The 69,804-nt window shown below is 45.6% G+C and overlaps 5 protein-coding genes across 11 annotated transcripts; all 5 read right to left on the reverse strand.

The window, feature by feature from the left end:
* Positions 1-434: 434 nt before the first annotated feature.
* On the reverse strand, positions 435-2,149 carry LOC127207891 (zinc finger protein 286A-like). Its single transcript, XM_051167264.1, has 2 exons — positions 1,996-2,149; positions 435-1,875 (listed from the first exon to the last, which is right to left on the reverse strand). Exons 1-2 carry the CDS (start codon positions 2,112-2,114, stop codon positions 435-437), a joined length of 1,560 nt encoding a protein of 519 aa, XP_051023221.1. The 5' UTR covers positions 2,115-2,149.
* A 10,113-nt stretch (positions 2,150-12,262) lies between these two features.
* Zfp2 (ZFP2 zinc finger protein) lies at positions 12,263-13,689 on the reverse strand. Its single transcript, XM_051167265.1, is given in 2 exon segments — positions 12,263-12,358; positions 12,361-13,689. Coding segments are annotated over 2 exon segments (1,419 nt in total). The 5' UTR covers positions 13,684-13,689.
* A 9,548-nt stretch (positions 13,690-23,237) lies between these two features.
* LOC127208729 (KRAB domain-containing protein 4-like) lies at positions 23,238-30,872 on the reverse strand. Of its 5 annotated transcripts, none has more exons than XM_051168270.1 (4): positions 27,901-28,049; positions 26,074-26,163; positions 24,281-24,407; positions 23,238-23,527 (listed from the first exon to the last, which is right to left on the reverse strand). In XM_051168270.1, the coding sequence occupies exons 2-4, from the start codon at positions 26,104-26,106 to the stop codon at positions 23,286-23,288; spliced, it is 402 nt and encodes a 133-aa protein (XP_051024227.1). In that variant the 5' UTR covers positions 26,107-26,163; positions 27,901-28,049; the 3' UTR covers positions 23,238-23,285. The 5 variants fall into 5 exon arrangements, with proteins under 5 accessions (XP_051024227.1, XP_051024226.1, XP_051024228.1 ...); XM_051168269.1 differs by lacking the exon at positions 27,901-28,049 and adding an exon at positions 30,799-30,868 and having other exon boundaries at positions 23,239-23,527; XM_051168271.1 differs by having other exon boundaries at positions 23,239-23,524; positions 26,074-26,221.
* Positions 30,873-35,851: 4,979 nt separating this feature from the next.
* LOC127208727 (zinc finger protein 354B) lies at positions 35,852-46,768 on the reverse strand. Of its 3 annotated transcripts, none has more exons than XM_051168261.1 (5): positions 46,632-46,768; positions 46,016-46,100; positions 42,150-42,276; positions 40,640-40,720; positions 35,852-37,382 (listed from the first exon to the last, which is right to left on the reverse strand). In XM_051168261.1, the coding sequence occupies exons 2-5, from the start codon at positions 46,046-46,048 to the stop codon at positions 35,866-35,868; spliced, it is 1,758 nt and encodes a 585-aa protein (XP_051024218.1). In that variant the 5' UTR covers positions 46,049-46,100; positions 46,632-46,768; the 3' UTR covers positions 35,852-35,865. The 3 variants fall into 3 exon arrangements, with proteins under 3 accessions (XP_051024218.1, XP_051024219.1, XP_051024220.1); XM_051168262.1 differs by having other exon boundaries at positions 46,569-46,749; XM_051168263.1 differs by lacking the exons at positions 42,150-42,276; positions 46,016-46,100; positions 46,632-46,768 and adding an exon at positions 41,798-42,121.
* Positions 46,769-65,455: 18,687 nt separating this feature from the next.
* Positions 65,456-68,076, reverse strand: Prop1 (PROP paired-like homeobox 1). Its single transcript, XM_051167334.1, has 3 exons — positions 67,968-68,076; positions 66,739-66,962; positions 65,456-65,794 (listed from the first exon to the last, which is right to left on the reverse strand). Exons 1-3 carry the CDS (start codon positions 68,074-68,076, stop codon positions 65,456-65,458), a joined length of 672 nt encoding a protein of 223 aa, XP_051023291.1.
* Between the last annotated feature and the right edge of the window lie 1,728 nt (positions 68,077-69,804).

A 69,804-nucleotide genomic window follows, 5' to 3' on the forward strand; every position in this document is an offset into this window, starting at 1 on the left:
AATCGATTTCAAGTGCCTGTCTACCTTTGAGTTCAGAGTAACAAGTCTCTGTCTTCCCGAGGATAAGGATGCAAGTCTCAAGCCTAATCTGCAAAACGAAAGATCCAGAAGGCCCTGCTGTCACTAAGCATGCGGAAACCAGATTTCACAATGTTCTCATCACTACTGGGTCCCAAACGTTTCTTGAATTTAAAATTGGGTATTTGAAAAATTGGGAGCAAAAATTTTGAGATTTATAGCCAGAGGTTTTCACTATTATCCAGTCACTGGGTGTAAGGGATTTCCTATCTGTTGTTCAAAGTTATACACAGGACAATGAGATCATATCCACACACAGACTCTCCCTAGGGCCACATGACAGACCTTCTATTTAAATATTCAAATACTAAAGGCAGCGATAAAGCCGCCTTACACTTGTTAACACTTGTGGGCGTTCAGAGTTGCTCTTCAGTGTGGAGTCGTTGGTGGCGGATGAGGGATGAACTGCACTTAAAGCTTTTCCCACACTCGTTACATCTAAAAGGCTTCTCTTCAGTATGCGTTCGCTGGTGCTGAATAAGAGCTGACGAGTGAATGAAGGCTTTCCCACATTCACCACATTTATAGGGTTTCTTCCCAATATGAATCCTTTGATGCTTAGCAAAATTGGAGCTCCAGCTAAATGTCTTCCCACACTCGCTACATGCATAGGGCTTCTCCCCAGTGTGAATTCTCTGGTGCTGAACAAGGTGTGTGCTCTGACTGAAAGTCTTCCCGCACTCACTGCACTCGTACGGCTTCTCTCCAGTGTGAACTCTCTGGTGCTTGGTCAGAGACGAGCAGTGGCTGAAGGCTTTGCCACACTCTTGACACTTGTAGGGCTTCTCCCCGGTGTGCGTTCTCTGATGCTTAACGAGCGCCGACGAATGAATGAACGCTTTGTCACACTCGTGACACTCGTAGGGCTTCACTCCAGTGTGAATCAACCGATGCTGGGCGAGGTGGGCACCTCGGTTAAAGCCTTTCCCGCACTCGCCGCACTGGTAAGGTCTCTCGCCGACGTGGATTCTCTGATGCATGGCAAGAGACGAGCTTTCTATGAAGGTTTTCTTGCATTCAGTACACTCGAAGAGAATTCTAGTGTGCGTTCTTTGGTGTTTAGTCAAGTTGGCTCTGTGGCTAAAGGACTTGCTACAGTCGCTGCAGCTGTAGGGCTTCTCCCCAGTGTGCACCCGCTGGTGCCGGATGAGGACTGAATGGTAAGTGAAGAGTTCACCGCAGTCTTCACACTTATGGGGCCTTTTCTCTTTGCACGGCCTCTGCTTTTTCATTAAGTTTGACTTCTGCTTCAGTCTTTCCCCAAGCGTATGAAAGTCACGGGATCCTCTGGGAACTCTGTCATCAGTCATAAGGGGAGGTTTCTGACTGAAAAATTTCCGATAAACATCACGCTCGCTGTCTTTTTCCACAGGGAGGGAGTTCTTGTGAGTGAACATTTGTCTTACGTGCCTCTCCTGATTTCTTTGACAATGCTCTAACCAATGCCCACGTTCAAGAGCTGTTTCCAAGCTGCAGTCAGAAGCAGAATTTTGTTTCGGTCTGTCCGCTGTAACCTGGCGGGACTCTTCTTTGGAGCCGCCTCGCACTGAAGTTGAATCCTTGCTCTCAGGTCTAGTTTCCGCGTCTGCGTAACTGCATTTGGGAGATTTTTTCTCAAGCTTCAGTAGTTCTTTTCCATCATCCAAATGATAGTTATCGGCTTTGGAAATGGGAAGCCAAAGTGAGACCAGGCTCCGGTAGTTCCCCAGCATCGCCGCCCTGTGTGCAGGGTCCAGGTTCCCCCACTCCTCTGGTGTAAAGTCCATGGCCACGTCCTTGAATGTCACGGTTTCCTGCCTGTAGAGAGACAATAAATACTAGATGGAGAAGAGAGGTACTATGGGTAAGTAGAACATATTTCCTACTGAGTCCATTAGTCTCCTAGAATTAGAACTCAGGTCTCTAGATGGGCTCTGGGATCTGGCTGTGAGTCTCAGAGCGGCCCCTTCTCCCTCTGCGCTCTTCTCTTGGGAAAGGAGGGGATCCTGGGAACACAGAGCTCTTTTCCGGGGCACTTTGGCCAAATGCGTCTCCATGATCACCACCTCTTCTATGTCCCCGAGGTCCCGCTCTTCTCAGGTTCTCGCAGTCAGACGTCCATGGAGCCTCGAAGGGCTTCTTCCCTCTTGGGCTCTTCGGAAAGCGTTGCTCAGATCATGGAGGACCTCCCATCCCCGGCCTGACAAAGGCTAAGAACTTCTTCAGCGGTAGATTTCTTAAACGATAACTTTACAGATCAAGTGTGGTAGCACACGCCTTTAATTCCAGCACTGAAGAGGCAGAGGCAGGGGGTTCTCTGTGAATTCAAGGTTAGTCTGGTCTACATAACAAGTTCAAGGACAGCCAGGGCTATGTAGAAACTCTGTCTTTAAAAAAAAAAAGACATTTTACAGCCTGTAACACACTACAGGAAAATGCAATGTTATGGCATCCTAGGTAAGGTAGGGAACTTTCTCAAAGACTTCAAAATAGCAGAAAGACATAATCCCATGTTTGAGTCACAAGCCCACAACCCCTCCCATCTCTCTCGGCAGCTCTGATGCAGCTGGGCTCACATCTCAGCACACACATACTTCCATGTTTGGGGTGATGGTGATTTCGATAAGCAAATGGCACCAGCAGTAGTGTAAAAGCAGAGTGCACGCAGTACTGTTCAGCGGCTAACACTTGATAAGGACGTCAAACATCGATACACTTACTGTACTCTTTTTAAACCATTATTTTAGGGTACCCTCCAATATACCCAAGAAATCTTTACTGTGGAACAATATGCCATGTTTCAGCAGCAGCAATCTCACATGTTTCATGTTTTCCACATCTCTGGATTACACTAGGAGGCCATGCTGAATGGCTGACCCAGACCATCTAGGTTTGCAGAGACACCCTCTGTGTGTTCACATAGAGAAGAAACAGCTTCATGATGCACTTCTCAGAATGCACAGTGTCCTTCAGTGGCACATGAGCACTGTTTTCAGTGATCTTACTTCTCTTCAACTGCTCATCTGCCCACCCCGACACATGTGTGAGTGTGTATACACACAGACACATACACACACACATACACGGAGATACACACAGATACACAGACACACACATACATAGGCAGACACACACAGACACACACACACCATGGGAGTAATCGTTCTATACCACGACACCATGTCTTCTCTGATTATAACTCATCGCTTCCTTGGAAATTCTGAACACGGACAGAAAGAGTCTCTCTCAGGAACCTGAACTCTAGCATGGAAAACAGCACGCGGCACACTGTGACTGTCTGAGCTGACTATGAAGCCAGGGACCTAGTGCGCACTGAGGAAGAGGGGTCAAGTAAAGAAAGCAAAGGATCTAAGAGGAAGGACTCTAGGGACACTCGAGACTCCACTTCCATAGCCAAAGTCTAGCTGTACCTTTGCCTTTGGATGTGGGGGGCAGTCCAGTATCTACCTGTGCCCAAAGCCTCGGTGCTCAGGAATGAGGCCAGGAACACAGGCTGACGTGGACCCAGGAATGCACTGATCAAGAACGGTTGTTCACCTCTGCTTTCTAGCACAGCTCACAGATCTGGCACATTTTATAACCCTAAGCTATTCTGCCTGGTGACAGCCAAATTACAGTTGTTTACAGCCTGTAAACAACATAAGTAGTGTTTAACTGCCACGCCTCAGGTATGGCGTGGCATACCTCCAAGGTCTATGTGTCTGGTACCCAGTGTAAATGTGTGGGGACGTGGGAAACCTTTAAGAGCAGGAGCTTCTATGGGACATGAGTAGGTTCCTGGAGCGCCATTCTCTGAAGGGTTCTGTGCACATATTATGGTAATGGGAGGAATAGGGCAGGTCTCTCCAGATTGCAGTGGCTTTTATGAGCAGCACGGTGCTGTCAAGGGAATTTAACTCCCTTGGCACCCTCTTGCTTCCTCTCACCACGCAGCACTCCCCACACCCTTCTCTTTCCATTCACTACCCACGATGCAACACAGAGCACTTGCTACACATGGCTGAGCTCTTTTGATTAAAAAGCAAACAAAAACCAAAACCAGCCAACATGTGTGTGTGTGTGAGTATGTGAATAGGTGTGAGTGTGTGTGCATGAGTTTGAGTGTGCGTGTGTGAGTGTATGTGGCTGTAGTGTGGTGTATGTATGTAGGTGTGGGGTGTGTGAGTGTGTGTGAGTGAGTATGTGTATAAGTGTGTATGTGTGAAAGTGTGTGCTTGTATGCATGAATGTGTGTACGTGTGTGCGTGTGTGTGTGTGGTCTTGGAGACTGAGCCTAGAGCCTTATCCACGCTAACCAAGAGCTCTACCACAAAGCTAGACCCCTAACCTGTAGAAGTAGATAGAGTCCTTCAAATATTTTTTTACTGCTATTAAATATTCTTCTGAAACAAAAGTTACATGACATCTTCTAAATAAATAGGAGTCTAGGAAATCCCATGTGCACGGGGAAAAGTTTGAATTCTTTCTTTTGGCTCGATGTCAGATCCTATCTTTACTATTTGGACTCCCACCTTACTGACTAACAAAGTGCAAAGGTTTTCGTTTCATACTAGCCTAGATTCCTGCCCAGCCGTGCCACTTACACGATGTACAGAAAGCTCCAAGGCTCACTATGAAGAGATGTGGGGTGAGAGGGAGCATCTGGGGTCAGGTGTGGGGGAGACTGGAGTAAAAGGAAAACTTCTGGTTTAGAGCAAACAAGCTTATACTCTTCAAGTCAAGAGCACAGCTGTGGGGTGGGGTGCGACACAGGACAATGACAACGATGACATGCAACACTCCTTTCCACTCACCTGGACCAGGGCTGGGAGGTGGCTGACAGCCATTCCTTCTTCTCTGGTGAGCAGAGGACCACCAAGCACAGAGGAGGCAGGTGAAGAGCTTTCCAACTGTGGGATTCCTCAGGCTAGAAGCATCTGCACATCTGTGATGAGAGGGCTGGGTCAAAGGTCACACAGGAGTGCTCCTGAATATTGACACCCTTGCGTTCTCAATCCTCCCAAAGCAATGAGTTCTTTGTTCAGTTTATTCCCAATGTCCTACTGTTTTGGAAGATATTTTGAAAGTATTTGTTTTCTGCTGTCTCCTACCCACTGCAGAGGCAGCCACTTCTGCATTCATCCCCCCAATAAATCTGTTTTAAGAGATTCACTGGCTGCTGTGACTCTCTTGTCAGAAGAAGAAAAGAAGGAGAAGAGACGAGGGAGTGGAGCTCAGGTTCCAAGGCTCCCCAGGTCCTCAGGGTTTAGGGGCAACCCTTCCCTGGGTGCTGCATCGTCTCTGCTGAAGAGGTCTCTTCTCAGAGCTGTGAGGTTCCTGGGCTCCTGTGCCTCAGGACAGATACCCTTGGGACACTGTCCTAGCTCTCCGAGTTGTGGATACCCTTCCATTCAAGTACTGAAAGGTAGGCCACCCACACCCACACAACAACAAGGAGGAGGGTAGAGTCGATTTCTTTCTCATGAAAGGGGAGGAGAGTTCAGCAGGCCAGATCTTCAGCACCTTGGAAACCTTGCAAGCCAAGCTTGTGTGGCCTCCGGGTTCTCCTTCTCTGAGTTCCATTAAGTGACCTGGAGTCCAAAGCAGTTTATTTGTGTGCTGTGCGAGTAGGGGTTGAGTGAGGGAGGAGGAGAGCGTGTGTGTGTGTGTGTGTGGGGTGTTATTCACACAAGCCACCCTCCACCGCTTTGTCACGTGCAGTTGTCCTGTTCTCAAGTACCTCAGACAGGACTTGGAGGGTCACTGGAAATATGCCCATCAATTGGGATCAACTGTCTTCTTCCTGAGTCTGCTCCAAGAAAGTCTAGAGGTCCTGACCCACGCTTCTCCACATGCAATGGGATCTCTCAGCTCTACCACAAGACCGCGCTGCCGGTCCTTTCTGTGTGGAGTCAAACCTCAGCGCATTCTCTGCCAAGTTAAGGGCATGGGTTTCACATCCTCTAAAATGGACCAGGGGCCACTCTTGGTCGGTCTCCCGTCCGTCCTGACCCCCCGCCCGACCTGATCGTCGTTTTCCCGCTTGGTTTGAATGCGGCTGGTCACCGCGGAGCTGCTCTTTGAGGAGAGTCTACCTCTGTGATAGAGCATAGCCGCCACATAGTACTCAGGACACAATGAGCTGGAGCTTGCAACCGTGCCTGCGCGCTGCTCCAGGAGCCCGGGAGTCTAGTTCGAACAAATCTTGGTGCTAAAGCAATTAGATTTCTGGACTCCTTTTTCCAGAACACGGGAGACAAGAGTGATGACGTGCGCCTGCGCAGAGTGGCTCTGTAGGTTAAACTACAGTTCCCAGAAGCCTTCGCGGAGCACTGACGTGCCCAACAGCTGAACGCGGGTCAGAACTGTGGTCTAGTCCTGTGCAAACGACCTGGGTCTCCTCAGTGAAATAAGGCCCAGGGTGCTGTTATCCCAGGGGAGCTCAATCCTGCGACCAAAGCCAGGGAAGGTCCAGGAACTACGTAGGAACGCCGAGAGGCAGGAAAAGGGCTGGAAGTTCTGTCAGGACCGTGCTCTGGATAGACGCTTTGGCCCGTGCCACAGCCGGACAGGAGGTGCATGTGGTCCCTGAGGTGCTGCGAGGGTGGCAGTAACAGGGGTGCGGGGAAAGAGGAAGACTGCCGCCCAGGCGCGCGGGGATAAGAGATGGAAGGGACTGGAGCGAAGGCCCTGGAAGTCTCAACAAGCTCAACAAGTCTCTCTGGGACCGCGGGATGGTATTTAGAGAAGTTTGGATTTACTTTTGATTTTGCTGGGGCCAGTGAGTATGGGGTGATGTACCAGAGCCTCCTCCTGGAGCTATCTAGTTGCCTTTGAGTAGGTAGTTAAGTATTCATGGAGCAACTGTGTTGTTGGTTTAAAAAAAAAATCAATTTAGAAAAAAAAAACTTCGATCCAAGGATTGGCACTTCAGGGATTGCTGGCCACTCTTAGGACGCAATGTCAATGACTCTATCCTGGTCTTTAAAGATGTCATTCTCTCATTTAGGGAGCACATAGATCCAGGCACTATTGGAGAAACTGAGTGGGCCCTGCACACTAGAGGGCTGGTGTGACTAGGGAAGGCAGTCCATCAAACAGAAAATATTCACCAGGGAGTGAGTGACAGGGCAGTAAAGCTGTGTTGGGCGTTACAGAGCGAACAAGGGTGGGGATATTTGGGATATTTGTATTTCCTGGGAAGAGCTGCCCACAAAGAACTTGGCTTAGTGTATTTGATGCTTAGGAAAGCCAGCATCATCACCAGGGGAAAGGAGTGACAGCTCAATATGGGAATGTGTCTGACTCTGATGTTTTGACAGCCATGGTAGGAACAATGGGTTCATTTTGTGTGTGAGAACAAAGTGATGGAAGTTTGAAGTGGACAGATTAACATATCTGTATAGACTCACTGGTCAGTTCTGGGCAGGACAGATGCAAGGTAAGAGCTAGGGATGGGTGGTAGTGTTAGTGTCTGGGTGATCTGCTGAAGAAAGACTCCAAGGCAGTATTCAAAAGCAAAGAGCAGGAGACAAGCAAGGGGATAGATAACAATTGAGATGCAATCTGAATAAGTCAATAAAAAACAAACAAACAAAAAGCAAAGAACATTCATTCCAGTATGCTGGCATCACCTCTCTCCTCTAGAGGATGGCCCCGATGAGCATGCAGGCTCAAGTTATAGACAGAGGGATTTGTGACAAGGTTTGATTGGTCAGAATTGACTCAGAATATACAAGGGGATTCAGGATTGGCTGTGTGTTGTGTTACTGGGGACTTTTTGAGTCATTGAGGTTTTGGCTTACTCAGGAGTTGGCCTTTAATTTGATTGGATAGGGCCAGCTGTGTTCTTTACCAAGGCCATGAAGTAATAAAAACATAGTATTTGCTTATTTTGTCTTATAGGCTGATTAGCTGCCCATGAACTGTCCACAAGTTGTGTTTTTTCCAGGGATTGTTAGAAACTTGGCCTAGTTAAGCAGAGTGAAAACCTGAAGCCTGTCATGGAGTTGGACTAGTCAAGCAAACTGGGATCTTTGTGGGGTGAGGGGTGGATTCTGAGTCCGTGGGAGAAGGTTCCCTCATTAGCACAGTGATAGCATCTGCTGGCTTGAATCCTAACATTGAAAAGAAAAATCAAGACTCACTTAAAACAACGGCAAAATAAATAAAACCCCACATTATGGCGTGGTTAAGGGGAGAAAGGACACTGGGCCTGGCGGTTTCTGCAATAGATAGTGTGTGGCATAGCCACCCTCCACTATATACCTTCCTCTAAGACATTTGCTTTGAGAGCATACTGTTCTCTTAGGTGCTTGTGGGTTCTGGACGGCATGCTAGAAAATTCAGACCTCAGTTTTCAGATCTATGACAATAACATTGCATTTAGCACTAACTCTGTTAGGAAATTTCCTTACCATGTTATTACCTAGCACAACCCAAAGCACTTAGGTCTGCACCATTAACAAATGAGGAAGCAGCCACTGATGTGTGAACCACCTTGAGCAAGGCCCCAGTGAATGAAGTAGGTGGAACCAGGAATGACACTTTTGCTGATGAAGGAAGGTGCAAAGGCTGCCTAGGGTAGCTGGGAGGAGATGTGTCTTCCAAAATGTGTGACGAAAGTAGTGAAAGTTCCATTTATTGGATTTATTTCTGCTGGGGCTAGTAAAAGCCATTAGGGAATGATTGCCTTATGTACCCGTGTGTGTGTGTGTGTGTGTGTGTGTGTGTGTGTGTGTGACACAGACGTGCACATCCTCCAAACAGGGATGGAGTGTAGCTCAGTTGCTGGAGTCCCTGCATGAATACCTGGACTTGATACCCCATGCTGTAAACTGGCTGTGGTGGCAGTACAACTGTAATTCACTCAGGAAGTAGAGGCAGTGAACACATTGAGTTCAAGGCCAGCCTGGGTGAAACTTGGGAGACTTTCTCAAAGATTAAAACAACTCAAACTATAGCGACACCGTTGACATGAAGTCCGTGATTCCATACGGCTCTAGCTAGGACTCCCTTACAAGCTTTAATTACTGTTCCAAGATTCACCCAGGCAACCCCCATTTTTCTCATGGACTTTTTTTTTTTCTTTTTCATTAGGATCCACTCTAAGAAAGGGGTTGGGAGAAACCAAAATGGTTTCCCTGTCTGCTCCCTCACTATAGATTATGGATATACAAAGGAACATTTATATAGGACCAAACTGATTTCTCCAGGAGTGGCTACTTCTTCCTAGTTCCTAGTGCTGGTTTGCAGAGCCCAGTAACAAGACGTTTGCAGCAGGGTGCGACATCTTTCTTTAGCTTCGTTGCCTGTCACTTTGACTTGCTACACACCAACCTCCCAGAATTTCCTAGATGTACTGGGTTCTTTTTAGCCATCTGTCCATTACTCCTGTTTCTCTGCATCAGCTGGCTCCCTCCCTTGGGCACCCCGAACTAGGAGCTACTTGGCATCAGGGTGTAGGAGTCCTCCATCCTGGGCATCACGAGTAGGAAGTGTTGCACTTATGTTATTGTTCCGGCCTGTGGATTGTGAGCAGAGGCTGAACCATGCCAATTAGCGTAAATATAGGGAGTGACCCTACCTGAACTATATCCTAAGGAATCAACTGTCAGGGCTGTCGGTGCTCTGGGTTACTCGGGACAATCTGACTGAAGAAACACTGCAGGATGGATTTAGGCTTCTCGGCAGCAGGGTGGATCGGCCTCTGAAGGACTTAACTCCTTGCTTTGCAGAGCCTCTTTATTGTTACACAAAAGGCTTCTTGAATAAATCAATTTCCAAATACCAATACCTCTTATTTGATCTAGGGATTGTCTGAAGGAGCTGTTACCTAAGCAGTTCCCAGCCATTTGAGACTTCTTGGTTTGCCAGGTGTGTCCTGGGACTAAGTTATGTAGTCTCTGTGAATCCTTCAGGAAGAACAACCTCATAAATTTCAGAAAACAACCACTATTTACAAAAGGCTCCTTCAAAGTCTACTTCAAAGGCTATTTATCCAATTGCCAATTTTTCTGGGCTTTGTCTGATCATTCTGATCATTTCTTCTTTCATCATTCTGTCACATTCTTAGCCTCTAGAAAATAAAAAAATATGTAATTTAATTTTGGTTTTCTGATTCTATCTTGTAGAGGGCAAAAGGTAAACATACAGATAAGCACTGGAGAAGCCAGGAAAATTAAAACACAAAGCTTCTCTCTCCAAAGGGAGAAGATATTTGGTTGTTCTCCTGAATGCTGAAATATAGTTTACAACCTGGTGATCCTTTGCTACCTGTTGAGCCAGGCTCCACCTATATCCCTCAGAATATTGTATTTGTTAATCCTAGACGTCCCCTTCCCCACACCTTGAGCATTGCTTCTAGGCCATAAAACTCATCTGCATGAATCCTGTCATTTGTGCTTTCACAACAGCCTAAGTGGCCTTCTATGTTATCACAGCATTGGGCCAAATCCTGGCTGTCCTGAACTCCTTTGTAGACCAGGCTGGCCTTGAACTCACAGGGATCTGCCTGCCTCTGCCTCCCAATTAAAGGCGTGCGCCATCATGCCCGGCTTCTGACTCAGTTTCTAAGTCAGCAGAGCCCATCTTTATGGAAGAAGCCACAGGTATTTGTATAGAGCTCTGATGTAAACATATTGTACTCACAGAATGGGATTAACTGTTAGCAGAAAACTTTTTTCCAAAATTGTCATGCTTAAATACATCAAAAATAAGAACTAGTGTTAGACTCTTGAAGTTTTGGCCCAGTATTGGTACCTAAGTTGGGCTGAACTGAGTTTCATTCTTGTCTCTTCATGGACTGTTTCCAGGTCATCCCGAAAGCCTGCAGGGATCCTCACCCCCCAACTGGCTCATATTTAGGACACAGTTGGTATGTTTAATAAACCAACTACTATCATGATCTATAAACTATTCCTGTGTGGTGTCCAGTATGCTTTGAGTTATAAAGGTTTTATTAATTTGCTGAATTCTTATATCTGTTAGTGTTTTAGTTAGGGTTTTTATTGCTGTGATCAAACACATGAGCAAAGCAACTTGGGGAGGAAAGAGTTTATTTGGCTTACACATCCATATCACTGTTCATGATTGAAGAAAGTCAGAACAGAAACTCAAACAAGGCAGGACCTGGAGGCAGGAGCTGATACAGAAGCCATGGAGGAGTGCTGTTTGCTGGCTGGTTCAGCCTGCTTTTGTATAGAACCTGGGATGGCACCACTCACAATGGCTGGGTCCTCCCTCATCAATCGCTAATTAAGAAAATGCTCCCTGCAGGCTTGCCTACAGCCCCATCTCATGGATGCATTTTCTTAATTGAGGTTCCCTCCTCTTAGGTGATTTTAGCTTGTGTCAAGTTGATATAAATCTATCCAGTACAATTAGTGTTCAATCCACCTGTCTTTTAAATTTCCATAACAGTCAAATAAGACACAAAGATATGTACTTGATTCCTAAGTATTTAAAGTTTATATTTAAGTCACATTAAATATAATCAGCTTATTTAACAACAGTTTAATGACTATTAGCAGAGACTTCAAACAGCATGCTATAGCATTAAAATATGCAAATTTTATCTGGCACCCAGTGGAAACTAACCTACATTTTAGGAGAGAAAGTAATCCAAGGACATAAAGGACAATGAATTAGAGGTAGAGAATTTTAACCTAAAAACACCTAAGAAAACCACCGTGAAATAGAAGCATTTCCACAGCATGTATAATAGCAGAAGACCAAAAAAATTCCCTGCATTTTGTTTTGGGCATTTTAGCTAATACAGATCCCAAAGAATTTCTACATGCCAAATCTCTCATTTACAGATAAGGACACCGTGACCTGATGAAACTGGGTAACTTGTTCAAGTTAATGGGGGGTTAGAACTGGGTTGAGCCCAACTTTTGGGCTGTCCAGTTAATCACTATCACATTTTCCCATCCATTGTGAACTCTGTGATGCCCAAATCAGGATTCCCAGGATGACACAATAGAGCTTACCTTCAGCCTATGTCGTCATCACTTACGTATTAGCTACTCAAGCCTGGTATAAAATTTTACCATGTGAATCAAGTGTTCTCTATTTTCATATGTTTACTTTGCTATGGTTCTAATATCTGGTATGCTATACTGTACTTCAACTAAAAGATTACCACATTAGTTACGGTGACTAAGTACCTACATTAATATAACATTTGATTATTATCAAAGGATTAATCAAGATGAAGGGGGCCAGTGAAAACTTTTCTCACATGTGAGTCCTCTGATGTCTTGTAAGGTTTGTACTTCTACTGAAGGCTTTTCCACATTCATTACACTGGTAGGGCTTCTCTCCTGTATGAATCCTCTGGTGCACTATAAGGGATGAATTCTTAATAAAAGCTTTCCCACACTGATCACATTCGTAGGGTTTTTCACCAGTATGAATTCTCTGGTGTTCGATAAGATAGGCGCTTTGGCTGAAGGCCTTTCCACAGTCAGTGCATTCATACGGTTTCTCTCCAGTGTGTATTACCTGATGCACAGTTAGGGAAGATCTCCCAGTGAAATGCTTTCCACATACCATACACTCGTAAGGTTTCTCACCAGTGTGAATTCTCCGATGCTGAGTCAGAGAAGAATTCTTACTGAAAGCTTTCCCACACTGGTTACATTCAAAAGGTTTCACTCCAGAGTGAAGTCTCTGATGTTCTATAAGATATGTGCTTTGACTAAAGGATTTACCACATTTGTTACATTTGTAGGGTTTTTCTCCAGTGTGATTTCGTTGATGTAGAGTCAGAGTTGAGCTTTTACTAAAGGCTTTTCCACACTCACTGCATTCATAGGGTTTTTCTCCAGTGTGACTTCTCTGATGAACAATAAGATGCATGCTTTGACTGAAGGCTTTTCCACATTCGTTACATTCATAGGGCTTTTCTCCTGTGTGAGTTCTCTGATGCACTGTGAGATTCATGCTTTGTGTAAAAGCTTTCCCACAATCACTGCATTTATAGGGCTTCTCTCCAGTATGAATCCTTCCATGTTGAATAAGGGAGGAGTTCTTACGGAAAGCTTTCCCACACTCTTTGCATTGATAAGGTTTCTCTCCAGTATGAGTTCTTTGATGAACAGTAAGGTTCATACTCTGACTAAAGGCTTTCCCACACTCATTACATTTGTAGGGTTTTTCTCCCGTGTGAGTCCTTTGATGCACAGTGAGGGAGGAGCGTTCGATGAAGTGCTTGTCACATACATTGCATTTATAAGGTTTCTCCCCAGTGTGAATCCTCTGGTGCTTAAGCAAGGATGAACTCTGGCTGAAGGTTTTCCTGCACTCATCACATTCATATATTTTCTTTCCTACAAACATTCTCGAAGTTTTCATTAACTCAGAATTTTGTTTAGAATCTTTTCCACATGAATTCCAATTACGGGGTCTTTTTGCCACAGGAATGCTTTGTGGTGAATCGAGGATTGAACCCTCAATAGAATATTTTTCAGTTTTATTACCTCCACATACCCTCTTCTCATTAAAGGCTTCCTTTTGGGTCACTGCCACTTGGCCCAGATATTTTTCTTGTTGTCCCTCTAACCAACAAGAAGGTTCCAAGACAGCCCCTAATGCTGAATGCCAGAGAGCTTCCCTTTCCATTATGGCCTCATACGACAAAATTTCAGTAAATTTGGCATTTGGAGTTGGCTCTTTGGTTTCAAGTCTTGTCTCCCAGCCTGAAAGAAAGTACAAAGTTCAAATGCACGTTGATTTCTGTGGTAAGTGATGAGAAACTACATAAAGGGTACAGGGGATGAGAGAATAAAGGTAGACTAAGTGCACTTAATAGATTTTGAAAATTTACAATTCTTTAGAGAAATTAAGTGAAGAACAGTGTAGCAGCCCACAGAAACAGAAGAACTAAGACGACAGCAGGTCCGCTGGTTAAGTGAAGAGAAAGGGCTAGCTCATGCAGGTGGGATGGATCAATAATGAATGGAGAACTAGGTAAAAATACGCCGAGGAGCCTGGCTGGGGCAAGCAGATCAGAACGAGGTGCTACATTACCAATTAATCAGTGCTACCTGGGAAGGGGATCTCAGTGAAAGATTTATCTAGGTTAAGTTGACCTGTGGACGATTACTTTGATTACATTACTGATGTGACAGGGCCTCACCTGGGCCTTCTCTTGGGCAAGGGGGTCCTGTATAAGATGGGGACAGATAGCAAGATGACCACTAACATGCATACATTCATTGTTCTTTTCTTCTGACAGCAGATGGAACATGGCCAGCTCCCTCAGCCTCCAGCCACTGCGACTTCTCTACCATGAATTGACTTTAACACGAACTGTAAGTTAAACACTTTCTCCCTTAAGTTGTTTTTGTCAGAATATTTTATCACATAAACAGAAAAGAAACTAAGACAGAAATTGGTACCCAAAAGTGGGATCTTTAATGTGGACACTTGATTGTGTCACTTTTAACTTTGGACCCATTTGTGGCTAGAATGTGGAAGAGTTGGGTATACGAGGCTAGAAAACGCTGGAATCAGAGCATAACTCATTCCGGTGGAAGCTTACAAGACTGAGGTAAACATGGCTCATAAGATTTCAGAGGAAAACAAGGATTCTATCAGGGACTGGGGCTAGGGGCCATTTATATTATATTTTGTTGAACTATCTGGCCCCATTCTGCCCATGTCTTGAGAGTATGAATACAGCTGTATTTGAAGACAGAGGACTGATTAGTCTGATAGGGGAAACTGAGGACAGGAGGGCATTTAGGTTGTCTGAGAAAATAGCTCTACTTGTTAAAGAGATCAGCACCATGGTAGAGATGCCTCCTGTATTGCACTGGGATTATATGAGGGGCAAATTGCACCCAACAGAGGCTCCTTCATGTGAAGATACAAATTCATTTAAAAGGACAAAATCTAGTTTGAAGTGGTTCCTGTCACTCAAAAGCAACTTCCCAGTAAATGTTTCTCCAGGACGAGCACATAGAAGCTGGTACAGCTCTGGTCCAAGGGGGTCATTTTCTTTCTGGGGCTGGGGACAGAACTTGGCAGCATAACCCATGAAATACTAGTTTTGAACGTATGGAGCGAGGAATTTATGGATTTTAGCTGAGGCCAGGAAATGTATGGTAAGGTCAGTCACTGCATAAAGCCTCGACAGACTATTATATGAAGCTGTGAAAATGAAGTCTCAGTTACAGTGTAAACCACAGGGTAATGGAGATGCCAGGCCTGTGGGGTATTTGCCAAGGGGAGCTGAAGGAGTGAAGTGGACCTGGCCTAGGAGATAGTATGTGTGTGATGCAGGTAACAAGGCTGGAACGGTGGATACTAAAGCCACATGGAGCCTGGACTATTAGATTAAGAGCCTCAGATATCAGACATGACACTGTAGGACCTTGGGTTTGCTTTGCTGTGACTATTTTATACCCTGTTTACTCTGTGTCATATGTTGCAAATATGTAACTTTAAAAAAAATGAGTGTTGGGGGCTGGAGAGATGGCTCAGAGGTTAAGAGTACTGGCTACTCTTCCAAAGATCCTGAGTTCAATTCCCAGCGACCACATGGTGGCTCCTAACCATATACAATGAGATCTGGTCCCTCTTCTGGTGGTCAAGCACATATGCAGGCAGGACATGTATACATAATAAATAAATAATTTTTTTAAAAAGAGTGTTCACAATTAAGAGAGTGTATATTTAAAGTATTAGGATTGCTAAATACTATGGAAACTTTTAAAGTTGGATTACATACATTTTATAACATGGTAATGAGCCAATGGGGACAAGGGGTAGGTTATGACTTAAAATTGATTTGTTTTGGATTCAAAATGACAAGAGGTAGAATTGTGAGGGTTGACATTGTTAACTTTACAAAAATTCATCTGGGAAGGAAGTCTCCATGAGGGGTCGTTAGGTTAAGCTGGTTTAAGGACATGGCCATGGGGATCATCTTGATTACATGAATCACTATGGGAAGACCCGTATTGACTGTGGACGTGGATGAGACCATTCCCTGGGCAGTGAACCCTTTATAAGATGGAGGTAGCAAGCTGGGTACCAACGGGCACACATTTATTACTCTCTGCCTCCTCTCTGTCTCAGTCTCCTGCCATGTGCTTTCTTGGCCATGATGACCTAGAACTGTGAGCTGAAATACTTTCTCCCCTAGGTTGCTTTATTAGAGCAACCAGAAAAGAAACCGAGATACCTACCCACCTGCCATTCCTACCAGTAGAACTCTACACCAAAATAATCTAACGAAGTATCAAAGTGTCAAAGGATCGCTGCCCCTTGAGTCACACATATAGGTTCAAACTGTGGATCTTAACAACACTTTAGCGACTTGTTTCTCTGGGCTTGGGCTAAGATCTAAGAGAATAAAATAATCTGCTAAGGAGGAAAACATTATATGTAAATTGCTCCTGGGAAATACACTCATCTATAACATAAAGACAAGACATATTTGAAGCTCACAACATTTAAAGGAGAAGGATGCTGTCTTAAAGGCCTTTCTTCTTAACCTTTAAGCAGACAGGTCTACCCACAGATGTGACACGCCTAACCAGCCCTACTCTTTCCTAAATTTCCTTTCTGTGAAGCTGGAACCTGTGCTGAGCAGAGCCAATCTGTTGAGCTGCTGGAGGTAACTGAGCAGAAGGAGAAGGAAGGACCCTGGAGCTTCTCGGAGGCATAGGACCCCGTTTCTTATCCCAGACAAAATGGCCTGGAGGCAGTGAGGACAGAGGATAGGAAACTGCTATCTGAGAATCAGCTTTAGGACTGTCAGTCAAAGTTAACATAGCAGAGATCAACATGGGGAACCATAAACCAAAGGCTCTGAAGCAAGAAATGTACCTCACAAGGCTTTCCCCTCCAAGCTGAGCATCTTTAACAAAAAGAAAACCCAGAAGTCAAGCAGGAATTACTACCAAATACATGTTCCTAAGTAACTCTGGAGAGCGTGTCTATCTAGTGGTATCAGCAATACATGTGCTGGCAGCTGTCTCTTGCCCAGCTCACTCTGGCAGAATCCAGTTATCTAATTTAAGTTCTCTCAGAATATGTGAATTGCTACCCAGAACCCAATAAAAAGTGCTGGGGAGAACCCATTAGCAAGGATAGATGGCAACATTGTAAAGAAGAGCCAAAAAAGGAAATTGTGATGGTTAATCTTGGTCATCATATTGACTAAATTGGGGCCACTTCCTTCATGGAAAGTGTAACACTTTGTCCTTAATGGAATAGATACTTGTTCTGATTATGGGTTTGCCTTTCCTGCATGGGATGCTGTCAACATTACCATCTGTAGACGTTATAACTGAACGTGTTCTTTACCATCCTGTTGTTCCATATACCATTGCTTCTAACCAAGGAACTCATAGAACTCATAGCCAGAGAGGTGAGGCAGTTGGTCTGTTACTCAGGAATCCATCACCCTGAAGCAGCTGGCCCAATAGAATGATGGGATGGCCTTTTGAAAACACACACACACATAATGCCAATTAGGTGGCAGCAGCCTGGAGGGCTGGGACAGAGTTCTCCAGAAGGTGGTATATGCTTTGAATCTTCATTGAATATATGGTACAGTTTCTCCCACAGCCAGGATCCACAGGTCCAGGAGTCAAGGGCGTAGAAATGGGAATTGTTCCACTCACTGCCAACCCTTAACTTCTGCTGGCCTACAAGTTTTGGGTTCCAGAAGGGGCAGTGCCCCTGCCAGGAGACACAACAAAACTTCACTGGACTGTGGGCTCATACTTCCCCCTGGTCACTTTGGGTTTCTCATCCTCTTAAGCCAAGAGGCTAAGAGAGGAGTAGCGCTGTTAGGAAGGGTGACTGATCTTGATTACCAGGGAGACGTTTGATTGCTTCTCTACAGTGGAGGGGTGGAAGGTTATGGTGGCATGCAGGGGATCCTTAGGGCATCTCTTGGTGTACTGACTCAGTTAAAATCAGTGAGAAACTACAACAACCCCAACCAAACAGGGCAAGGAAGGGTCCAGAGCCTCGGGAATGAAGGTGTGGGTCTCTCCTCCAAGGAAAAGAACCAAGGCCTGCTGAGGTGCTTGCTGAGGGAGGCAGGCATACAGAATGGGAAGTAGAGGAAGGGTAGTGGCAAATACTAGGTGAGGCCATGTGACAGAAACATAAATTGCAGTTAGCATGAGTGTTTCTGTCCTATTTTGTTAAGAATGAGTTTATGCATATATAGATATGTATTAAGTGATATTTGTGTCTCTCCTCTTTATCATGTAATGTAATATCAATTGAGATAATATTAATGGTTATCATAATTTAGGTTATGAGACTGAAGGACTAACCATTCCTCAGGGGACGCTGCCACCTGTAATACATTTATGGCTGTACATGGGATAGTTACATCATGTTAGATAGAATTATGACCCGGTTATCATGCCCATTTGGAAATTGGTCATGATAATTGTGTGTCTACATGACAAGGAATGGACCTGTGATGGCTAATCTTGGTTGTCAACTTGACTCCATCTGTAACAACTAAACTCCCAACAGTTGACCATGTCTGAGGATGGGGCAGTTTACTTGATTGGATTATTTGAGGTGGGAAGACTCTTCCTAAATTTGGGTCATCTGAAGTGGGAAGACCCATCCTAAACATGGGCTACACTTGGTGGCAGCCCACATAAAAGGAAGCTTTTGCTTTTGCCTGCTTGCCCTCGCTCTCACTATCAGCTCATCTATCTTGCTGCTGAGGCATTCCTTTGCTGGTATTAGAACCTACCTCTTTGGGATTTCCAATATAGATCGAAGAACAGCCGACATATCCAGATTCATGGATTGAATAACTACTGGGTTTTTGGCCTTTCCTTCAATAGACAGCCATTGTTGGACAACTAGTTGGATCACAGCCTGTAAACCACTTCTGTTTCTTAGGGAGCCATGACTAATACAGAAATTATCACAAATCAGAATAGTGGTCAGTGCTGGGTGGAGGTATCAGAGTGCACGGGATGCTGGCTCTTGACCTAGGGTCTAGACTCTGGGGTCTGTGCTCCTTATTCTTCATTTGTTTCATCATAACCAACTACATAGAAAAGCCGAAGGCATAGTGGTTAGGTAATAAGTCAGGCCAGATTATCTATCTATCCTGCTCAAATCTGATTTCAATCATTATTAGCTGTGTGACTTTGTGAGGTTTCTTAATCTTTCTGTGTTCTAATCTCCTCATCTGTTAAATGGTACTTATAATATTTACATAAGAAAAATTGGTTAAGTGTTCATTTATTAAGGGTATGACAGAATATTCATCATGTCATATATATGTACACATATATATAATGTATATGCTTTGTAAATCCTTCTGCTTACATATACTACAAAAACCAAGTGAGAAAAAGAATAAAGCATTTGCTATTCTGCAAAAATGCTAACAGTTTTTTAACACTCAAATATCTTAACACTATACAGAACTTAGTGAGGTTCAATATATTCTTTATTACATTTAGATGCCTAACTTAAATGTAAATTCTGAAGACTCAATTCTTAAGAAAAAGACAAACAAAAAATATTACCTACAACGTTTAAAAACTGGCCTAGGAGATCCTCCCAGGAACACAGGGTGCCAAAAGACAATGCGCCAGGCCTGCAAAGGTGAGGAAAGACCCATGTGACTTGAGAAGTGAACTTGGCCATCACTATGCATGTACAGTGAACCAAAACACATCTCTGTGCACTGACATTTACCTGCTAACAGGACACCTCTTCACAGCTAATCTGAAGTGATGTGTACGAAAATCTGGGAAGAGCATGCTCTGCACTGCATGGCTTTGCCGTGCTTGCCACTCTCCTAGTTCCGCAGTCTCTCCTTCTCTAGAGGATAGTTCAGACCCATTTGTCCCAAGAACACAGCGGAGGTGCTCTTCTCTTTTTTCTTCCCTTCAGTCTAGCCTTGATGAAACGCCAGGCTGTACCTGCTTCTGTACTCTTCCACACACAGCACAGCCCCTTAGCACTGAACAAGCCTCGTTCCTGGGTCACAGGCGACTTTCCGATCGCTCAGTCCATAGGCGTTTGTCCTTCTTTACTCAACACTGCTGTATTCTTTCTGATTTTCTCCCTTCCCTGACCCAGTTCCCTCCTCATCCCCGGGGATGCTTCTGTAACCTGTCTGGGAGCATCTTTGACCTTTGTATCCTGATAACTCTCCTCAAACTCCCACGTAGACCTGACTTCTAAAAGTTCTATGTAATGTTATTCAATATTCATCCAACAAATACCATCAAACACTTGCTCTGGCATGCAGTGGGTGGGCATACAATGGCATGTAAGCTCAATAAAGACAATTCAGTGAGTTTACATGCCAGCGCCCAACAGATGCCCAAGAAGACACGTAAATACTGCTGAAGAAGCGTTTGGATTCTTCCTGATGGAAAAGTCTGAAAGAAGATAAAGGAGTGGGGGTGGGAAGTCATTATCTAAAGCACGCGGGTGGGGTGCAGCTTAGTGGTACAGCCCTTGCTTAGCAGGTGAGAGGCGGGAATTAGTCACTAGCACCAAAAACATTTCCACCCAGTGCCTCAAGAAACCGCACCACTTGGCAGTGGAGTGACCAAAACAACCCTAGGCAAATGCACCAACTCTAGGGAGTGTAGAAATGTACTAACAAAGTCCAGCAGAACTACTGAAATGTGAAAATATCCATAAAGTAAGAGAAGTTAATGCACTGCTAACAAAAAGGAAGAGGAGCCACGGAGACAGCTCAGTGGGGATGAGGGCTTGCTTTGCAACATGAGGACTGAGTTCCAACCTCAGCACCCACACAGAAAGCTGAGCTTGGGCATTTGTGGGAGGCACACAGAGGACTGCTGTGGCTTGCTGGCTGCAGCCTAGCTCCAGGCTCAGAGACCCTATCTAAAGGGAATAAGGCAGTGTGATGAAACAGGACACCTACAACTGCACATGCCATACACACATGCGTACAGTGTACACACATACACACACACACACACACACACAGAGACAGACAGACAGACAGACAGAGACAGACAGACAGACAGACAGAGACAGAGAGAGAAAGAATAAAAATAAGTCATAGAAATAGAAAATCTGAAAGCAGAGTTTGATTTTTCCCCCTCAGGAGTGAAAGAACTACATTTGGAAGACTCTTCACCTGAGGCTCTCTCCCTTTCAGAAGGACAATCTCCCACATCAGGGCCTTGGCACTTGCTGTTCCATGTGCTCAGAATAGTGTCCTAGACCTATGGCATTATTTGAGACTCTGTGCAAAGTCACAACCCCTACAATGCAGAATTAACCTCACCCTTAGGCTGCATTCTCTTTCCAGCCACTCGCTGACTGTGCTACCCTCGCCCCCACATTGCTTTCTTGCTATAATCCCAGTGGCAGAAAGAGGGCCTAATACTCAGTGAGCATTTGTGGACTGAATAAACTACTTACAGAACAATAAACATAAGAAATAATAGCAATCAACACCACAGAAATCTATAATGGAAGCAATTAAGCTCCCTAAAGGGGTTGTGTTAGGCCATATGAATGAGCATTACAAGCATAAAGCAGAAGGAGCGAGACCTCTAAATGCGTCCACCCTTCAACCCAGCAAGCCCTCGTTCAGAGCCTTGTTCTCTAGGAAGAGGAGTGGTGGTCAGAACATCTTATTCATGTTTAAGATTAAACACTCATAAAGAAATGTTTCTGAATTTCTTCATGCAAATACCAGATGGGCTACTTGTGCATGGAGATATAGAGAGGCAAGCTTGTTGGAGGCCTGGAAGAGTCTTTACAAGATAAGCCATTGGTCCTGACTTTTCCAGCTGACCTCACATCCTCACTACTGTTGATGTATTTGAGAACTGACCCCTGCCTCACAGAGAACAGGGTATCAATACAGCCCTGTAGCCATTTTACTTCTTTGCCTTAACTTATTTGTGCATGGTCCTCACAAAGGCATTCACTGAAGTGCTTGTTTATAATTTCCTGTTGTCTGTGCCTATCAAAGTTACAACAGCTCCCTCTTCTTCAGAAAATGCACTCAAGCTACCTGCTGAGCCTAGACTCAGAGTATCTGCTTTCCTATTTCCTTGACAGACTGTGCAGACAACAGATACCTCTATGTTTGCAGGGGGTCCCCCCTAGGGAGAGGCCAGGACAGAAGTGGGAGTCAGACAGCAGCCAGTCCCTCCTTGGCTTCCTTTGCACAATTTTAATTTTGAAAGTCTGAATCCACAGAAAAAAGAGAAGAATGATACATCTGCCCCTCAGCCACATTCTCTGGGCCTCGTTTATTGTTTCTGTGTGTTGTAAGCACTGGCTTTGCTGGCACTTCCTAGCTCACGGATGTGACATGCTACCCCTGGGCACCCCAACATCTACTCCTGAGGGCATTTTCTAACAAATCACAGGATACTGACAATGGCAAGACATCACCGTTAAAGTAATACTAATACAACCGTTTGTTTCTGAGACAGGGCTGATGTCAGGTGTCTCCTTCACTCTTCACCTTATTTTCCAAGATGGGGTCTCTGATTGAACCTGGAGCTCACCAATTTGTCTACAGTGGCTGGCCAGCGAGCCCCAGGGATCTTCCTGTGTTGGGTGGCAGGTGTGTGTAGCCTGTCACCTACAGGCACGGCTTCTATGTGGGCACTGGGCTTGAACTCAAGTTCTCACGCTTACATAGCAGCCATGCTACCCACTGAGCCATCTCTAGGTCCTCTGCTCACTTGTTAGCTTTAAAAAATGGCAAGATGTAAAATGTGTTTTCTGCAGAGAAAACATCTGAACTTTCAGCTGTGACGGGGACTGACCAAGGCACTAAGCATTAAGAGCCAAATGGCAGGAAATAAATGGATGGTGGACACAGATGGAACATTCTGGAAGGATAAATGAAATGTGAAAGATATTAAGCTGCTGGAAATGCAACAAAACTACAGTCACTTCTCACTTTTTAAAATATGCAGACTATTCAAAATGCCTATCCAGGCAGGAAGAAAACAAAGCTCCCAAATGTTTACAAATACAAGGAAAAGGAAGTTAGGAATATAGGTTAGGCCTGGGAACAAAGACAGTAAAAGGAGGTGTCTCAGTCAGCGACAGACTTTACTGCACACAAATGAAGACAGAGACGAAGCGTCACTGCTAGCATTTCCAAATGCTCAGTGGCTCCCAGCAATGTGCAAAGGCTCCAGGTGTAGTCACTCAAGCCTCACAATGCATCCATCCCCTCCTCCAAGACCAGGACATAAGCTTCAGTGACAGAGGACAAATCTCATCAGCATGGTGGCCCTGTTTTCATAAAACACACATCTTTGGGAACTGGTCTCTCCCAGAGACCCCAAGATGTCTTTCATGCTTGGTAAGACATCCGTGTTACAAGTCCTTGCATTGTGACACTTACCCAGAGAGATGGAACCTGGGAGTTGTCCTTTCCTCAGGCTCAGCTCCTGTTCCGGTGCAGAGATCGCCTTTGGTTCGGCAGGCTGACGGCCTGCTTAGGAGGGAGAGGCGAGGTTGGATTCTGAACGAGTCAACACCCACGCCCAGCATAGTTCTAATTTCCTCCCTTTCCATTTTTTCCATTCTCTACAGACTTTTCACCTTGAGAGAGGGGACACTAAGGCACTATCCTAAACAATGCCCCACGGGAGCGGGGGTTTCAAGTCAAACCCATGAATTCCATATGGCAGAAGGGGGGAAAGGGAAGGTGGCCAGAGTTAGGTCTTGAGTAGCAAATGTGTGTGCATGTGCATGGTGTGTGTGTGTGGTGTGTGTGTGTGTGCGTGTGTGTGTGTGTGCGCGTGCGTGTATGTGTGTGTGCACGCGTGCGTGCGTGTGTGGTGTGTATGTGTGCGTGTGTATGTGTGTGCGTGCGTGTATGTGTGTGTGTACACACATGCGTGTGTGTGGTGTGTATGTGTGTGGTGTGTGTGTATGCACGTGTGTGTGCATGTGTGTGTGGTGTGTGTGGTGTATGTGTGTGTGTGTGCCTGTGTTATGTGTGTGTGTGTGTATGTGTGTACATGCGTGCGTGCGTGGTGTGTATGTGTGTGTATGTGCGTGTATGTGTGTGTGTGGTGTGTATGTGTGTGTATGTGTGTGGTGTGTGTGCATGTGTGTGTATGTGTGGTGTGTGTGTATGTGCATGTATGTGTGTGTGTACATGCGTGCGTGTGTGTGTGGTGTGTATGTGTGTGTGTATGCGTGTGTGCATGTGTGTGTGTGTATGTGTGTGTGTGTTCCTCACCCAGGGAGACCAGGTTCCTGTAGTTCTCCAGCATCACCCTGCCACACAGGCTCCTCTGTGCAGAATCAAGCTGCATCCACTCCTCCCAAGTGAAGTCCACAGACACATCTTTGAATGTCACTGACTCCTGAAAATACAAATTCCTCCTTGACATGGGACTTTGCCAAATAAAACCTTGAGAAAAGACCAAGCAACACCAGAAGGAACAGGGCACACTTTTACATGAGGAAAACATGCTACATTCTGAGAAAAATGAAATAACTGCAACAAACCTCAGACATTATGAGCCAGAGGGGGAAAAATTACAGAGTGGTTTGGGGATTGTGGTAGTTTCCTTTCTTATTTCTGTCATACAATACTCTGAAAAAGCAACTTAAAGGAGAAACCATTTATTTTGGTTCATAGTTCAGGAGTGCAGACCATTACACTGCAAAAGGCAAGGTGGCAGGAGCTAGAAGCAGATGGTCACATGACATCCACATTCGGGATGCCGAGAGGGATGCATGCTGCTGCTCAGCTCCCTGTGTCCGTGTACACAGCCCAGGGTCCTGGCTAGGAAATGGAGCCACCCACTATGGGAGAGTCTCCACAATTTAACCCAATCAAGACGGCATGCCCAAAAGCCCATCTCCCAGGTGATCCGGAATTCTGTTAAGGGAACAATTAACACTGACTATCTCAGGAATCAAGGACAGGAAAAGAAGGTACACAGGGGTGCTACTGTTTGTCCTGAGCTGGTTGGACCCCAAAGGCTCAAGTGTTGGAAGTTCAGTCCCCATGAAGCAATGTTTAAGAGGTTGTGGGAGGGCTGGAGAGCTGGAGCAGTGTTGGAGGTTGGTCTGATGTATTTTGATGCTGATTACTGCGTGCTGTCTCTGTGCCCCACCTTGCCTAAGAGCCTCAGCTGTTTGACCAATAAAATGCTATCACACCTGGGCAGGGCAGATGGGATAGGCGTGGCTAAGGTTCCTGGGCTGGGGCAGACAGAGAGAATCTTGGGAAGAAGAGACCTGAGGAGAAGGAAGGCTGCCATGGGTTAGGTGGAGGAGAAGCACATGGCCGGCGTGGATGAAGGATTTGGCCCAGATGAAGGACATTAGCAATTTGGGATTATGGATGGGAGGTAGCCTGATAGAAATTATTAGAAGTAAGTGGCATGGGATTGGGGCAGGTATGGGATATCTGCCCCACTATGGAAAGTAGTTTAGGGGATTAATATCTGCCCTGCCCCAGATTAACTAAGGCTATTTTAAAATATAGCAGGTGTCTGTGTCTTGATTCATTGCTAGTGGGTTAGGAAATACTGTCATAACAATAATTTTAGGCCGAATAATAAACATTATTAGGCCATACTGGTAATCTAACTGTTGGGGGATGGTCAGCAGCGGTTAAGAGTGAGCAAAGCAAACAAGCAGATCTGAGTTCAGCTCTGGAGGAGTCACATCAAAGGCAGTATGCCTCTAACCCCAACACTGATAGGTACAGGTGGTGGTTCCTTAAGTTTACTGGCCTGCTAACATAGCTTAAATGATGAGCTTATGGTTCAGTGAGAGATCTTGTCTAAACATAGAAATATCATGAAGTAATTAATATAAAAAGGCACCCATAGCAGGAGGCAAACCACAGTCAGCTGCTGTGAAGCAGCCCTATACCCCACACCTGGAACTAAAACAAAACATGTCTGTTTTGTTTTTAAGAACCCAAAGTTACAAAATTCTCGCTACACGTCTGTCCTCTGTAATAAAGCCCATTCCATTATGGGAATAAAAGGATGTCTGACAATGGTGTCTCACCTGAGCTCCCAATGGCTGAGGCCCAACAGCCATTGCCTCCCTCCTTCCTGTGGGGCCTTCCTAGAGAATGTTCCGTCTCTAGAGGTGGAGCTGAGGGAGGGAAAGGAAGCCATGAGAGAGACTCCTGCTGCAACGAAACATAAAATACCTACAAATAAATAAAGTAAGAAGCATAAGGTATTGACATAAATAGAATTAAATGTTTTACCTATAAACTTTGCTTGATTAAGCTTACATAGGTATATTAACAGAAATGAATGGAGAAACATGCTGTATTCCTGGGTAGGATGGCTCAGGATTCCAAATGCCTATTCTTTGACCTGATTAACACATTCCTAATCAGTTTATATACCTCAATGGCAGTATTTTAAAGTTAGTTATGAAAAAATCATTAGTTTTAGAACTTTTATTTTTTTGTCTTTTTTTTTCTCTCCAGAGCTGAGGACCGAACCCAGGTCTACCACTGAGCTAAATCCCCAACCCCTAGAACTTTTATTTTTTAGTTTATTTATTTCTGTATATGAGTGTTCTGGCTGCATGCATGTATGTGTACCATGTTTGGGTCTGGTGTTGGAGAAGGTGGGAAAAGGTATTGGATATCCTGGAACTAGAGTCAGGAATCATTTTAAGCCACCACGTGGGTGCTGGGAACCAAACCCGAGTCCTCTACAAGAACAGGAAGGGCTCTTAGCCACTAAGCCACGTTTCTAGCCTTAGGAAAATTTTTAAAAGAATGCTAGTGACAACAAACACCAGGTGTTCTCATATGTGAAAGCTGAGTCTGCTGATCTCATTGAAGCAGAGACTTTGGTGGCTACCAGACAACGAGAGGGCAGGCAGGCACAGGAATAAAGTCACATAAAAGACATACCTTTTAACCTACAGCACAAAAGGTTAGCTACAATTAATTTGCATTAGCTTACTTTTTAAATTTTAAAACAGCAAGGCATTTTTTTTTGTGTGTGCGTGTGTACTACATTCATGCGTGTGTGAACATGTACATACATAGGTGCCAGCGAAGGACATTTGGTGTCCTGTTTTATTACGCTCTGCCTGATTTCTCTGGGACAGTCTCTGAGCCTGGAGTTTGGCTGGTGGACAGTGAACCCAGGCAATCTTCCTGCCTCTGGGCCTCACCTCCCCAGCATTCCTGTTACACATCTGTCTAAAACCCACCTAGATTTGGATTTATTTATTTATTATGTATACAGTGTTCTGTCTGCATGTAAAGACTGCACACCAGAAGAGGATACCAGATCTCATTATAGATGGTTATGAGCCATCATGTGGTTGCTGGGGATTGAACTCATGACCTTTGGAAGAGCAGCCAGTGCTCTTAACCTCTGAGCCATCTCTCCAGCCCCTCCACCTAGATTCTTACATGGGTGTTGCATCTGAATTCAAGTCTTTAAGTGTGCACAGAGGCAATCTCCTCAGCACCTCTTTTCATATTTTGGGACAGGGTCTCATACAGCCCAGCTGGTCATGAACTTGCTGACCTTCAACTCCTGCCTTTAGCTCCCAGGTGCTGGGATTACACTCAGCTGAAAAAAAGCATCCTCACTTCATCTAACACAAAGAATTAAAAATTTTAAAAAATGTGTTTACGGATTGTGCTAATTACTCTCATTTGACCACATACTGTATAATCACATTGTAACACTACCACACACAGATATGCACATTATTTTAATTTAAAGTTAATAGTCATGAAAGAGAACTTGCCCACCAGAATTTTAAATGATATTAACCAGAACACCGGTAACCAGTCTTAGGGTTACTGTTGATTTGATGAAATGACATGAAGAAAGGGTTTGTTTGGCTTACCCTTCCATATCACTGCTCTTTATCAAAGGAAGTCAGGACAGGAACTCAAACAGGGAGGGATCTGGAAGCAGGAACTGGTGCAGAGGCCACGGACAAGTGCTGCTTGTTGGCTTGGTTCCCATGGTTTGCTCAGCCTGCTTTCTTATCAGGACCACCAGTCTAAGGATGGCATCACCCACAGTAGGCTGGGTCCTCCCTCACCAAACACTAATTAAGAAATGCCCAGTGAGTCCAGGACAGCCAAAGTGAGTCCAGGACAGCCAAGGCTACACAGAAACTCTGTCTCAAACCTTCACCCCCCCCCAAAAAAAAAAGCCTTACAGATGGATTGTTTGTTTGTTTGTTTGTTTGTTTTTGTTTGAGACAAGATCTCTCTGTGTTAGCCTTGGCTGTCCTGGAGTCGCTTTGTAGACCAGGCTAGCCTCGAACTCGCCTGCCTCTGTCTCCCGAGTGCTAGGATTAAAGGTGTGTGCCACCACACCCGGCTACAGCTGGATCTAATGGAGGCATTTTCTCAACTGAGGCTCACTCCTTTCGGATAACTGTAACCTGTGTCAAGTTGACACAGAAACAACAGTATTGCTGAGGAATCCCTGACATATTATCTTGTCAATGCCTACTATGAGAAGAGCAGCATGCCAAGCAATGGTGAGAAACAGCTGTAAATCCGACAGGCAAAGTCTCCACTCTCATAGATGTTACAGACCAACAGCAAACACCAATGGGACAATTCAAATCCCAGCAGTTCAAGTAATTCAGAAAAAAAAATGTATATATAGGAGTTCAGGGGCTGAGTTATTATTGCTCAGCAGAGGCCCTGGCACAGTAAAGGCAGAGGGGTGGGGCGGGCAGGCTCAGGATATGAGAGAGTTGGCATCTCTTATCAATAAAGGATGAATTACACAATAACATATAACAAGACTTGCCATTTGGAAAAGAATAAAGATGCATAAATGGAACGAAGGGCTCTACAAGAAACTATAAATGAACATCTTCGTGATGTGATGAAACAGAAGGCCTCTCTAATTACGGTAAACACCGTGGAGATGGAGGAGGAAGCTGGCCCTGGGGAATGGCTCAGTGGTTCAAGTGTTGGCTGTGCAGCCATGAGGACCAGGATGCAAGCAAGAGGATGGAGTGCCTGTGGGCTTGGAGGGAGACCAGGGATGACTCTCACCTTCACTCGCCACAGGGTCCACAAGTATGTTGGCCCATGTGCCCCTGTACCCATACACACATGCAGACATACAACACCCATGGGAAATGGAAAAAGAAAGCACAGACGGGAGGGTTATGTGACTATAGGAATAAGTCACTTCTCTGTATATTCATGAGACCTGTTTGTATAACAAACGTAAGAGTTAGGGATAAAAAGAGATGGAGTTTAGCCCAGGGATACTTTTTGAGACAGGGCCTGTCTAAGCAGCCTTGACTGGCCCAGAAAGCTCTATGTGGAGCAGGTTACCTTCAAACCCATCCCCCTGCCTCTGTAGGATTAAAAGCCACACTTGGCTTGCACCTGTCCAAGGCTTAAGAGGCTACTAACGTTTCAAGTTGGTGTGAGGCCATCAACCACTCTTTTTTTTTTTTTTTGGTTTTTCGAGACAGGGTTTCTCTGTGTAGCCTTGGCCATCCTGGACTCACTTTGTAGACCAGGCTGGCCTCCAACTCACAGCGATCCGCCTGCCTCTGCCTCCCGAGTGCTGGGATTAAAGGCGTGCGCCACCACGACCGGCTCCATCAACCACTCCTATACAGCAACCATTTTTATAAACTTCGACTTTCCTGTAATGAGTAAGACAGGAGATACCCAAAGTCTAACTAGACATCTCACTTGAAGATTTGTGGAAAGAGGCAATGTAAAGAATTACATAAACAGGTGGGCCTGTACCATTTACAAAATTAAAATAGAAAACAAAACAAAAGCCAAAGGGAACAATGCTTTGGCAATCACGCATATTTTCCCTCCCATTCATGAAAATGACAACGTTAACTGCCCTTAAAAATCAGTGTTTTAAGTTTATTCTCTATCTTTATTGGGTGGTGGTACAATAGTTTAGAAACACTATCAAGCATCTTACAAAATGCATTTCATAACTCCATTTTAAAAAGTGAATGGAGAAGCAGGGCATGGTGAGTACTGTGATCCCAGTACTCAGGAAGGCAGAGGCAAGCGGATCTCTGTGAATTCAAGGCCAGCCTGGTCTACAAAGCGAGTCCAAGAGAGTCAAGGCTACACAGAGAAACCCTGACTTGAAAAACAAAACAAAACAAAGTTAATGGAGAAAGGCCTCTAACATTCTTTTTTTTTTAAGCATAATGTTTTTATTTACACACACACACACACACACACACACACACACCACACAACACACGGACTTTTGGACAGATCTCGAATGATTTTGCTCGTGTATTTTCTAGTTGACCAACAGTGAACTTAAAGAGAGATCAGATGGGCACGTCCTCGCTTAGTAGCCACTCCGCGCGCCCCTCCTTCGCTTACGGCGGGTAGAGGGCGGATCCCGAGCAGGATGCTCACAAAGGCCAGGCTGTGGCCCCGAGTCCGCCCAGGCTTCCAAGAGTAGATCACGGAGCGTTGGCAGCGCATACCGTCCGAGCCAGGGCTGCCCGGCCAGGTAGAGCTGGCGAGCAGCCGGTCCGACTGACTCCCAGGTACCCAAGGGGCCGAGTGGGGTCTCAGTCAAGGGTGACCTGCGGCCTGGCGCCCGGGTGAGCAGCGCACCTGTGACTCGGCGCTTGCTCATGGAGGATCGAGCACCGAACTGCCCGGCCGGCTTCGCTCTCCGGCCAGTGAGATTGGCGTTGCACCCGGGGCTCCCACTGGGAACATCTCCACCTCCCTGCCCGCGGAACACCCGCCCGAGGCGATGCACTCACCCGAGTCACCAAGAAGCCAGAGGCTGGCAGCACACGCAGCCCCTCCGGGCGCGCTGGACTGCATTTCCCACAAGGCGTCCGACAGGCCTTCCAATTGCGCAGGCGCGGCTGGAAGGTTGTAGGCGTGGGCTTGCTCCTGTAGTGCTTGTGCATGGTTTGCCACTTTACCTGTTTGCTTAAAGAAACTGGTTCTAGAGCCTGGCATGGTGGGGCACACCTGTAATCCCAGCATTTGGGAGGCAGAGGCAGGCGGATCTCTTAGAGTTCCAGGCCAGCACAGCCAAGCCTACACAGAGAAACCCTGTCTCAAAAAACAAAATAAAACAAACAAAACAGTTCTAGAACACTCTCCTTCCCTAGATCAGAGGACACTGGACACCCACTTGCGTGAGGGAGCATGAGAGGTAAAGTAGTAACGTGACTTAGTGTCACTCTGTGGAGAACTGCAGCTGTGCCGGTACTGACCATTACTTCTTTTTGTCTGCAGTTGAAACATTACTTGTTTTTCTCTGCAGTTGAAACATTGTGCTCCACTGGTTGCCTTCACTTTCCTTGTTTTGAGTCGATTATTTGGCCCTTGGTTTGCCTCCTCTTGGGGACTTTCCACAGTGCTGTTTGAGTGCTGGTTCCTCCCGTATATAAGCAGTTCTGTTACTCCCAATAAACGGCATTCTCTTAGCACGAATGAGAATGACCCACTGTTGTGTCATCTCTTCAATCCGCAGACCCTCCCCACAGCGTGCCAGAGCTGCATCACTCGGTGAGTGGGAGCTAGCGAATCACAAGCACTGGCTCAGTTGTTGGTCGCTCTTCCTAGGGCTGCAGAATTGTCACTGGCAAACCAATCACCTCTGTGGGTGAAACTCGTGGATGCTGAGATAATTTTGGCTGCGACTACAACTTTGGAACTTGGAGACGTGTATGACATCTTAAGATAGGTTAGAGATTGTAATATTTGCTTGTGCCTTTTTAATGTTTTTCTTAAAACTCTGACATCATGATACTTGCATACAGTGCACTGTGGTCACATTCACCCCAATTTCTATCATCCATCTGCCGTCTACTTAGGTTGACTTCCTTCCCACCTAGTCCCTTTCCTACACTTTAACTTCTATTTTCCCACTTCAGGATGCAAATCTTCTGTTTCTTGCTACAAAAACTGTGTCCTGAACCAAATATTAGAGAGGCTTTTGGAAGCCCCCCCCTTTTTTTTTTGGTTTTGGTTTTCGGGACAGGGTCTCTCTGTGTAGCCTTGGCTGTGCTGGACTCGCTTTGTAGACCAGGCTGGCCTGAGCTCTGGAGGCCACTTTTTGACAAGACTCAAAAATCCTGCTAAGTCCTCCACTCTCTACATGTGACCAAATTCCTTTAACCCCACACCTTACGCGGTGAGCCTCTGACAAACCTTCAGCAGGAAACTGCTCTTTGATGCCCACTGTGCTGTCTTGTTGGCTCTAAGTCTCTAGTTCGCCTTTTCTGTATTCAGAGTTCAGCTCGTGCATAATGGAAGTGGCTGTCCCTACTGCCAACACACTGAATACAAATTGCTTCATTGCCCTTCGCTGGTAGTGTCTGGCTCTTTCCCATAGTTGTCTATTTAAAATTAAGGGAAAGTGAAAATCGTCCCAGTTGAGGACTTGATGGCTTAGTAGTTAAGAGCAACTACTGTTCTTGCAGAGAGAGGGCCCCAGTTCTGTTGTTAACACCTGCTGCAAGCAGCTCTAACCAGCTGTAACTCCCATCTCCAGGGCATCCTATCCAGTCTCTCCAGCCTCCATGTACACTTGCACTCAAGTGCACACACCCACACTGTGGAGAGAATGTAGCCTTGCCTTAGTCTGGACCCAAGGTGAAAACAGTCTTGGGATGATTCGCCCCACTGAGACTTTGTCTCTACAAACTGATGAAGATCTTAGATAGACTCAGATGGGAGGAGAAAAAGAGAGAGAGAGGCGGGGGGGGGGGGGGGACGACAGAGAGACAGAGAGAGAGAGAGAGAGAGAGAGAGAGAGAAAGGACATTGGGGAACCAGAGAGAAAAATCGGAGGTTCCAGCCCACAGCGCGAGGAGCTGGAGGATTTGGCAGCGGTGGCAAGCTTGGTGGAGACCTCCATGTTCAGTCCACCAGTCCACGGATGGTGCAGCTTCTTCTGTCTGATAAATGATCTGCTGGACTCCTGAGAACTACGCCAGGGGACTTGCCCTGTGGAACTGATACCCAGAAGGTTTCATTCTTGTTCTCCTTAATCTCCTTTCCCTCCTATTTAGAGTAGTCAGGTTGTAAGGGGGGGGGGTACATGCCTTTAATAAATCCCTAATAAAGTAGAATCATTAAGGAATCAGAGCCAACACCACACACAGACAATATTTAGAGGAATGTTTGGAACTAGCATCTCAGCCACTAACTTGATACATATTGTCCTCCCCCATCATGATTTCCCTGGTCCTTATGAATGTTTTTATTAAAAACAACAATTTTAGTATTATTTTATGAAATTATCAATCTTATTTGCTTTCCACCCCCCCGCTTTAATCTGGCTGGTGTTGACACTGTTCCATCACAGTGAGATGAGGTGCTCCCCCATTATAACCAACAATATTTTATCCAGCAATATACTAACATTGTTTCTAACAATACAAGGGAAACTGTAGTTTCTGTTCTAGTCTCAATCACACTGCCTTTTATATAAAAATGCATACAATAGGCATTTAATTTTTGAGCTGATACATATTCTTAAGAACCCTACTGCAATACAGCAACTGTTCAGTGCAGCAGCCCTTGCCTGTGACCTCAGCACTCGAGCCTGATGCAGGAAGATCATGCTTGGGAACTAGGCTGCACAGAGAATCCTGACTTAAGACCAAACAGGACAGGAGGGGGGAGGGGAAAGAGAACAAAAACCCATCAAAAAGTTGTGCATTAATGACATTGGCCAATCTCTGGCCTTGAAAAGGCCAAAGACTATGTAACTTAGAACAGTACAGGATCTAGAAATACACATTTTTCTTGAATCTTTATTCAGGACTCTCATGGAAAGTTATGTTTCAAAATGAGAACAATCTTTACATTTATATGATAGGTAATACTGACATAACTTTATAACCTGAGAAAGACAGACCTATTATCCTAAGTCATACCTTCAGGCTTTGAAGGACTAACTACAGCTTTTTTTTTTTTTTTTTTTTTTTTTCAAGACAGGCTCTCCCTGTGTAGCCTTTGGCTGTCCTGGACTCACTTTGTAGACCAGGCTGGCCTTGAACTCACTGAGATCTGCCTGCCTCTGCCTCCTGAGTTATTACTGTTCCATCTATTGTATTTTATCATCCACCTATGGATGATAAAATTTTCTGGGGCTGGAGAAATGGTTCCATAGTTAAGAACACTGGCTGCTCTTGCAGAGGACCTGGATTTGATTCCCATCACCCACATGGCAGCTCACAACTATAACTCCAGTTCTAGGGGATCAAATATCCTCTTCTGATCTCCTTAGACAGTGCACACACATGAAACAAACACATACATGCAGGCAAAACACTCATAAAATAAAATAAATATAATTTCTTTATGCTCTAAGTTCTTAGAAAATAATCATGGTCACTTCAGTTGGGTTTCTAGTTATTATGGAAGAAACTTGACACACTCTCTCTCTCTCACACACACACGCACACTATACAGGATGGCGAAAAATGATTTATTTCATCCATGCACCATCAAATCGCTGCCTAGTTGACTTCTAGGCCCCGGTGGTGATGGAAATCAGAACAATGTTATTCTTAAAATAGTGAAGAGAAAAACTATAATTTTTAGTCAGTGCGCAAAGTGGATGTAACAAAATACTATTCCTTTTTTTATAAAACTCACAGCACAAGAGCCGCTCAGTCAGCTTCAGAAAGCATCCACAAGCCGAAGCTAGTGTGTAAACAAGCTGAAGCTAGTGGTGTGTAAACAAGCTGAAGCTAGTGTGTAAACGGAAAAGTGCTATCGTTTATATTCACTGTATGGTCCCATGCTGCACAGAAAATTAAATAAAAGACACTGTGATCAGGTGAGAAAACCTAAAATGGTTTAGGTAGTGCCACACTGTAAGAAAGGTAAGACACCAATTAGAAGAGGAAAAAAAAATGGTATTTGTAGTTACCATGATTGTGAATGCAAAGAATCTACAAATACACCATTAGAAAGAAATCTGTATGCACACATGTACCATGCACACACAAAATAAATTATCCATGTTACTTACACAAGGCCAATATGTAAAAATCGATTATGCCTATATACTAGCATTGGAAAATGGAATTTTGTCTTATGTGTGTGTGTGGAGTGCATGTTTGGGGGTTCATGTCGGGGGTAGCTGATGTTCAGTGTCTTCCTTAATTGCTCTCTCACAGCTTGTTTTGGCGAGTTAAGCTAGCCTTCTCGCTCCAAGGTAACTAAGACAAGTCTTTAATATTACCATTAAGGACATGGCCTCATAACTAGTGATTCAAAACAATGAAGCAAAGTAACTGACAACACGGAATTATGTGTATTAAGTATGGGAGTGCTGTGGGGAAGCTAGAAAACCAGAAAACAACAACTTAAGACAACAGTTTTCTTTCTTCCTCTTTAATAAAAACCATGCAGTTGGATAATAGCTTAGGAAAAGACAGTGCGAGGTAGTTTTTTGTTTTTTAATTTGGTTCATTGCTTTTAAAATGCATATATTTCAATTATTTACTATTAAAATATTGGCTGTAATACTAATAGCTGATATTCCTTTTGTTAATGACAAACCCTGCACTCAGATTTTTCTAGTGTTTATATATTGCATATATTATATAATTCAGACAAAAGAATAAAAGTGTTCCTTTTACCTTACAAATGGCCAATGCCAATGTCTGCAACAGTGAAGCATCTGATCTTAAAAAGTGACTGATAGGTTTGAAATCTTTCTGTTAATTATTATATGACCAAAGTTTTTTCTTCCAATTTTAATGTCATATAGGACTAAAAGTTTCCTCATCGTCACTATGCTTCCTAAGTCAATATGTAGAATATATTCTCCGAGGAACTTTGGCTAACTGTTTTTACTCGTGTAAATCTGTGTTCAAGGAGTCCTCTTCAATATGAATTTTATAATGATTGGTTAGGGAAGATCTCTGGCTGAAGAGCTTCCCACATGCACTGCACTCATAGGGCTTCTCTCCAGTATGAATTCGCTGATGTGCAATAAGCGAGGAGCTTTGTCTAAAACTCTTCCCACACGTGCTACACTCAAAGGGCTTCTCTCCTGTGTGAATCCTTCGGTGCTGAATAAGAGCTGCACTTTGGCCAAAGGACATCCCACATTCCTGGCATCGATAAGGTTTCTCTCCAGTGTGGATTCGCTGGTGGTTACTCAGGGACGAGTTACACCTGAACGTTTTCCCACACTCGGTACATTTATAGGGTCTTTCTCCAGTGTGCATTCTCTGATGCTGGATCAGAGCTGAACTCTGTCTGAAGGCTTTCCCACAAACCTTGCATTTACATGGTTTCTCTCCGGTGTGAATTCTCTCATGAATGATGAGAGTTGAATGGGAACTTAAGGCTTTGCCACACTCACTGCAGTTATAAAACTTCTCTCCTGTATGAATTATTCGGTGTCTATTGAGCCTTGAGATAGAAGTGAAGCCTTTCCCGCATTCATTACATCTGTAGGGCTTTTCTCCCGTGTGGATTCTTTCGTGTTGAATCAGAGATGCACTCTGACTGAAGGCTCTGCCACATTCACTACACTTGAAAGGTTTCTCTCCAGTGTGGATTCTCTGATGATAACGGAGGGATGAGCTAGACTTAAAGGTGTTGCCACATTCATTGCACACGTAGGTCTTTTTTCTGGAATGAATTCTCTGGCATCCTGAAAGGGAAGTGGATGCCTTCCTACCTGGGTTATATTTATGAGGATTTTCTCGGGCATGGATTTTTTGATGCAAAAAAAGGCCAGACCTTTTGCTAAAGGATTTTCCACATTCTTTGCACGTATAGGATTTCTCCAAAGTATGAGTCCTTAGGTGCTTACCAAGTGATGCACTATGGCTGAAGGCTTTCCCACACTCTTTACATATGTAGGGCTTCTCTCCAGTGTGTGTTCTTTGATGTTGAATAAGGGCTGAACTTTGGCTGAAGGCTTTCAAACACTCTTTACACTGAAATAATCTCTCTCCAGTATGGGTTTTCAGATGTTTGCGAAGGGATGAGTTGTGCATGAAAATTTTTTCACAAGTACTACATTTATAGAGTTTCTCTGCTGTCCTGATTTTTGGCTGATTAAGTGAATTTGAATTTTTCTTGACGCTATTTCCTTGTGTTTTTTCACTAGCAATCTTCTGTTTCCCAGTTGACTTCAGGCTGACATTCAGACCAGAGCCAAAATTCTTATGGCTTTTATCTACAATAAGGATTTTTGTATGGGTGACTGACATTATTTCTAAGCTTTTGTTTTTGTCCTGTGTTTTAAAACTGTCCCAGGACCTATCACTTTTGAGTTGCTTCCTTTTTAATCTCTGAAATGATGACTCTTTAGTTTGAGTTGATTTTGTCGTGTGAAGGCTGCTCTTACATCCTGGAAGAAAAAAATTGCCAGTGATAGGTGTGATTAGCTCAGACTAAATGTATAGGAAGAAGGACAATGATACCTAAATAAATACTGTATGCCTAAAGGTAATAGGAAAATGAAGACTAAAAGAGCAGATGAGAGCGTATCAACTGGAGTGAACAAAGGATAAACAAGCTCATTTATGGAGGGATGAGGTAAGAGTAACCAGTAGAGGGGTTAGAGGAGTATGAATTAGGAAATGTAGCCTGGTACCCAAAGCCCATGATGGATTCAGAAATTATGGTACCTTTGCCATTCTTTTTCATTTTGAAGTTCTTAATTTTCCCTTTCTTATCTGTCAAAATCCTTAGCAGCCCTCCAATGCAATGCAAACAACTTCTCTGTTGCATCTTTTCCTGACTGAGTCTAGCTATCCACACCCTTCCTCTCACTATAGCACTTATTACAAGATACAGCAAAGCATCACTTAATGGCAGGGATATGCTTTGAGAAATGTGGTCCTAAATGAGGTAGGCCATCTTCATGTAAGCATCACAGAGGATACCTAACACCAATCTACATGGTGTAGATTAACCACTGGATGTACGTGTCTTGATGTAATCAAAAGATATGGTAAACATGATGTGGATGAGACTGCTCCTAGTTTAACATCGCCACCTAAGCCTTTCTTCCCATAAGCACAAGCATAATTTAATACAAAGTATTAAAATACAAAATGCAAAGCACAGTAGTCATGAACCAGCAATATAGTAACTTACAGCTATTATCAAATATTATATATTGAACGTAATTCTAGTACTATACTTTTATACTTCTAAGCATGAATAATACATTCTGTTAATTTCTATTTATCCAGTTTTGATGCAGGGTCTCACTGTGTAACCCTGGTTGGCCTGGAACGTAGGGTAGAGAGCAGGCTGGCCTCGAACTCATAGGGATCTTGAGTGCTGAGATCAATGGAGAACATCACCACTTTGACTAGCTTGCATGCTACTGTTTTAAAAAGTTTTAAATTAGATTTACTTGTCTTAATTTATGTATGTTTTGCCTGTGTGTATGCATGTACAGCACTTGCATGCTAATTGCCTGCAGAGGTCAGGAGAAGGCACTGGAACCTCTGGAACTAGAGTCATGGATGACTGTGAGCCATGACGGGAGTCTAGGAAACAAAGCTGTGTCCTCTGCAAGCACAAATGCTCTTAACTGCCTGTTCATGTCCCCAGTCCCATGTATTAACTTTTTCTGACTGCAGTGTCACAGGCTGGCAGTCCGCTTTCATCTCTATCACACTGACAGCAGCATCAGTGTAGTCAGTCCATCATTTACCATGTGATACACAAGTACAGCATATGTGTTAAAGTGGAAAATGTCTATCTAGAGATGCCAAGAAAGCCTTCAATAAAAATCTGTGTCACACAGGTAATAAGCATAAACAGGACTTGAGGCATACCTCCACAACATGATAAAATTCAAATAGTTTGGTCCAAAGCCAATACTTTATTTAATGAAGAGACACTGTATTTCCACTATAATCAAGAATGAGGCAAGTATACCCATTTTCCCTACTATTCATCTTTAAGAAAATATTCATTAGCCCAGTCAGACAAATAAATCAGAGAGAAGTTAAAAAAACAAACAACCCAAAACCTGCCTGCATTCGCTGACGGCAGAGCATCTCCTAAAACTCATTCAGGGAAGAAGCGCATATAGAATTGACACACAAAGGCATTTTTAGAAAGAACAAGAGGAATACAAGAAATATGAAAAACCTATACAAGAAAAGTTTTTCTAAGCATCTTGAATGAAATTGGAGCATTCCTCTGCTACTCTCGGATATAACAACCCACTGTCAGTAAATAAAGTCAGGATATATGTCAGAATTTCTCAGTAGCAGCAGACATCCTGGTCAGATAATTGTTGTATGGGACTATCCTGTAGTCCGAATATTGAGTTACTTTCAATATACCCTTAAACATACTAAGTTCCTGTACATGAAATGCAGCCCTCCTTGGAAAGAGTAAGAGACTTTGAGATGCTCAATTGAAAAGGGAGCAGAGACAGGAGGGAGGCTAGGGCCTAGGGGCTTGGGCTTGCCCTTTCCTAACAGTCCTTAATGATCAAGTACCCGAAGAAGGCACCTGATGAGGGACAGGCTGATCCAAGGCCTTCCCTGAGGCCCTGACGTATGGAAAAGGAACATAGTCTCTTATATAAAACCAAGAATATGCTTGGCAGAGCCAGTAATGGCCTGGTGGCAGTGTTGGGGTGACCTTTTTGTGCACGGTGTAGAGGTTGCCTTTGTATTATTCAAATGTTGAGTTCTGTACCTGCAGTATTGTTATTATTCTTACTGCATTATATTTTACAAACATTCCCTCCAACACATTCTGATTGGTTTAATAAAGAGCTGAACACCCTATAGCAAAGCAGGAGAGCATGGGCAGGACTTCCAGCCAGAGATAGGAACTCTGGGAATGAACTGGGTGTGGGAGATTCAGCAGCCAGCTGTCGGGGAAGAAACAGGGTGCTGGGACTGAGAAGCAAAGAGCCATGAGGTGGAGCATAGATTACTAAAAAGGGGTCAGTTTAAGTTGTAAGAGCCTAAGCTAAGGCCAAGCTTTCATACTAAATAAAAAGTGCAAAGACAATCCTGTCATAGGCCAGGGCTTTGGCAGAGCTTAGGTCTCAGATCCTGAGAACCCCAGTCTTCTGACCCTAAGGGCCTCTGGTTATCAGTCCCAAAGCTGCTTTGCGCTTGAACTATGACAGTTTTACTATATTCTTTCTGTATCCCCCTTGCTCAGCATAACTTGATTGGCACCATTGTGCAATAGCTTTCCGCTGACTCCGTCCCATCCCGCCACCCCACCGCAAATAGTATATAAGATGCTGAACTTCTTTTTTGTTTTTGTTTTTGTTTTTTGAGACAGGGTTTCTCTGTACTAGCCTTGGCTGTCCTGGACTTGCTTTGTAGACCAGGCTCTCTTCGAACTCACAGCAATCCACCTGCCTCTGCCTCCCAAGTGCTGGGATTAAAGGCATGTACCACTATGCCTGGCAATCTGAACTTCTTAATAAACTTGCTTGGCATAAGACATTTCCTGAAACCAGCTTTTCTGTGGCCTTTATCTCCTCATCCCCTGGTCCTCGCACTTAGCAGCCATCACTAAAGCACGACCTGCTGGTCCAGGTTGGTCTCCAGTCACTGAGGCTACCCTCCATTCTATTTTGCGGAGTATCACAGGCCCCCCACCCCCACTCACCATGACTTTCTTTCTCTGCTTTCCAGGGTTCCTCTCCTTGTTGTAACACGGAGATCATCTTTGGTTTGGCAAATGGAAATCCTGATCACACACAAAATTCACAGAAACAGTAAAAAGACTTAGTTTTAATAGGAACATGCAGTACAGTATTTGTGTGAGAAACCCAGAGGAAGGGACAGGACACTTCTATTGGGTACTTTAGCTGTTCCCTGTCATGTGACGGGATGTGTTAAGCAGAAGCCAAGTGGCTCACAGGACATGACTGGTAGAGCTAATTGTACATTGCGGAAATATGCTAAACAGGCAGCCTTAGCACTCTCGAAAAGGAATGTTGGGTACGCAGCCAGAATAAAATGAGTAGCTGTCAGGTCGCCTGTTTGCAGCGGGAACACATGGGCTTCTTTTCAAGGATAGAGTGTTGGGAGTTGGTCTGGTTGCTGCCCAAATGAGCAGACTCACATAGCCCAAAATGTTTGTTTTTTGTTTTTCGAGACAAGGTTTCTCTGTGTAGCTCTGGCTGTCCTGGAGCTTGCTCTGTAGACCAGGCTGGCCTTGAACTCACAGAGATCTGCCTGCCTCTACCTTCTGAGTGCTGGGATCAAAAGCGTGCACCACCATTGCTTGGCTTGTTTTTTTGCCCTAAATGTTTGCAACCTTGCCTGAAAACTTATTCCTGTTTGACCAATTAAAAGCCGACACATCTGGGCGGGCAAATGGGATAGGTGTGGCTAAGGTTTGAGGGCTTTTGGGACAGAGAGGTTCTGGGAAGGGAAGCAGTCAGAGACTGGAAGAGGATCTTGGGAAGGAGACAGGAGAGAGGAGGAGAAGGAAGGGGCCACCTCCATGGGCTAGGCAGAGTGAGAAGCACATGGCCGGCGTGGGTGGAGGGTTTGGCCCAGAGGAAGAACAGTAGCAAGTATTTGGAATTATGGATGGGAAGTAGCTCAACAGAAATTATTAGGAGGCGGTGGATTGGGGTTGGGGCAGGGAGATATGGGAGGCAGTTCAGGGGATCAGTATCTGCCCTGCCCTGGGTAAACCAAGGCTGCTTTTAATGACTGATAGCAAGTTAGAAAATACTGCCGTAGTAATCATAGCCTAATAATAAACATTAGACTCCATCTTTAAATTAACAACAACAAAGTATACCGCATTTACCTGTGTACAAAAGAGAAGTGAGAAAGGCAAGAAATAGGAAGGCTGAGGGAAGTCTTTGTTACAAGCAACCCAGAATAAATATAACATGAAAATGCAGCGTCAACACTGAAGGAATTTCTACTGTCAAGTTACAGACAGCGAGGGACAGTATGACTATCAACCTCTTTGTTCTCCTATTTGGGGCATGTAAACACCTGGAAGTGGAAAACAGTTTCATTATTTATAGAGATCTGATCTGTACAGCCCTACAACAAAACCCAGCCTAGGGTGTTCTAATGGCCACAGCCTCCGTCCAGGGAAGCAGGTGCGGGGCCCTCGCGGCTGCATCTCTGCCCACAGGGAGTCTCCTCACCCAGCGAGGCCAGGTTGCTGTAGTTCTCCAGCATCACCTCGCGGTACAGGCTTCTCTGGGAGGCATCCAGCTTCTTCCACTCATCCCGAGTAAAGAGCACGGCCACATCTTCAAATGTCACTGGCACCTGTGAGGAGAAGCCATTCCATCTCACTCAGGACCAACCTCGTACGGGACGAGGGAGGTGACAGTGTGGAAGGTGGACAGGCCATCATAAAATGTCACTGAGGGTTCTAAAGAGGCTAAGTAATCCATTTAATGATTAATTCAAGCAGTGACAAATACACAAAGAATAGCAATGTTGACGAGCATCGAAGACTCTCCATCAGAAGATGATGGCTTCAACTACGGCAAGCTAGCCGATGGGCAACTGCCCCTATGCAACCACAGCAGAATGCTGCCTGAAAATGGAGGAGACGTGGACACAGACTAAGTTGATTGCCTAGCTCTGTCAAGACAGGGTGAGTGAGTCCTTCATAGTTCCTGCTTCACAAAAATGTTTGTCAGATATACTGAGCCAGAAGGCTGATGATAATGCTCCAACGTTATAGAGAGATTTTGGGTGACTGTCCAGGCAGCTGCCTCTGTCGTTTTATTAGATTTTTGAAGCTGCTTGTCTGCACTTCCTGCTGACTCAGATATAATTTTATTCCTCAAGTCTCTGATTAGGTTTAAGACTAAATAGTTATAGCTTTGTAATTAAACTTAGTTAGCAGTTAAGAAGATGTTTTAAGATCTAAACAGATGTTTTTAGGTTGATAAGATACAAGAAATAAGAGAAAATAATTTAGGTCCAAGACTACAGACTCGCCTAGATAGGAGTGTGTTTTCATCAACGTTGACAAATACATTTAGACTAGACAGTATGCATGTCTTACCTATTGGTTTTTATGCTTCATACTTGTTCTTACCGTATATTCTATATATATATATATATATATATATATCCTTTTTAATTAGACAAAAAGGAAGGATTACAACAGTCTGGTCTGGTGCTTTGTATTTGATTGTTAATAAATGATCTTGCTTCCCAAGGTCTCCTTGCTGTCTCTTAAAGACGTATTTATTTATTTATTTATTATGTATACACTGCTCTGCCTGGATGTCCACCTGCAGGCCAGAAGAGGGCATCAGACCATACTATAGATGGTTGTGAGTCACCACATGGTTGCTGGGAATTGAACTCAGGACCTCTGGAGGAACAGTCAGTGTGCTTAACCTCTGAGCCATCTCTCCAGCCCATCCTTGCTGTCTCTTACAAGCAGACTATCATCACACACCCCAAATGTTGCTGTGTAATCTTGGCTGTGTAATCCCTTTTTGACCAATAAAATGCCTACATACTTGGGCAGGGCAGAAATGAGGTAGGCATGGACAAAGTTCACAGGTGTGGAGAACAGAAGGATCATGGGAGGGAGAGAAGGAAGCTGAGGCACCATGGGTTAGCATGGAGAGAACCATGTGCCAAGGAGGAATAGTCTGAGGATCGGCATGGAGAGAAGCCCAGATGGAAAGCATGTGCAAGTACTTTTTATTTTTGAATGGACACAGCCCAAATAGGAATAATTAGAGCAAATGGCTTGGAAGAGGTAACAAGGTAGCTTAACGGGTAATATCTGCCCAGCCCCAGGTGAAGTAAGGCTTATTTAAAATTCTATCAGATATCTGTGTCTTTTATTGATATGATAGCAAGTTAATAACTGCCATAATAACTACAGGCTTTTAATAATAAACTTTAATGCCCATTTTTATTTTCTACAGCATAGGAGCCTGGCTTTGTGTATAGAGAGTTACAGCCAATAATGTACCTCATGGTCATTAGTAGTCTTTCTAGTAAAGATTCTTTTGAGTTCTTTGTTTTGTTTTTGAGACAGAGTCTATGTAGCGCTGGATGGCCTGGAACTTGATATTGTTAGGCCAGGCTAGCCCCAAACTCACAGAGATCTGTCTGCCTCTGCCTCCCTAGTATTGGATTAAAGGAGTGCACCACCATGTCCTGCAAGATTCTTTACTTTTAATTTTCACATGCATGCAATGCACATATAGGAAAAAGAATTTGCTATGGAGAGAATACCAAAGATAATCTTGGCTTTTAAAGAATTTCGGATCTACTCGGCACACAGGAACATGTTTAAAATCATTTCAACAATGCGAAAAAGCTCTGTAGCTGGACTGGTAGGCTCACACACCATCTCCAGCTTCGATCTTCACTTCAGAGACAACAATGTGAGATCAGAATCCACCTGATGTCACAAGCTTTACCACTGGCGGCAGCAGCACCACTACAGTGGAAGGTTTCCACCATGTATGTTGAACTGCCTTGGTTCTTTCCTTGATCTTAAACTTCCGGACACTGGGACTTTCTTTTCTTTTCTTTTTTAACTGTGGTATTGACACACGGAGAGCAGGTAAGGGAGACGAAGGAGAGGGTTCACACACACAGGGATGAGGGTTCAGGGCATGGACACAACTGGACCCTCCTGGATGGAATGTAGAGGCTTAAGGATAAGGAGGAGCTGGCCACACCCTAGGCCCTTGTGGCTCCAAAGAGAACCTGTACCATCAATGTGGTGTTATCTGGTGCTATGGTAACTACAGACTGAGCCATCAGTGTCTGGCCGCATCTGAACACTTCCCATGAACTAACTTTGTCATCCTCTGACCTATCCTAGAAGGGGGCAGGGTTGCCATTTTTATTTTATTGCTGGGGAAGCGGAGCCACAGAGAGTTAGACTTGCTCAAGGCCCACAAACTGAGGGGATGGGTTAGAAGTCAGCTGTCTTCAGCACCCCACTTCCTGACCACTGTGTTGACTGACTTTTCTGCCTTGAAACCCTCACCCTCTTCACGGATTCTTGAGAAGCTGTTTCCTGGTTTTCAGAGGCAGGCTCCTGAAACTGTGTCCCTTGCAGCATCTCGTCTAGAGGCGGGGGAGGCGGGGGGAGGGGAGGCGGGGGGGGGGGCATCTCTATATTCCTGTACCTTAAAATGGCAGGTCAAGATTAGTTTTCACGCCGGGCGTGGTGGCGCACGCCTTTAATCCCAGCACTCGGGAGGCAGAGGCAGGAGGATCGCTGTGAGTTCGAGGCCAGCCTGGTCTACAAAGTGAGTCCAGGACAACCAAGGCTACACAGAGAAACCCTGTCTCGAAAAACCAAAAAAAAAAAAAAAAAAAAAAAAAAAAAAAAAAAAAAAGATTAGTTTTCACAAGAATGGTGCAATCAAAACCTAGGATCCACGGAGTGAAGGGAAGAAAACTATAGGCTGGGGAAATGTCACAAGCATTCTCAAGGGCAAAAAGCAATACCAAGAAATCCTTAGCTGAGCGTGGTGGCGCACACCTTTAATCCCAGCACTCAAGAGGCAGAGGCAGGAGGATCGCTGTCAGTTCGAGGCCAGCCTGGTCCACAAAGCAAGTCCAGGACAGCCAAGGCTAACACAGTGAGACCCTGTCTCGGAGAAGAAAAAAAAAAAAAGAAAGAAAGAAAGAAAGAAAAAGAAAAAGAAAAGAAAAGAAAAAAGAAATCCTGTGAGGGGCGGTGGGGGGTAGGGGGGGTAACAGACATGAAGGAAGGAAGCAGACCAGAAAGGACTTTTCCGCAGGTGTGTCCCTAACAATAAGTGGGCATCTGTATGACACGGTCAATTTAGTAAGCACAACAGATTGAGATCAGCAACCAACAAGGCTAGACCCTGTGAGAATGGGGTGTGTTCCCTATACAACCACTCATGAGGAAGGACCAACTCCTCCACGGGCACCAAATCCTGGTGAAGGCTGTACTGGATGGAGACCGTCAGTCAGGAATGGAAAAGAAAAGCATACAAAACCCACCTTCTGCTAAGAACTGAGATGGCAGTGCGCTCACCTGAGGCTTCCCTTCCCTTTGCTCTGGAGCCATGTTCTCTTTCTGCGCTTTTCTCAAGGATGGGTACAGTCTCCAAAAGTGTGATCTGAGAGAAGGAAAAAGAGTAGGATTGCTTCGCACCCCTCAGAAGTCGTGTCTCAGAAAGGGTCTCATCAGCTGAGCCTGGCTCTTCTGCCTCCAGAGAGGGAAGCAGGAGCTGGGGGCCGGCATCAGAGAATCGACAAGTCCCCATTCTTCTTGCCTCTGGATTTCCAGAAACAAGACTCAGGCGACACTGGACTCCATCACAGAGGGAACTCACTATGTCCCTATGTGCCAGGGATCACCCTACGCTGTTTACTACAGCTCAGCTGGCACTGTCCCCCGCCTTTAGATCAGGAAATTGGGGCCAGAGTGTGGCCACAGTGGGGACGCACGCATTTCTACCCGCTCAGATCCGACCACAGGCAGGTACGTTGCTTCTCCACTCCACTTACTGACCACCCACATGCTCAACTGCTGTCCAGGGGTCAATTTCCAGAGCCCTAGAGAAAACTCCAGAAAGGGGACAGACTAGTGGCTCAGGGTGGCCCACGCCACAGGCCTCCGCCTCCTTCAGCCTGGCCGTGCGGCTCACCTCCCCCCCAGCTCCCGCCACGCCTCATGAAGGCTCCGAGCGACCGCGCGTGGAGATTCAGCACGGGAAGCTAACGGCCGGGAAGCAAACCTATCCTACAGACGCCCCGCGGCCCACCGAAGCTCGCGGGGGGCGGGGCGGGGCTTAGGGGGTTGTCTTAGGACGGCTGGCGCAGAGGCCTCTGGGAAATGTAGTTCACGCCGGGACCCAGGGATTCTGGGATTTGAAGTAGTCGGCTTTGGCCCCTCAGGTGCGCAGCTGCAGTGGTGCGCCCCCATATCCCTCTCCCTCCCACCCCCCAGAAAAAGGTCCCGGGCTCGCCAGCTCTGTGGAGTCTTGGGTGTGAGGTGCATTGTAATTGCATTTGTGTGAATGATGGTGAGGCCAGCTGACTGTGACAGAAAACAGGCCTATGCCTCCTGCAGTCACTCACTGAAACCATCTTGTGTTGTAAGCCTTTTGAAATTAACCAGAGAACAAAAGGGAACATCACTTGGCATGCAGCGCCTTTTAGTGGGATGTAGAGTAAACAGTGAGCTGTAAAAATAATTATGTATTGATTTAGACTCAGAGGGTGTTACAGGAAAAAGGAAAAGGACAAGATAGCTGAAACCTGGAGCGCCAGGATTTTAAACAAACAAACAAACAAATGAAGAATGAGAGAAGACACCTGTATTGACCTCTGGTCTGAGCACATCATCACACACACACCCCGCCCCTCACATACACATAGATTGTTATAAAAGAACTTGTTTTAGCCTCACCTGGCTACCAAGGAAACAGGGGCTTCTTGGCAAATCGCTGTCGATAAAGCTGCTGTGTCTTGCAATTTTTTTATTACTCAATAAATTCTGACACAAACGTGTTCATCTCTGTTTCTGATATAGCGCGCTCAGAGAAAAGGACCAAATATAGTCTTGCTCTGCTTAACAACAGGTATACAATTTCTGAAGGTGTTATTTCCTTATCTAAACAGTAAAACACTCTGGGATTGTACTTGCTATACATTTGTATGCCTAGAAACACAAAGGTTTGCTTATCACAAAAATATAAATAATATGCTACATTTTTATAAAAGCTACATAACTAAGGGGTAGGAAATCTCATGAGACCACCATTATATATAGCAACAGAACTCAGGGTAATACAGTGCATATATGCATGTGTGTGCATACGAAACTGCACCCCAAAACACCTGAGATTCTCTGAGATTCTACAGGAGAAAAGACCAAGTCCACCATTGTCCAAAATTAAGCAAGCTATAGTTTGGGGTGCACCTGGGACTGCCTCACCCTAAGTTGGGATTTGAGAGAGTAGCCCCAAATGGCCTCTTAAAGTCCCTCTTACAGGAGAGTAAGGTGTTCACAGGGGAAGAGAGTTGGTTGTGACACTTTGTTGAAAGGGGTGCAATGGGAAGGGAAGGCACAGAGGTGACGATACATGTTAAGTGAATGGGGTTGCAAGCGTTTTGCATGAGACCTAAAAACCACAAATAGAAACTTTATTTAGCAAGGACTTAACCGAGGACAGACAGGAACTTCTTTAACTAGGATTTAGAACAGGAGCTTTCTAGTTACAGCTAGAAGTCTTAACTTGCAAGGACTTAACACAGGACAAACAGGAACTTCTCTTTAACTGTCTCAACTGAAAACAGAACTCTTAACTTGTAAGGTCTATGTAGAGGTTTGGATAGGAAGGGCTCCTATGGACTCATGTGTTTCAATGCTTGACCATAGGAAGTGACACTATTAGGAGGTGTGGCCTTGCTGCAGGAAGTGTGTCACCGTGGAGGTGGGCTTTGAGGTTATATATACTTAGGCTACGCCCAGTGTGAGACACAGTCCCCTTCTCTGCTGCCTGTGGATCAAGATGTAGAACTCTCAACTCCTTCTCCAGCACCGTGTCTGCCTGCACGCTGCCATGCTTCCGCCATGGTGATGATGGACCAAACCTCTGAAACTGTAAGCCAGCCCCAATGAAGTGCTTGCTGTGGTCATGGTGTCTCTTCACAGCATGGAAACCCTAAGACACTATATTTTCCCCTTTGGGCTCCCTTTAACTTGTCTTTGTGCCTGTTTTGGCCTCACAGCACCAGTGTGAGGGAATCTTCTCAGCTCTCACTCTGTGTCCCTGCTGCTAATAAGCTACTGTAAGCGTTAACTGGAGTGACAGGAATCCATGATTTGGGTGTAGTAGCAGGAACGGCTGAAATCTCACATCTCAAACCACAAACAGAAAGCAGTGAGAGCGCACTTGAAATGACTTTTTGAACTTCCACTGCTCCCACTGAAATGCTCCCTACAACAAGGCACACACCTCCTAAGCCTCCCCAAACACCACCACCTTAGAACCAAGTATTCAAATGCCAGAGGCTATGGTGGGACTCACTACATCGTTCAAACCACTACAGCTATTTTGGACTTAGTCCATGAAATATTGGCCAACACCTTGACTACATAACCCATTTGAAATTGAATTTGCTGAATTTTGGAAGAAGTGGACTTGTTAACATTTAATGAAACCAAAAGCTGCTGGCAAAATAAGAAATCCTAGGACATATAGAGAGGCTGGCCATGTCCTTCCAGCAATGATTTGGAAAGCTGTCCACAAGAAGAAAGCGTTGGGGCGATCTTTTTGTGCACTGTGTATTCAATTGTGACTTCTGTGCTGGCAGCCAGCTGAGAAGTGTCTGGATTTTGCTACTGTTCATCACCTGCCTCAGGACTTTGTAACGTTCACCTTCCTCACTTCTGATTGCTTAAATAAAGAGCTGATGGCCAATATCTAGGCAGGAGAGGAAAGGCGGACACACCATGGATACCTTGTGATAGACTGTGTGATAGCTGGGCCTGGAATTCAGGAAGCAGACCTGTGGACCCCACCTGGACTACTGTTTTTCTAATTGGCCCTCAACGGAGAAAGAGACCACCCTTCCCACGTAACTCAGGCAGGAGGAAAAGAGAGAACAACAGGTTGAAACCAGGTTTGAGCATACGTGGATCAGCGAAAAGGCTGGACCAGCACGCAGGCCAGAGACACCTAAAGACCCGTCCCGTGGAACGGATACCGGAAGGTTCACTCTTTTTTCCCTTTAACCTTTTCCCCTCTTGTGTAAGCTAGTTGGGTTGTATAATAAAGTTTAATTGTTAAAAAACAGAGCCTGGTGGCACACGCCTTTAATCCCAGCACTCGGGAGGCAGAGGCAAGTGGATCACTGTGAGTTCGAGGCCAGCCTGGTCTACAAAGCGAGTCCAGGACAGCCAAGGCTACACAGAGAGACCCTCTCTCAAAAAAACCAAAAACAAACAAACAAACAAACAAAACAGAGCCTACATGGTAGATTCACCAGTTTGACAGGAAGGAACAGATGTTGGGACTGAGTGAGAGAAAGGCCATGTGGGGGGTGTTGTGGAGTAGAATAGTGGGCTAATTAAGTTAGATGAGCTAACTGGGTAGTAGCACAAGCTGAGGCCTAGGCTATGATAAAAATGAGTAAGTCTCTTGCGTCTTTATTCTAACTGCTGATGGCCTGAGAAAGCCCGGCAATAGGAAAGAGAGGAAGGTTTGGCACTAAGAAGTCCTGCCCACCAGGAAAGAGCAGGAAGCGAAGAGCCCATTGTGTCAAGGCAGTGGGTAGCAGAGGGTTTGTGTTAGCATTACACATTACCAAGCTGTCTTGTTAGGGTTGCTGTGGTAAAACATTGTGACCAAAACAACTTGGGGAGGAAAGGGTTTATTTCAGTGTATAGTTCCACACCTCAGTCCATCACTGAAGGAAGGCAGAGTAGGAACTCAAGACAAAACCTTGGGAGGCAGGAGCTGATGCAGAGGCCATAGAAGGAGGCTGCTTACTGGCTTGCTCCTCATGGCTTGCTCCATCTCCTTTTCTGTCTGTCTGTCTGTCTGTCTGTCTTTCTCTCTTTTTTTGTTTTCATTCTTTGTTTCTTTCTTTCTTTTTCATTTGTTTCTTTGTTTCTTTTCTTTCCCTTTGTTTCTTTCTCTCATTCTCATTCTTTGTTTGTTTGTTTGTTTCTCATTATTCCTTTCTTTTTAGCACCAAGGGCCATCAGCTCAGAAGTGACACTGTTCACAGTGAGCTTGAGCCCTCCCTCCTCAATCAACAATCAAGAAAATGCTCCACGGCCATGCCTACAGGGCAACTGTCGGGTGCATTTTCTCAGTTGAGGTTCACTCTTTCCAAATGAATCTAGCCTATGTCAAGTTGACATAAAACTAGCCAGCACACAAGCTCTCTCACATTTGGATAATTCTAAAATCAAGAGGCACGTCATCAGTCCATAAGTTTACTTTTCTGGTATTCGTGGACCCTGGGTTCCTTTAATTTTTAAAAAATTCATCTATTCTTTGAAAACTTTGTCCATGTATTCCATATAGCTTGATCATATCCCACACCTCTTCCCCTTCCAACTGTTTCTAGATCCCCCCACACCTCCCTCCCAACTTTATATTCTCTTCTTTTTCTTTATAACCCACTGAGTCCAATTAGTGATGTCCCTGTGTGCCTTTGTGCAGGGCCATCCACTGGGGCACAGCAACCTATAAGAGGACAGACACACCCCAGAGGACGGACACACCCCAGAGGATGGACACACCCCAGAGGACGGACACACCCCAGAGGACGGACACACCCCAGAGGACGGACACACACACCCCAGAGGATGAACACACCGCAGAGGACAGACACACCACAGAGGGAACTGACTGACTCTCCCCTCTGAGCCTCTGTATACTGCAAATAGCTCTCAGCTAGGCATGAAGCCTCATGAGCTGGCTCCCTTCCGAGGGCCAGATGCCGTGTGGGACTTGCGCAGGCCATCACAGCTGCTGTGACTTCAAGCATGCAACAGCCCAGAAGACAGTTTTGCAGCAGTCCCCACCAAATTCTGGCTCTTACAGTATTCCTGCCCGGTCTTCCTAGACATTCTCTGAGCCTTGAGGGGAGGAGCGACGCACTCACACTTCAGGGTTCCTCTCAAAGAGAAAGTGGAGGCTCTGGATTGGTTCATTGTTCCAGGAACAATCTCCTTGAGGCTCTGAGTGCTTTTCAGAAAACAAGGTCTGGAGAAGTAGAGGAAGTTAGTTAATTTTTTGGAGTTTAACACCTGTCAGTGCACTTAAGACCCGTTAAAGATAAAGTCTCTTTAAAATAGGCTGGAGAGAAGGCTCAGTAATTAAAAACACCTGCTGCTCTTGCAGAGGACCTGAGGTCGGCTCCTAGCATCTATATTATAGCTCTCAGTCACTTGTAAGTCCAGTGCCAGGGGGTTCACGGCCCTCCTCTGAATCCCATGGGCACCTGCACTCACACATACACAGACATCCCCCCATCCCCTACCCCCAGCATGTGCAGATCATTTAAAAATAAGTAGGAATTGTATGAAGCTGATGGCTTGGGTGACTCTATGGGGCTATAGGAGCATCAGGGGTCCTGGCTAGACTGTGTCTGTAGGGCCATTTTACCAGGAGCTGCTAGAGCTTTGTTTCTATTTCATTTTTGTTGATGTTGGATCCTGAAAACCATGAAGGTGGCAAAAAAAAAAAAAAAAAAAAAAAAAAAGTAACCTTTAGCTGGGGTGTGGTGGTGCACACCTTTAATCCCAGCACTTGTAGGCAGAGGCAGGTGAATCTCTCAGTTTGGGACCAGCCTAGTCTACAGAGTGAGTCCAGAACAGCCAGGACTACACAGAGAAACCCTATCTCAAAAATAAAATAAAATAAAAATTAATTAATTAAAACCACCTCAGGCTTCTTATGTCAGGCAAATAAATTCTTTCCTCCCCAAGTTGTTCTTGGTCATGGTGTTTATCATGTTAATAGAAAGCAAACTGGGCCAGCCTCACCCTGATTTGGCCTTATTCAGGCAGAGCCTGAAGTTCCTCACAAGCACCCAGAGATGGGAAGCCCTTCAGTGACCCCACAAGAGCAGCAGGAACACCCAGGGGATAAGGACTTGGAAAGGCTCCAAAAAGCTGTCAGGGTATGGGTATTACAGAGAACTAGGGTCTCCTAGCTACCTCACTGCGGCGCCCAACATGGCTCTTTTGATGAGACAATTGATACAAGCAAGGTGATCCTTCCTCGTGTGTTGGCCCTTGCTAACACCCTCGCCTCCAGCCATCTAAGAACAATTGGCATTTGCTTAGAATAGATGATGATGGGGCCTTCGGGGATTCTACTAATCTTCTGAAAGAACGTTTCTTTATATAATTCTAACCCTAGAGGCTCTTATACATTTGAAAAAAGAACAGTAAAGATGACAGTTCAGGGGATTAAAGGGAGGCACTCTCAGGAGCCTTAACATTTGTTGGATAAAAATCCTCATGCCGGGCCTCGGTTACTTCCCTACTTTTTTTTTTTTTTTTTTTTTTTTTTTGAGACAGTCTCACTTTTTAACCCTGGCTGGACTGGAATTCACTATATAGACAAAGCCAGCATCAAACACAGAGACCTGCTAATGCCCCCAGAGTGCTGGGATTACAGACATGTGCCACCACACCCAGAATAATCCCTAATAATCTGTTGGCCATAAACTATAAAAGGCTGTTACCCCTGCTGTTGGGTGCATGCTGCAACTAGATGGTAGGCTTCTCTTGCTAAAGACACTATATACTTTGGTTGAAGGACATGGATAAATCAGACAGAGACGAAGTGGAAATTTCCCCCCTTGCTAGGTGGGTAGCTTTTGTAGCTCTAGAAGACGTGCAAGGTTCTCGGGACAAATTGTCATGCATAGTCCTGCTTGGCTACAGATCCTGCACTACCAGCACACCAGGCAAAATTTCCCTACTCACAAAATAGTGGCACTGTGGTTGGTGCACCTAACTGCTTCCTGATTGGATTAAGACCTACTCCCCAGAAGCTCACTCTGATACTGTAAGCCAAAGCCTCTGCTTTGGGGAAGCAACTGCTATTGTTTTGTTAAGTGGATGGGATGTGCCTGTCAACTTGCCTTCTAAATACCTATGCTTATGTCCATAAATTATTACTGTTGTCAACTTCGGTCCTGGGGTGAAGCCTTTTGTAATGGATGGGGTACTGCAGAGACTTATAACCTATTCAAGTTCAGGGGGTGATGGTTGTGGCACAGTGCCCCAATGCTCAGTTCTGAGATGGAGAAAAACAATCAGAGCCCCCACCTCCCTCAAGGCTTGGAGAGCTCTGTGGAATAGCAGCGGAAGTCAAGGTTAGGTTGCGGTCCACCTTCAGAGGGAGGACGCAGGTCGGTAAGATGCAGGAAGCTAAGGAAATTTACAAGGATGAAGAAGCTAATGAAATGGAAGGAGTTTAGAACTGGAGTGCTCACAGCTGCCTTCCCCAAGGCTGGAACAAAGCAAAGAACAGCGGTTGAGGGATTCTCTGCGTGGCAAACTGTACAGGGAGCTCCTGGGTGCTCCCACCCGGCATCGCCCACACTAGTCTAGGCTTCTGGGTGTTGACTTTGCCTTTGGGTCACCCATGTTTCACTTAAGAGTAGCACCCCACTGATGCTCCCAGAAGAAGAAACCTCAGGAAACTCATTGGTTTGCTTAGCCAGACTTGGGTGGGATTCATTCTTTGCTCTGGTACGGGTGCCCTGTAATGAGTGAATAGACATCGCTTCACCCTTCTCCAGAAGTCACACAATAGAGATGTCGAGACTATAGGAGTTGGGCTGTCCCATCCCAAGTGTTCGGATCCAGTGAGAGGTCTGTTAGAGGGACCTGGTCTATCTCTGCACATGACTGACTCAGATCTGTCACTATCATCTTGTTCATCACGGTTCCTTCCCTGGTTTCCCAGGCCACAGTGAATCCCCTAGATGTTCCTTCTACCTTGTGATTGGTTCCTCCATAGTAAGGATGATTTTGTCGTGTTTTAATGTGTTAGTCACAGCCAGTTGAATGTATAATTTTTTTTTCCACTTGGCCTTTTGCATTGTCTAAAGTATATTTCTCAATAAATGTCTTAAGCGAAGCCATGGTGCAATTTTGAACAGTGACCACCAGAGGGCAGTGCTGTCTTACTCATTTCTGTAGACTCTTTGCTCTTTGTTTCCTGAGATCTTAGATGGTTGGCATACCCTCCCCTTGCTCCTGGACCAGAAAGAAGAGTTCTGAGTGTTAGCTGCAAACACCTGGCTCATCAGATTAGAAAACTGTCTGCCTTCTGACTTCCAGGTGTCCCTGTGCTAGCCTCAGACTGTCCTGAGACTGTTGTCTCCACGTTCCTGTTATTGCTGACTTGCTGTCTGGCTCTCGCTCATCGAGCTTTCTTGGACAGCTTAGGCCTGTCTGCCTAAGGCTGGTGCAGCCAACAGTGGGCTGGCCCATCCCACCACACCAATCACCAGTCAAGACTCTCTCTCATATATATGTGGTTACAGGCGCGTCTGATCTGTGCAATCCTTCAGTGCAGACGCCTCTGGATGACTTTAGGCTGTGTCAAGTTGACAGCTGAATCTAATAATCAGGATCCTGCCATCTCCTAGTTCTGCAAAGAGCCTCTTAGATCCTGCGTAGGGCTCCCTGGAACCTCGAGACTCAAGGGAGCTAATAGCTCCCTTAAGGCCTGTTACACACCCTTGAAGGACTACTGTGTAGCCTGTTGTTGGGCCATATAAGGCATTTGTCGTAATTTAGTTTCTTGTTGCTGTAATAAAAACCACTGACCAGAACAGACATTTGGGAGGGAAGGCTTTATTTATGTTTACAGAGTACATTTAATAATGGAGGACCGCCAAAGCAGGCATTCAAAGCGGGGACCCCCACCCCACCCTGCACTTCTGCTCAGCTTTCTTCTATAGCTCAAGACCGCCTGCTTAGACCACCTGCTTAGACCGCCTGCTTAGACCACCTGCTTAGACCACCTGCTTAGACCACCTGCTTAGACCACCTGCTTAGACCACCTGCTTAGACCACCTGCTTAGGGGTGGTGCCACTCACAATAGGCTAGGCCCTTCTACATCAATAAATAAGAAAATGCCTCACCAACCTTGCCACAGGCTAGTCTAATCAAGTTGAGGTTCCCTTTTCTTGGGTGACTCTGTTGGGTCAAGTTAAATGTGACATCTTCCTGTGTCCTAGAGAGAACCGGAGTCCAATTTTCAACATTTAAGTAAGAAAACCTGACCATGTATGTTATTCCCAAAAGATAGAATTTCATTGGCTGGTTAGGGTTGAGTGGGAAAGTTCCAGATACCTTGTATCTGGCCCTCTGGGGCAAGGTCCACACAGCCATTATAACCTATATGACAAGGCTTGGTGCATAGCTCAGTTAGTAGCACGCACAGAGCCCTGGGTTCAATTCCCCAGCACTGTGTAAACTGAGTGTGGTTGGCCCAAGCCTGTAATCTCAGCACTTGGGAGAAAACAGGAGACTCACCCTGAGCTAGTTTAGGTTAGACATAAACCTCTCTTTCCAAATGGGGGAAAATGAGGCTGGAGAGATGGCTGGCTGATGAAGAAGACTTGATACCAGTCACAAAGGCTAGATTTCTGATCCCAGCACCAGCATAAGAAGCTGTGTGCCACAGCAGGTCTGAAGCCCCATCTCTGAAGTGTGTCAGAGACAGGAGGATCACTGTGACTTGCTCTGCCCCAGAGGAGTAGGCAGAGTGTGACTGAGGAGGACACCCAATGTCCTCTTCTAGACTCTACACCTGTGCACAGTGTGTGCACCTGCACACACATATACACACCCACATGTGGATGTACACACACAGAGTGTTTTAAAAAATAAACTGCATGGCAGAGGCAGCCCCCCACCCCCACCCCATTGAATTAAGCTCTGTATATTTAACAGCCTAAATGAACTTAAGGGACAAGACATTCTCCACCACGCTGTGGGAGTGGTACTCATTCGGAACCCACTCATCCACTGAGGAAAGAACTCATTGGCTTTAGGCTAGAGAACCCTGATTCTAGGCTCCCTGCGGCCCAGGAAGATTGGGAATTAATGAAGTGTCTAGACCTTTGCCATGAAAGCTCTTCCTGATTTCCTGTGGCGTCGTGTGGTGCGTGTAGCAGGGCTGGGTGAGGGTACTGACTTTCCTAGTGACACGAGCAGAGAGAGCCTGGAAAAGTCTGAAGGATGATGAAGATTCTGCAGGTAAGACAGCAGCAGCACAGCGGTCCAAACGCAAGCCGAGGGGAGCGGGGTCCCAGCATTCAGGCTGCGCCTCCTGTTGGGGAGCCCGAGGGAAGTAGGGAGATATCAGAAAGAAAATAGGAGTGGACGGAAGGGCTTTGGTTTTCTTGTCTTAATGGCATTGCCCTGTAAGCTCCAAAAGCGGGTTCAATGGTTGCGCCTCCTTTCTGTTATTTGAAGGCGTCTTTCCCAGAGCGCCTGCTCTTTCCTGCGTCTGCCCACAAGCCTTTGGCTGTGGTTAGTAGTTGCCCATGATGGTCCCGGCTGAGTTTGGGTGTCAATTTGGGATAGAGGGAATCTGGTAGAGTTCGAGACTCTGGCGGCTGATTCTGGAGACCAAGTGAGGGCTCATGCGCGCACGGCCAGGCAAACAGTGCGGCCCACGGCAGCACCTTCGTCTTTCTTTCCTGAATATGCTGGTCCAAACCGAGGGTGGACAGAGAGCCATCTGTTTGGGTGCCACTGCCAAGCATCCCTCGGAGAGGTGAAACACCGTCTCAGACATGGGAAAGAAGTATGAAAAGGCTAAAAAGTAAGGAAGGTAACGGCGAGTAGAAGCCGTGGCGCTACAGGTAAAAGCCACAGGGGAGGAGGGGCTCAGAGCAGTTACACCTCCTCCCTGGGAGAGTTGAGAGGCTACATTTCCAACCTGCCCTCCTCACTCCTCCCCAGTTCCGTCGTTTTCCAGAAGTCAAGCATTTCTTTACGGAAATAAAATGGCCGTGCACACTCTTCTCTCTCTTGTGGATCATTTCTGTGTTTTTATGGAGGAAGGCCGATTAAGTCTCAGAACATCGATAAATGTCCAGGAAACTTCGCGGGATAAAGTGATGGGCGCAAAGGTTGGTTAGCTGCCACAGAGGACGAGTCTTTTGTCGGAGGCCCCCTCAGCGCTGGTAGGACTTCCCAGGCGTCTGGTTCCAAAGCTGTGTGATCACTCTCATCAGCAGCAGCATCCTCTTTTATCAAGGACCACAAGCAAACATCCTTGAGGTCGCTGTATCCCTGGACAGCAGGAAAACTCTGACTTCTGAAAATTAACTTTGTGGTATCTTCGGTCCTAAAAAATGTTGTGATATCCGCAATCCTCAAGAAAAGCTGAAAGGGTGAATCAGACTATTAAAAACAAAAAACTGTCTCTGACTTGAGTGTTGTGGGTTCAAGTCTTCCAGTGTCCTCCTTTGCCTTCAGGCAGCACCTCTCCCTGAAGTCTTCCAACCCGTAGGCTCACTGAGAAAAGTCATCTCCCGTGGTGTCCTCTGACTTGCCTCCAGGTCTCTGTAACATGGGAGAGTAGGGAGAGAAGCCGAGAAAGTCAAGAAGGTCAGGGGACGGGGCGTGGTGCTGCAGGTGAAAGCCGACAGCCACTGCTGTTATTTTCCCTCTCTTCTTTTATGATTTTTTCAAAATTATTCCCGGAGGAAAAAAACGAGAAAGTTCAGGCGTTAGAACCGTTGGTGATGAGTCACCGGTGACGGAAGCTCTGGCCACACCCCTCCTTAAGGCCCGAGGCTGCCAGGGGAAGCAACATCAATTGTCAATGCCAAAGCACAGGGTCCTCAGGGCGCGCCAGAGAGGGAGCCTTTTAACTGGTTCCTCTGAAGCCCCGAGAATAGTTGCATAGCCCCGTGAGGATTTTTGTTTTTTGTTTTGTTTTGTTTTGTTTTTCCCCCCTTCATTAGACCTAGGGAGATGCTAGGGAGTCTAGCATCCCTGGCCTGTTCTCTTCATCTGGCATTATGAAGTGCCATTCTAAGATAGGCTATTAAATCAGGCATGGTGGCGCACACCTTTAATCCCAGCACTCAGGGAGGCAGAGGCAGGCGGATCTCTGTGAGTTCGAGGCCAGCCTGGTCTACAGAGAGAGTCCAGGAAAGCCAAGGTACACAGAGAAACCCTGTCTTGAAAAAGCAAAACAACAACAACAAACCAAGCAAACAACAAACAAAACAAAAAACTCAAACAAAGAAAAAGAAAACAACTAAAACCAACCAACCAACCAACTCGAGTGGCGCGTGTGGCGCTAAGCTGCAGCCTGTAGAGGGCTGGCCAGCATGTGCGACAGTTTAGTCAAAATTGGAGCTAAGTCGTAAAAGCGCAGAAACATTTAACTCAGGATATTTTACACTCGAGGAAAAGGGACTTCGGTGTGGATGGAACTGAGTTCATCGGATGAAAGATGGGAATTTATAACAGAAAATCACAGTGAGAATGAGAGGCTAGGAGGAGGCTAAGGGGGAACCGGAGGGACGAGGTAGGGGGGAGATGGGGGAGGGGGACAGGGTGACCGGAGGGGCGGGAAGGGCAGGGGGCCGCGGGGGAGGGCAGGGAGGACAGGAGGGGGAGGAGGGGAGGAGGGGCGGGAGGGGCAGGGGGTCGCGGGGGAGGGCAGGGAGGACAGGAGGGGGAGGAGGGGAGGAGGGGCGGGAGGGGCAGGGGGCCGCGGGGGAGGGCAGGGAGGACAGGAGGGGGAGGAGGGGAGGAGGGGCGGGAGGGGCATCCGCTATCCCTGGGAGGAGCGGGTGATAGAAGTAGGAGGGTCAGATATGAAGACTGTGGGTCCTGGATAAGACGCCTTAGCAGGATTTTTGCCAAAATTGGAGAGTTGTGGCTATCTCTAAAATTATTGTCAGCTGACTCCAATCTCTGGCTGATCGCGGAGAGCTGGAGTTGTGGATCAGTTTAGGACACGCTAGGAAACCCTCCGATCTTCTGTTCTAGGAGTGTGCCCAGGGTCTCGCAAAAACTCATCAAATAAAAATAAAGTCTTTAGAAAAAAAGGACCTAAAGCATTTTTAAATTTTGAGCAAAGATAAGTACATTAAACTAACATATTTGTTCATTTGTTTATTGAGATTAACTTGAGCCTGCCTGAAGGGTGCTGTGTCCCCAGGGAATGCAGGGCACTCGGGGGGGGGGGGGCTTGGATGGGACACACTCCTTAGGACTTCTGGGCTTGCGCCCTTACCTCAAGACAACCCTGTACTCCCAGGCACTGTCTCTCGGATCACGTCGACCTGTTCGTTCAACACTTTTAAACATCTGTTCTTCTTGCAATCGAAGTGGCGAGTTAGTTGTAAAAATAAGTTCTTAGCCGGGCGTGGTGGCACACACCTTTAATTTCCATCCCCCACCCCCTAATACACACACTTGGGAGGCAGAGGCAGGAGGATAGCTGTGAGTTCAAGGCCAGTCTGGTCTATCAAGCGAGTCCGGGACAGCCTAGGCTACACAGAGAAACCCTGTCTCAAAAAACAAAAACAAAACAAAACAAAAACAAAAATAGCTTCTTAAAGCTTTATATTTATGTATGTGTGTGCATGATGCCTGAGGAGCCTAGAGGAAGGTGTGCCCCTTACAGCTAGGGTTGAGGCTTGTTGGGTGAGCTGCAGAAGCTGCGTGCTGGGATCCCCTCTGCAGGAGTGGCCAAGTGTTCCTAGCCACTGAACCAACCATCTCAGAACTCCCAGACTGTGTTGTTGTTGTTTTAAATAATCCTCTTTTAACTTGTTTAAGTGTTTTAGTGGCGTAAAATGTTTTATTTGGACATTTTCATACATAGACATGATTATACTTTGCTCTTATTGGCTCCTCCTCCTGCAACTTACTCCTTCCTGTCTCCTGGCTGCTCTCTTCTCTCCCAATGGGTCAGAACTCTCAGTAGAAATACAAGTGCTCATAAACACTTTGAAGTCTTTTAGCATCATTAGCCAGCCAGGAAATACAGACAGAAACTGCAGGGAGACTCCGCACACCTCGGTTGGTCGCATCAGCATCTCTCCGTGGGTCAGGTAGATTCTGACACAGAGGCCTGGCCTCTTTCCTGAGGTACTGTGGCAGCTTCCCTCTCTTTGCTAATTACAGACCTGTTTGTTTAGAGTCCCTTGATTTAGTTTTGGTGGGCCATGTGTGTCTAGGAATTTACCCACCTCTTCTAGATTTCCCAGATTTTTATTTATATAAAATTATGTATATTTATATAAATATAAAGATTTTTAAATATTCCCTAGTGATTCTATGGGTTTTATCTGTGTGTGTTGTAGTGCTCCTATTTATCTCCAGTTTTGGATCATGTATCCATTATCTTTGGTTAGTTTAACGTTTTGGGTTTTTGGTTTTGTTTTTTAAATTATTTTGGGTTTGATTTATACTTTTTAAAAGACCTTGAGGTGCATAGAAAGTTACTTATTTGAACACATATGAAAGTTGGTTCCATTTTTATTTTAATATTTTGGTTTGTTGCCTAAACTGAAGCTATCCCTCTTGGTAAACAAGTCAGGTAGTATGTATTGCGATTTATTTCACATCATGTTTCTTTCTCTCCTGCTTTACCATTTTAATTACATAGCCCTCTGCACAGAGGTCCTATCATGGAACAGCCATGGCGTGGATACAAGCTTCTAACCTGCGCTTCCGGTTAACTCAGGTAATTAATGTTATTCCTTCTCAAGTCTCTGATGAAGACCAGAGAGTTTAGTTCTACAATTAAGCTTAGTTGTTTAGGGGTTAAGATGTTTTTAGGTCTAGATAGATGTTTTAAGTTGATAGAGATGAGATATGATAGACATTGATTTACATCCAGAATTGTAGACTCACCAAGATAGGACAGATGTTTTCTTCAAGGTTGCTAAATACAAATAGCCAAAACACTATGAATGTAACATTAATATAATTACTGCTTCTTTCATGGTTCTTCTTGCTGTATGCAGTTTATTATATATATATATATATATATGTAATAATATAAATGTATACATAAAAATATTTTTTAAAAGTCCCTGTACCAAAAAGGAATGGGGAAATGCTTTTATGTAAAAATGTGCCTCAAGACTTTTCTGAGTTATTGGATTTTGATTGGCCTTTAGCTTTTGGGCTACCTTACAACTCTGTAAATAGTGATGTAAAAATAACTCATTTCAACATGTAAATAGCACTCCTGGGACTTCCACAGACAACCCTGCCCAACTATAAAGGTTATTGCTGCCTCAGTTTACACAAGTTTCACTCCTCCTAAGCTATAAGTGTGTCTCTTTTTTGATTGACCCAAAATTTACAACAACTTAATCACTGCCACCTTAATCCTGAGCTCAAGAAAATCTGTGTTGTTTCTTTTCTGAGAGTCATTTTCCTTTTTTATCAAAAATTGCTAAAAATAAACCACATTGGCATTTGTGGTGATCAACCAATGAAACCAGACACAACATCAGCTCCACCTCTTGTGTACTTTAGGGATGGCTGAGGGTCCACTTGCTCGCAGCAGAAACAACAGGGCAGACATAATCCACTTGAAAGTTGCCCTCAGGTTACCAATTTTCACAAGGCAGAAAGGAGTTAATATATGTGGCACCCCATCTTTATTTTTAGAAAGGAAAAGACATCTGTGTTCATGCTCATATTGTTGATGACCATAAATAAACTATAAACACAGTTGCTTATGATGGCTGCTGTTATTAATGGGCAAGATCATTACTTTAGGCAACTTTTGTAAACTATTTCCATATTCAAAAGGTCTTAGGACTAATTCACAAATAGATGTGCCCTACATAGAACCTCTGTGTGCTGTCCTGTATCTCCTTGCTGATACTGGGGCTTGCCACTTCTGTGTGTGGCCTTACTATTTCTTTTATGTGTGTGTCCTATAACATATGATGCTATGATCACTTGTTAACTTTAAAATACATTTTTGCGTATTTTAAAGCTATGAGATGACAAGGTGAAGATTTTTTCGTTTTGTTTTGTTTCTCCAGACAGGAATTCTATGTGTAGCCCTGGCTGTGCTGGAACCTCTCTTTATAGAGCAGGCTGGCCTTGAATTCAGAGATCTGCCTGCTTCTGACTCTGGAGTGCTGGGATTGAAGGTGTGTACCACTATGCCTGGCTAAAAGAAGCTTCTTAATAGTAGGCTTTGTAATTTACACACACACACACACACACACACACACACACACACACACTAGGGATATATAAAATCCCCATTAGAGTTACAAAGAACAGATATATCTCTATAATTTATAAAGTACCTTTAAGGTGTGTCTTTCTTTCTTTTTTTTAAGGTTTATTTGCTTTATTTATTGCATATGAGTGCTTTACAGAAGAGGGCAGCAGATGATCTCATTATAGATGGTTGTGAGCCACCATGTGGTTGCTGGGAATTGAACTCAGGACCTCTGGAAAAGTAGGTGGTGCTCTTAACCACTGAGCCATCTCTCCAGCCCCCAAGGTGTGTCTTTCTAAGCAGAGAAAGAGCGTTCTTGGCTGGATAGCGGCGCACGATTGTAACCCCTGCGCTCTGGAGGCTGAGACAGGAGGAGTGAGCGGTCAAGGCCTGTTGGGTTGCACACTAAGTTCAGGGCTGGGCTAGCCTGAGGCTTGTGGTGACACCTTGTCTCAATAAAGTAAAACTGAATGAACAACAAACTTTGCCAAGAGACACGGAAGCCTGAAAGAACTGACAGGACACACCTGTGTTTGGTTAGGAAACCTTTTAAAGTTGCCCAGGATTCGCACATTTAGGTGGTTGATCACCGTGGTTCTGGTGCCAGAGCAGAGAAGGGGCTTGGTGTCTCACAGCTGCCCCAATACCCATGAGAACATGGTGCCTGGAAACATGCGACCTTACAAAGCGGAGGGCAGCGTCACACCATCAAATAAACTGTACAGGAGTAACTCAGTAGCTGATTGGGGTTGGGGATGGGGCCCGGAAGTATACACAGGACAATTTTACTGCACACATTAAGTTAAATTTCAGATGATTCAAAGCATCATGTGTTTATCCAAAGGATGAAGAAAACATTGGAGAAGCCACCAAAAGCAAAGAGTTTATCAGCTGGGTTCTTGTGTAAAACATAGAACAAAGAAAACGAACTAAATGACTCTTTTCTAAATTCTACCAGGTCTACAAAATGGGCACAATTCTAGATGCTTAAAAAAAAAAAGTTAAGTAGTTAGATAAAGTAGGTGCCCAGGGAATTGGGGTTAGGCAGAAAATAATAACAAAGTCAAAAGCAGCTCCCACATTTACAAGCAACAGCCTCAGTGTTTTGTTTTTTTTTTCAGGGAAAGTTGACTACATCAATCCACAGACACACCCCACACACCTAACTCAGACACTACAGAGAAGAAAAGTGTAAACTCAGCTCAAAACTTTTCTCTCTCACTAGAAGTAATGAAAAACTTAAAGACGGGCAAAAAGTGACAGAACCAAAAACCCACTAAGCATGTGCTGAAACTAAAATTTTTGGTGGACTCAGGACTAGTTATTCCTCAGCACCTGTGTGGGACTGGTTCTAGGCCCTCGCTCAGAGACCCAGATTTGAGAATGTCCAGGGATTTGCATACTATTTGCATAACCTCGCACAAGTTTCCTGCTGTACATTTTTGTCCTATCCAACCTGTAGCCCAAGGGCCTCAAGAGCTGGACGGCTATGGATGCCTCCCAATACATTTGTAGATACGACATCTCACAATACCAAAATGCTGGACACTCCTGCACCATCTCTGTATTATTTTAAAGGCCTGATATTGTGTAAAACCTCATAACGTGTTGCTGGACTGAATTGCTAATAATGACTGTAAACATGTGCGCATACTCAGGACACATTTGGAATACGTTTGGCTTTGTCTCACTATGTGTCTGGCGTGGAACTCACTGTGAGACCCCCCCAAATACGGAAAGTATGAGCATGGGCCACCATATCTGGCTTAGACTATTTCTGATTTGTAACTGGCTGAAGCTGCAGCCACAGAGATTGTGCAGCTGGGATCTGACTTTCCTAATCTTTTCCCAGACTTTGTCTGGATTATGAGATAATTATCCAGAGGTGACCTACAGGAATTCTGACTGCAGGCATTTCTAAGAAAATACACAAGCGTCATGAATCTCTGTTTTGTGGAAGCTGGTTTTCCTAAAGATCCCGCCACAATCCCACCAATAAGTGAGCTACAAATAAAACAAGCATATCATAAAGCAACACAAAACAGAGTATTATCGCCCACGGGGCTGTATTGTGTTTCTCTGGGGAGGGGCTGAGACCAAGTCACTTCAGAAAAAAATAGTGTGTCTGTGTAAAAGTTTGCTTCAGGTTAAGCTTTTTTTTTTTTTTTTTTTTTTTTTTTTGGTCACAGCAATGTATGTTTAAGATGCTAACAACTTCTGCCAGCCAAGCCAGTTGCGTCCTATGCACTCTGCACATCACCAGGCATCTCTTGATGTTCAGATTAACACAGGTGTTTAAAGGGAAGGAAATGATGAGGCTGATAAAACACACACACACACACACACACACACACACACACACACACACACACACACACGGCCAACATGCAGCATGTCTGCTGAACCGGAAGGGCAGTCAGGTGACTCCAGAGTGACTAGAGTAAGTTCAGCCACGGCGCAGGTTCTCCCACTGGGGTCTAATGAACGAAGCTTCAATTTCTTTTAATCCTCACTCACCAATAGCATCCATGGCCCATCAGCACTTCCCTCCTGTCATCTCCTACCAATTAGCCCTCCTCGGCCTGTCTGACAGCTCATCAGGATCTCTCCCTCCCTTCGTTTCCGTTTTCAATCTTGAACTGACCCTCACCGTGTTTCTAATTTCACCTCAGAAGGAAAGGAGAGTCCCCCAGTTATCTTGTGTTTTATGAGGCTTATGGGTAGAGGGGTGACTTATCACCACTTAGTTCCAGGACTTTGGTGTCTCGAGGCTCAGGGGAAACATGGGTGGGGGGGGGGGGCAGGGCAGATGACCAGCAGGGGTTGGGTGCAAGGTGGGGTACCAGTCCTCTGGCTGGGGAGGAAGAGCGAATGAGGCAGCTGTGGAGGGCTGGGAGGGGAGAGTGTGATTGTAGGGGTGAGGGAAGCAGGGTACCGGCGGAGGTGGTGTGGTGTAGGAGTAGGGGTAGGTAGGGGATTCTGGCAAGAAGCCAGAGAAGGTGGCAGGAGACAGATGGGCCAGCGGCTGAAGCAGGGACCGTTCTTGCTTCCTCTGCTTAGCTCTGCGGTTCTGGAACCAGACCTGAGAAGAAGGAAGAGAAGACACGTCAGCACGCCCTGTCCCGAGTGGGTGGTGATGTCTCATGCCTCCAAAGACGGGGGGAGTAAGCACCTGCCGTGTCACTTCAGAAAGGATAGCCCTTGCTTGCCCGAGTCAGGGTTGCTGAAGAAGTAGAATCCTCTCTCTTACTCCCAACCTGCATCCAACCCTCCCAGCTCTCACAACCTTGAGTAGGAAATGGTGACTTCCAATGGGTTAGATGCATCTGACATCATGACAGAAATAGGACTGAGAGTGAGGCTGAGAGATGGAGGAGACTGGGAAAGTAATATTGTTGAGCACTGGCTGGGTTTAAGAAAAGGTTTGTGGTTCAAGCTAGCTAACTCTAGGCTGAAGACATCAGGAATATGGGGCTTGTGGGAATGTAAGACTGTGGTCAGAGGTGAGATGGCACACGTGTGAGCAGTTAGGACTGCCTGTTTGTTGGTGTTTGTGTTAATATTCAAGGCTGGAGCCGGGCATGGTGGCTCATGCCTATAATCCCAGCACTCGGGAGGCAGAGGCAGGTGGATCGCTGTGAGTTCGAGGCCAGCCTGGTCTACAAAGCAGGTCCAGGACAGCCAAGGCTACACAGAGAGACCCTGTCTCGAAAAACAAAAAAACAAAACAAAACAAAATATTCAAGGCTGGGAGTGGGTGGGTGGGTCTTGACTTTGATTTTGCTTGTGTGGTGCTGGAGGGTCAGATCCAAAGCTTTGCTGGACGCCTGAGCTGTGGCTGTCCAGCTCTACATCCCATATCCATCGAGTTAGATGAGCTTAGATCTGCGGCCAGGCTATGTTGATGAAGCCTGTATTATCGTGAATATTTACATTAGGATTAAAAGCCCCGGTGGTTATGTCTGGACAGTCCCCCAAAGAGCTAGGAAAGTTTGTTTCTTCCCTGAGTACCTCAGGCATCCTCACCTGGATTCTGGCTTCACTGAGGCCAGTGTCTTGGGCAAGGCCTTCTCGGGCCCAGATGTCAGGATACTGGTTCCTCCCAAAGGCTGATTCCAGCTGTTCCAGCTGTGCTGGGTTGAAGGTGGTGCGATGGCGGCGCCGGGAGTGGGGACGGCCCCTCTGTGGGCAAAGCTTAGGCCTCCCCAGCCCTGTACCAGAGAATCTTTTATAAGACTCAGGACTCCTGTCTATACAGGGGGGATGGGGAGGGGGCCCACTTACTGATGGGATCCCCCCCAGCCATCCTTGGACCACTGTTGCAGGTCCCCATGTTCTGCTTAGCTCTCTCACATGACTCCCTGTTCCCACCAGAACTCTTTGAAAACAAAGGTCTCTGCCTCCAGCCTCTACCACCTGCTCTGGCTACACTCCCCCAGCTATGTGCCTCACTTGTGTGCAGACATACAACCCACAGGGCACCCCTTGAGCGTCTTCTCTTTGCTGACTACCAAGGACTTCTTTGCTTGCCACTCACAGCTTTCGTTTCCCACGCACCCACTTCATACATCTCTCAGTCTTCTCGCCCCGCGCACTGCTTAGGAGGGCGAAGTGTCCTCCCTCCCTTCCCCTCATCTGCAGACACTTTCTTCTCCCCTCAGGGATGAACTTTTTGAAGTGCCTTTTACCTCTGCCCTGGCCCTTCTACCAGCCCGCAGGAACTTGAGCTCGTGGGAAAGGCTTGCCTCTCTAGCCCAAAAGCTCCCTAAGCCCTCATATTAATTAGTCTAAGAGCCACTGGGGAAGAGAGAACACAGAGGGAAGAGGAGACACCTGGGAAGGTTGATGCAGAGGAAAGGAGGGGTCTTGAGTAGAGATACCCATCCCCAGGGGAAACCAAGGCTGTGGCTCCCCGCCTCTGAATCTAGTGTCTTCAGACAGGTACAGAGACTGCTCTCTCTGGAGGAAGACCCTGGCCCCTGCAGCTCCCTCCCTCTCTCCAAGAAGCACTAGGCTTCAGCACTGAGCAGGTGTCCTTCCACAGTCCCCTCAGTCAGTGGCCTCACTTCCCACCTGTAAAGCTGTCTCAGTTTCTAAGCCCCCCCCCCCCAAGCCTTACTTCCCCCAAGCTCCAACTCTGCTTTCCAACATCTCAAACTTCAGAGTGGAAGAACATTGCCCCAAGGCAGATGAGGCTTTGGGAGCCATGTCTGCTACCCCTTAAGAAGCCAAGCCCACACTGAGGATTCACTCACCTACTGTGGAGATCAGAGTCCCAGAAGCCGTGTGTGGCTCAGGCAGGGGTCGGCCACAGGCATGGCCCTTCCTTTGCTTTTCTTGCTGGTTCCTTCTTTGAGATTCCATGGCTACACACCTAGACCAAAGATGAGCTAGCCTGCTGTCCTCTGGTCTGTGACCCCCCTGTAGTCCTTCTCTTCTGTCTTGTCTTTTGACCTCTCTCCTCCGTTTCTTCTGTTTCTTCCTTCTAGCTTTTCTGAGTTCCTCCCTCTCCACACCTCTCTCTCTCTTAGCTAGATACCTGTCTAGTCACTGTTTCCCCCCTTTTCCTAATTCTTGATCCTTCCTCTGGATTTGCTTGGCGCTCTCTCTCTCTCTCTCTCTCTCTCTCTCTCTCTCTCTCTCTCTCTCTCTCACATGCTGATCTGTTTTCTCTTAGCCACCTACTTTCTCACGCTCCCTTTCTTTCTCCCTTAGTCTTGGAGAAGCGACCTCCTCCTGGCCCCATGGGCCTGTCCAATCATTTCTTGGTCACCAGAGCCCCCTGGCTTGCGGGGAGGATCACAAGCCAGATGAGCTGAGGTGAGGTGCTCTGCCAGAGGGGTCCAGGGGCTGAGGCCAAGAGCTCATATTCCCAGGGGACCAGATTCTTTTGTCCTATTAAATCCCCCTTCTGGGAGCAGGCAGGGGACAGAGGGGAAAAGACATTTCTACTAAGACACCCCTTCTCTGAGCCCCACTGTAGGGAGGGGGAAATGGAGAGGAGAACACACAGGACCTGGAACAAGGCGTGATATCCCAACATATTTGCAGGCAACTCTGAGGATGAAAAATCATCCCAAGTGCATGCTAGTCCTCCTGGATACCTTGACACTCGAGGACAGTAGAACCCCCCAGGACACACTGAAGCCCAAGGACCTTCAAGCACCACAAGGTGATCTCACACACCTCCATAACATCCTAGCATTGGGATCCCTTGGCTTCCTTACCCAAGCCCACCCCTTAATCCACTCAGCCAGGAATGAGTGCCCTCACTCCCATAAGTCTCCAGACACCAGAGTTCTCAGATGCTTTCTGAGCTCCTCATTCAATTTTCACCTCCTCACTCATCCAGAGCTCTCAGGGTATCACAACCTGTTGAGGTGACCTCGATCCTCCAGAGCATCTCAGTTCCAAGTTTGTCCCGTCCCACCCAGCCCTCAGGTCTCGCCTCAAAATAAATGAGGTTCCCAGACTCTGCCATTATGATTCTTCAAGGAAGGCCCGACACTTAGATTCTCTGAGAGCTCAGAACAAGCTCAGGGCCCCAAGTCAGGTCTCTTGATATGATTTTGACTGTGAAAGCCTGTCCTGGTATCCTTAGGACATCCTGATCTTTTAAGGACACACACTAACTGATGACACATGGACTCTTCAGAACTCACTGTCACTATGGGCAACCTGACTCTCAAGGTCAGACTAACTCCTCAGACACATCCCTTAGAACCATAATGACTGCTCAAAACAGGATAACCATCAAGGTCTTTTTAAAAGATCAATTAACTTGTTATCATTAATATTTATATGTGTAATTATATTATTTATACATGCCAATGCCACAGCTTATGCATGGAGGTCAGAGGACATTTTGTGGGGAGCGGGTTCTCTCCTTTCAACATACAAGTTTCAGGGATCAACTTCAGGCCTTCTGGTTCAGCAACAAGTGCCCTGTCCCACTGAGCCACCTCACAGATCTCAGGGTTAAGATCCTCAGGGTCTTAACACTCACAATATGGTCTGCAGGGCAGCAGCACACAGGAGCTTGTTAGGGTCAAAATCTTGGCCTCACCTTTCTACTGCAACGGAACCCATGAC

The sequence above is a fragment of the Acomys russatus genome, chromosome 25, assembly GCF_903995435.1.
Source record: "Acomys russatus chromosome 25, mAcoRus1.1, whole genome shotgun sequence".
NCBI lineage: Eukaryota > Metazoa > Chordata > Mammalia > Rodentia > Muridae > Acomys > Acomys russatus.

Excerpts from the sequence above, each read along its gene's own strand:
- LOC127207891 (XM_051167264.1), bottom strand. The coding sequence starts at position 2,114 with ATGGAGACGCATTTGGCCAAAGTGCCCCGGAAAAGAGCTCTGTGTTCC. Across the intron at positions 1,876-1,995 it reads CTGAGACTCACAGCCAGATC|GCAGGAAACCGTGACATTCA; the intron begins CCAGAGCCCATC and ends GTCTCTCTACAG.
- Prop1 (XM_051167334.1), bottom strand. The coding sequence starts at position 68,076 with ATGGAATCTCAAAGAAGGAACCAGCAAGAAAAGCAAAGGAAGGGCCAT. Across the intron at positions 66,963-67,967 it reads GACTCTGATCTCCACAGTAG|ACAGGAGTCCTGAGTCTTAT; the intron begins GTGAGTGAATCC and ends CCCCCTGTATAG. Across the intron at positions 65,795-66,738 it reads TCAGTGAAGCCAGAATCCAG|GTCTGGTTCCAGAACCGCAG; the intron begins GTGAGGATGCCT and ends CCTTCTTCTCAG.
- LOC127208729 (XM_051168270.1), bottom strand. The coding sequence starts at position 26,106 with ATGGCTGTTGGGCCTCAGCCATTGGGAGCTCAG. Across the intron at positions 24,408-26,073 it reads CTCAGCCATTGGGAGCTCAG|GAGTCAGTGACATTCAAAGA; the intron begins GTGAGACACCAT and ends TTGTATTTTCAG. Across the intron at positions 23,528-24,280 it reads CAGGAACCTGGTCTCCCTGG|CAGGCCGTCAGCCTGCCGAA; the intron begins GTGAGGAACACA and ends CTCCCTCCTAAG.
- LOC127208727 (XM_051168261.1), bottom strand. The coding sequence starts at position 46,048 with ATGGCTCCAGAGCAAAGGGAAGGGAAGCCTCAG. Across the intron at positions 42,277-46,015 it reads AAAGGGAAGGGAAGCCTCAG|GTGCCAGTGACATTTGAAGA; the intron begins GTGAGCGCACTG and ends TTCTCCTCACAG. Across the intron at positions 40,721-42,149 it reads CAGCAACCTGGCCTCGCTGG|GATTTCCATTTGCCAAACCA; the intron begins GTGAGGAGACTC and ends GTGTGTGATCAG.